Source organism: Melospiza melodia, chromosome 30, assembly GCF_035770615.1.
Source record: "Melospiza melodia melodia isolate bMelMel2 chromosome 30, bMelMel2.pri, whole genome shotgun sequence".
NCBI lineage: Eukaryota > Metazoa > Chordata > Aves > Passeriformes > Passerellidae > Melospiza > Melospiza melodia.
In genome coordinates, this window is record NC_086223.1 from 325,841 (window position 1) to 388,397 (window position 62,557).

Consider the following 62,557-nt stretch of genomic DNA (forward strand, 5'->3'; position numbering starts at 1 on the left):
CTGCCCAGGGCCGGAGCTGCTGCCCTCAGCCTGCAGCTCAGCCCCTGCCCGGGGCGCCCGGGTCCCCCCAAATGCCCAAACCCACCCTTATCACACTGAGGCGACCCAGGCCCCTCATCCAGCTGCGGGCATGGCGCCAGCATCACCCTGGTGCCAGCATCACCCCTGGGTGCCAGCATCACCCCTGGGTGGCCATGCCCAGGCTGGAAATCCAGTGCCAGCATCACCCTGGTGCCAGCACCTCTCTGGGCTCCTCAGGTCACTCTGGGTGCCTTCATCAAGCTGGGGGTCCTGGTGCCAGCATCACCCCTGGGTATGGGTATCCAGATGTGTTCCCGGTGCCAGCATCACCCCTGGGTATGGGTATCCAGATGTGTTCCCGGTGCCAGCATCACCCCTGGGTATGGGTATCCAGATGTGTTCCCGGTGCCAGCATCGCCCCTGGGTACCTGCATCCACCTGTGTTCCAGAATCCTTCCAGAGTGTTCCCCGTCCCTCCCAGGTGCCTCAATCCTGTCCCTGCCTCGCCCTGGGGTACCCACACCCCGAGCAGGGCTGCTCCTTGCGTGCCCCCGGTTCTGCTGCCCCTCCTGTCACTGCCCTGCTGTCCCCGCTGCCCGCTGGCCCTGTCCCACACCCTGTCCCACACCCGTGCCAGCAGCTCCTGGCCTCTCACAGAGGTTTCCTGGAGGTTTCCACACCTGGGGAAAACGCAGTGCCCGGGGACCTCCTGCCCTCCGCACCCCGGGGAAGGCCACGCCGTGTCCCGTGTCCCCTCCCGGCCGAGGCGCCGCGGTGTCCCTGGTCCCGGTGACACGGTGGGCTCTGCGCTGCCGTGGCGGGGGCCGCGGCCTCAGATGGCAGCGCGGGGGGGCCGAGCCGCGCACAAACGGCACAAACACAAACGCGGCTGCCATGTGCCCAGCGCCACCGCGGCTGCCGCGCCGCGACAAGCGCCACCGGGCCCTCGGGAGCCGCGGGCCGCCCCGGAGCCGCCGCCGCGCTGCGGGGAGCTGACGGAGCCAACGCGCGTTGACACCGGGCTCGCGGGCCCCCCCGCCCCGGCCAGCGCCGCCGCAGCGCCCGCCGGGGGGGACTCGGCGCTGTCACAAGCTATCTGCGCCGGGGACAGCGACAGCCCGCGCCCCTAAGTGGGGTTAAACTCGGGGTCACCCCCACCGAGCTTCCGGGGGGGGTGCTGGAAAGGATCCCCCTCCCCAAATCCCTCCGTGTGCGGCACCCCCGCCCCTGTGTCACCGGCGTGGGACGCTCTGGGGAGGGACAGGGATTGTGTCCCTGGTCCCTCATGGCTCCCGGGGACAGTGAATGTGTCCCTGGTCCCTGTGGCTCTGGGGACAGTGAATATGTCCCTGTTCCCCTGTGGCTCTGTGGAGGGACAGTGAATATGTCCCTGTTCCCCTGTGGCTCCCGGGGACAGTGAATGTGTCCCTGGTCCCTCATGGCTCTGGGGACAGTGAATGTGTCCCTGGTCCCTCATGGCTCCCGGGGACAGTGAATGTGTCCCTGGTCCCTCATGGCTCTGAGGACAGTGAATGTGTCCCTGGTCCCCCGTGGCTCTCGGTGACAGCAGTGCTGGTGGCCGGGCACGGCCGTGTCCCCAGGGCCGCTCCTCGGCGCTCGCTGCGGGTCACGGCGGCCACGGGGACACGCGGGGCCGTGGGGGACACGAGCGGCGGCTGGCCCCGAGTCCGGCACCCGCCTGACCTGCCGGTGACCCGCCGGGAGCGCGGCCGCGGCCACCGCGGGGCCACCCCGGTACCGGGCCGCCCTGCCGGGTCACAGGCCAGCACCGGGCCGCCCTGCCGGGTCACAGGCCAGCACCGGGCCGCCCTGCCGGGTCACAGGCCAGCACCGGGCCGCCCTGCCGGTGTCACAGCCCAGCGCTGCCGGGTGGATCCGGCCCCGATCCCCACCGGGGCTGTCCTGGAGCCCCCAGGGCTGTCACAGCCGCCATCTGGGGACAGTCCGGCCCCGCCGGGTGCCGGCCAGGCGCGGTTTGGGGCTGGGGTCCCGCGGCCCCCACGGCAGAGGGTCACGGTGCGGGTGCCGTGTCCCCCTCCCCTCGCCTCCATCTCCCCCGCTCCTTTCCGTGCCCCCGCCGCCGTCCGGGCTCTCGCGGTGCCGCCGGACCCGCGGGCGGCCCCTTCCAACCCGCGGCTGAAATGGAACCGGCTCCGGCTCCCTCGCCGTGACCTATTTTTACAATTTGATTGGAATCTGTTTGTTTCTCTCTCATTTTCCCCTCCTCTCCCCGCCGCGCCCGGGTGCGAGCGCGGTGTCAGCCCCGCGTCACATCAATTAACGCGCGCGGGGCGTCATTTGTCACTTCGCATTTCCCCACGGCCACCTCGGCGCGGCCGCGGCGGGGGCGGGGGGCGCTCGCCGGGCTGGGGGTGACCCCCCCCCGGGGTGAGGGGACCGGGATTCTCCTCCCGCCCCGCGATTTTGGGTGATGGGGACGCGCCAGGACGCGGCCGCCGCCCGCCTCGGTGGGTCCCGGTGCGGGGTGCGGGGGTCGCTGGCGGGGGCCGGGACACCCGAGTCGGGCCCCCCCGGCCCGGCCCGAGCAGCCGGTGCCGACACCTCCACTTCCGTCGGCAGCGCCCCCTCGGGTATTTTTAACCGCCGGCGCTGCCGCTTGGCACCCTCCGGGTGTCCGTGCCGGCCCCAGCTGCCTCCCCCGGCCCGCGCCTCCCCCGGGACCGCACCGGGGCCGCCGGGACCGCACGGGACCGGACTGGGGCCGTGGGGCAGGAATGGACCCAGCGGGGGTGGTCAGAGACAGGTGGGACCGTCCCCTATGGAACAGGATTGGGCCCATTTGGTCAGGATTGGTCCCATCTGGTCAGGATTGGTCCCAGTGGGGCAGGATGTGTCCCAAGAAGAGCAGGATTGGTCCCGGTGGGTCAGGATTGGGCCCATCTGGTCAGGATTGGTCCCAGTGGGGCAGGATCGGTCCCATCTGGTCAGGATTGGTCCCAGTGGGGCAGGATGTGTCCCAAGAAGAGCAGGATTGGTCCCGGTGGGTCAGGATTGGGCCCATCTGGTCAGGATTGGTCCCGGTGGGGCAGGATCGATCCCATCTGGTCAGGATTGGTCCCGGTGGGTCAGGATTGGGCCCATCTGGTCAGGATTGGTCCCGGTGGGGCAGGATCGATCCCATCTGGTCAGGATTGGTCCCAGTGGGGCAGGATGTGTCCCAAGAAGAGCAGGATTGGTCCCGGTGGGTCAGGATTGGGCCCATCTGGTCAGGATTGGTCCCGGTGGGGCAGGATCGATCCCATCTGGTCAGGATTGGTCCCGGTGGGGCAGGATGTGTCCCAAGAAGAGCAGGATTGGTCCCGGTGGGTCAGGATTGGGCCCATCTGGTCAGGATTGGTCCCGGTGGGGCAGGATCGATCCCATCTGGTCAGGATTGGTCCCAGTGGGGCAGGATGTGTCCCAAGAAGAGCAGGATTGGTCCCGGTGGGTCAGGATTGGGCCCATCTGGTCAGGATTGGTCCCGGTGGGGCAGGATCGATCCCATCTGGTCAGGATTGGTCCCAGTGGGGCAGGATGTGTCCCAAGAAGAGCAGGATTGGTCCCGGTGGGTCAGGATTGGGCCCATCTGGTCAGGATTGGTCCCGGTGGCGCAGGATCGATCCCAGTGGGTCAGGACCGGTCCCATTTGGTCAGGATTGGTCCCGGTGGGTCCGGGTCGATCCCCGTGAGTCAAGACTGGTCCCAGTGGCTCTGGATCGTTGCCCGTGGCTCAGGACCGGTCCCATTTGGTCAGGATTGCTCGCAATGGTTCAGAACTGGTCCCAGTGGCTCTGGATCGATGCCCGTGGCGCAGGACCGGTCCCATTTGGTCAGGATTGCTCGCAATGGTTCAGAACTGGTCCCAGTGGCTCTGGATCGATGCCCGTGGCTCAGGACCGGTCCCATTTGGTCAGGATTGCTCGCAATGGTTCAGAACTGGTCCCAGTGGCTCTGGATCGATGCCCGTGGCTCAGGACCGGTCCCATTTGGTCAGGATTGCTCGCAGTGGGGCAGGAGCGGTACCTGTGGGGCAGGATCCGCATCTCCCCCCCTTCCCCGTGCGGGACCCTCCTCACCCCCGTCCCGGAGGGGTCCGGCCCCCCCATGTCCCCGCGTCACCCGGGTCCCCCATCCCGCGGGAGCGGACCGCGGGCCGGGGGGGCTCTGGGCAGGGCGGGGGCGGCGCACGCCGCCCGCGGGCCCCGCGCGTTGTCAGAAGCTGTAGCCCGTGTCTCGCCGCCGTGCCCCCGCCCGGGCAGCGCACATCACTCCCCGGCCCTCGCCTCCCGCTGACGAAGAGGAAGGGCCGGGGGCGCCAGCCCGGAGCCCCCCGCGCCCCCGTCACGCTAAGCCGGCCGGACAGGGGCTGCAGCCCCCCGGCGCTCCCCAGGGAGCCGCGCTGCGCGCCGGGGATGCGGCTCCGGCTGAAGAAAATCGCCTCGTACAGGAGGGGGCGAGGGGCGGGCAAGGCGGCGGCGGTGAAACGGAACTGAAACGGAGCCGAAACGGAGCCCCCCGGACCCCCCCGGACCCCCCCCGGCCTGATGGCGCACACGGGCACAGCTGCGCCCTTGCACACCCGCCGTGCCGCCCTTGCACACCCCGGCACCCACCCGGCCCCCGCGCACACTCGGGGACCCCCTCAGCCCCCCTTGCACACCCACCCAGCCCCCCCAGCCCGTCACACCCCTTCGCACACCCACGGGCACCCCCGGCTCGCTCTCGCACACCCACGCAGCCCCGGCTGCCCCGGTGCTCCGGCCCCACGCGCGGGGGGCGCCCCGGAGGCGGCGAGAGCCGGGCCCGGTGTGGCGGAGCCGGGACACGGGGGGAGCTGCCCGCGCCCGCCGCCGCCTCCACGCGGGGCTGCCATGGCCGCCGTGAGGAAGAGGAGGAGGAGGAGGAGGAGGAGGGACGCGGATCGGTCTCAGGGGGACGGGAGGGACCCGGGAGCCGCCACCGCCGAGTCCGGGCAGCGGGACCACCCCGAGGAGGGGTTTTGGGGGGATCTCCCAGGTGCCACCCGAGCCAGCGCTCCCGGGGGCACGGGGGGCACGGGGGGCACGGGGACGGCGGCGCTGGCGGCGCGGGGCTCGGCACCAGCCGGGTTTTGGGTGGCAGCGCCTGGAACGATGTTAATGACTTTTCTTCCTGTCGCTCTCCTTTTACACCGAGGGCAGCTCCGTAACCGGAGCCGCTTCCTTCCCCGAGATTAAGGAGCCTCTGCTCGCCCTGCCCGGGCCGCTGAGCCATCCCCCAGCGCGGAGCTGCCACCGAATTGTCACCCCCGGCTGGCGCGGGCCCGGCCCTGCTGGGGACACCCACCCTCGTCACCCTTGGGTGCCCCTTCCCGCGGGGCTCAGCATCCTCCCGGCTCTGCTCAGGGCTTGGGGTTGGGGGCTCCTCAACGGGCTCGCCACGACCCCCGCGCTCCCCTCCATCCCTCCGGACCCTCCGTGGGGGGAGCTGAGCCCCCCAAGCCCCCCAGCGCGGTGCCCACCCGGCGCCAGCCGTGCCTCGATTTCCCCGCCGTGACTCACAGGGCTGGGGGGCCTTGGCCGGGTCCTGCGGGGGCACAGAGGGCTCGGGGTGGCCTGGCCGCGGGGCAGGAGGGGCTTTGCAGGGCGGGACCCGGAGAGGGGGTCTGGGGGGCTGCGGGGGCAGCGGGGACGCGGCACTGGCTGCGGGTGGGCGGCGGATGCGGGGCCGGGCCGGGGGTCCCTCCGAGGGGGCAGCAGGTGGCCGGGGGTCCCGGGGGGGCGGCAGGTGGCCGGGCCGGGGGTCCCGGGGGGGCGGCAGGTGGCCGGGCCGGGGGTCCCGGGGCCCCCGCGGCTTCTGTGCAATCGGTGCCTCCATGGAGCGCTCGTCACCGCGCTGCCCTCGAGCAGCGGCGAGATGCAAATTCCTCCGGGGTGGGGGCAGCGGTTTTGTATTTTTGGTTCCCCCCGAGCCCAAATTTAGCCCCCCGCGGGTGCCCGGTGCCCTCGTGCTCATTTTAATAATGAAAACAGGAACGGTGCCGCCGGGTGAGAAAATTACCCGCAAGTTTCCCCGCGTTCCCCAGAAGCCAAATTCCACGGCAGAGGCAGAGCCCGCCTGGGGGCTGGGTGCAGGGAGGGTGAGGGTGGGGACACTCTGGGGACACTTTGGGGACACTTTGGGGACCTCAGAATTGCCCCCTCGGCTGCGTGCGACCCCTCTGCCCGGTCCCTCTGCGGGGTTTCGGTCCCGGGATGATGCCCGGGAGCGGGGACATGCAGGATGGTGGCACTCCCTGAGGTGACAGGGGACAGGGGACAGGGGACAGGGGACAGGGGACGTTCGGGATAATCCCGCCATGAAGGGTCCAACCCCCACGCTGTGCCCGCCCTGGAGACCCAGGGATGGGGGAAACTGAGGAACGGGGCTGGCTCACGGTGTTTGGGGTGCCGGCCTTGTCACCGCCGCTTTGCAAGGGAGGTGGCCCTTGGTGACAAACGCGTCCCCAGCCCCGGGCGCGCCCTGCAGCCGCGCCACTCCCTCCCGGTCTCTCTGTGAGGGCGCTCGGCGAGCGCCGAAGCCACGGGGGTGGCCGGGAGGGACCGGGCACGGCCACCACCCGGTGCTGGCCTCGGCCACCCCGCGCCGTGCGACACGCGAGTGACATCAGCCGCCCACAGCGGGGAAACTGAGGCACACTGGGGCTGCCACGGGAGGGGATTCAGGCCCCAGGAGGAGCCGCAGCTCCCGCGCTGCAGGAAGGGCCCTGCGGGGGAGGGTGCCCGGCCGTGGGGAGGGCAGGAGCCCAAATCCCCCCGTGCCTCTTGCGGAGGGCCCGGCCCGGGCTCGGGGTGCCCCACACCAAGGGATGCCGGGGCACGGGGGGGCCGGGGTGTCCCAGAGGGGACCGGGGTGTCCCAGGGGGGTCCGGGGTGTCCCAGAGCATTCCTGTGGCCGGCCAATGGGACAGCTGGTGGCTGTTCAAGGTGACGGTCAGGACACGGCTCCTGTCCCTCTGTCCCTCCTGTCCCTCTGTCCCCTCTGTCCCCTTCTGCCCCTCCTGTCCCTGTGTCCCTCCTGTCCCCCCTGTCCCTCCTGTCCCCTCTGTCCCTCTGTCCCTGCGCGACTCCTCCCTGCGCGGGGACACCTGTGACACGCATCTCCCCAGGAGTCCCGCCGCGCGTTCCAGCGTCCCTGGTGTCACTTTACGGTGCCAGGGGGACACTCAAGGGCGCGACATCCCGGGCACGGGGCCCGTCCGGCCCTCGGGACCCCGCAGCCGGCCCGGCAGGGAGCCCGGGGTGGCGGCGGTGGCGGCGGTGGCGGCGGTGGCGGCGGTGGCGGCGGTGGCGGGTCCCCAGCTGTGGCGGCCGTGGGGACCCCGGCGAGCCCGATCCCCTCTGGGTGGCGGCCGTGGCGGGTCCCCAGCGGGTGGGCGTCCCTGTGAATCCGCCCTCGGCGGCGATGGCACACCGGCAGGGAATCAGCGCCTGGTGACGGCAGCAGCGCCCGTGCCCCGCCGCTCGCTCCCCGCACCCGTCAATGATCGCTCCCCCATCCTTAACCCCCCTCCGGCCTCGACTTTCCCTCCCAGAAATAAACACTTCTGGAAATTTCCTTGTTTTGTTCATTTTCTCACTGGGGATCTCGGAGTGGGGGTCCCTGCTGGGTGGGTGGGGAGGGGGTGGCAGCGCCCTGGGGGTCTGGGGGTGCCCCGGAGGGTGGGGACAGCTGGACGGGGGGATGCTGTCCGCACTGCCAACCTCAGGGAACCGGAAAATGTGGGGAGGGGGCGGCGGGGGGCAGCAGGGGGGGTTTGCATTGAGATTGAAGGCCGGGACCCCTCTGAACAGTGGAAGGGGGCAAGGCCGGCCCGAATGGGTGCTGAGGTGTGTGTGCTGGGGCAGTGCAGAACCCCGGGACGTCCTGGGACACCCCCGGGACACCCCCGGGACACCCCCAGAACAACCCCGGGACACCCCGGGACACCCCCGAGCCTGGGGGGTGCGGGGGTCCCGTCCTGCCGTCCATCCACCCCCACGGCCGCCCCGCGCATCCTGAACTCGCCATTTCCTCCTGCTGGGCCGCTCCGGAGAGGGGCAGCGCTGTCCCCGTTCCTCATCCTCATCCTCAGCCCTGTCCCTGTCACCGACCCGTCCCCATCCCGGGCCACATCCCCGTCCCTGTCCCCATCCTTATCTGTATTGCCATCTCCAATCCTGTCCCTTGTTCCCATCCCTGTCCCCATCCCCAGTCCTGCCTCCTCTTCATCCCCATCCCTGTCCCCATGCCCAACCCTGTCCCTATCCCTGTCCCCATCCCTGTCCCCAAGGGCCACACCCCTGTCCCTGATCCCCAGGGGCCCCGGTGTGGGTTCGGTACCGACCCCCGTGTCCCCCTGTCCGTCCGTCCCCACCCCAGCCCCAGCGGGCTCCCCCAGCTGCCGGGAGCGGGGACAGTGGCAGTGCCGCCCCCAGAGGAGGTGACAGTGGCAGTGCCGCGGTCCCTGTGCGCGCTCTGGGGGTGGCACCGCGCCCTGGCAATGGGAAATACTGACGGCACCGGGCTGGGCTGGTGCCGGGGGCCGCGGCCACGGCGGGGACGGCGCCTGGGGGGGCTCCGGGGGACACCGGGACTGCCCCGGGCACGGCGGGGTCACGGACGGGGCCGGGATGGCCCGGCCTGGGCTGGGCACGGGACAGGGCGCGGGGGGACCGGGCTGAGCCTCCTGGGGGTCTCAGACCACCCCAAACAGAGAAGGGAAGGGGGGTCCAGACGGGGCCTCAGCGCCACTCCCCGGGCGTGTCACCCCCTCAGCGACTGCAGTGTCACCAGAGCAGGGCAGGACCCGAATTGTCCCTTCCCTGTGTCCCCCTGAGCCCCAAACACCGACAGGAGCGTGGCCCCTGTCCCTCTGTCCCCACACTGTCCCTGTCCCACGTCCCCACACTGTCCCTGTCCCTGTCCCCTCTCCGTGTCCCCGTCCCGTGTCCGGCTCCCCGCGTGTCGCGGTCCCCTCCCCGTCCCCGTCCCGCCCCCGTTCCGCCCCGTCGGGGCTGGGGAGGGGCCGCGGGCGGAGCTCGGTCCCGGAGCCGCTCCTTTGGATAAGAGGCGCGGCCCGGGCAGGTGCAGCGAGTGAGGCAGCGGCACCGGCACCGGCACCGGCACCGGCACCGGCACCGGCACCGGCACCGGCACCGGCACCGGCACCGGGCGCGGAACCCCCGCGGCACTTTCGCGGTTTTTCCGGCCGCTTTCGGGTATTTTTGCGGGGTTGTTTCTGCGCCCCCGCTCCCTCCCGGCTGTCCCGGTGCCGCCGCCGCCGCTCGGGGCCCCCCGGTAGCACCGGGCATGGAGCGGGCGGCGGGAGCGCGGCCGGGCGGGCAGCGCTGAGCGGCGCCGGCCCCGGGGCACCCCCATGAGCGGCTGAGCGGGGCCCGCGCCCCCCGCCCGTCCATGGGCGCGCTGGAGCCGGGCACCGGAGCGCCCCGGCCCGCCGCCCCCATGCTCGGCGCCGCCGCCGCCTTCGCCAAGGAGCCGCCGGGCCCGCGGGACGCCGCCGCCGCCGCCGCGTTCTTCGGGGATGGAGGGGCCCCGGAACCGGGAGCGCCCCCGCTCCCGTACGGCGCTCCCGGCGGTTTCGGCGGCCGGTTCCTGGGGCCGTGCCCGCCGTACCGGGCGCCGCCGCCCCCCGCCCCGCCGGTGGAAGGTTACGGGGGCGCTGAGAGCGGATTCGGCGGCGGGGGCGGCGCGCTGTGCCCCCCGCTCTGCGCCCTGCCCGGGTACCGCGCGGCCGGCAAGGTGCAGGTGATGCTCAACAATTACCCGCTCTGGGCCAAGTTCCACAAGCACCAGACCGAGATGATCATCACCAAGCAGGGCCGGTGAGCACCGGGGGCACCGGGGAGAGCCGGGGGGAAGCGGGGCTGGGGGCACCGGGGCTGGGGGCGGCGGGCACTGGGAGGGCCTGGAGGGCACTGGGGGGCGCTGGACGGGGACGGAGCGGGCCGGGGACCAGCGGGGACAGGGAAGGGTCGCAGGACGCGTGAGGAGACGGAGGGGACGAGGTGGGGACACCGAGGGGAACCTGAGAGCGCCGGGGCACCGCCACAGAGATGGGCAGCGCCACCGGGCACCGGGGATGGCGGGGGTCCCGTGTGGGCACCGGGGGTCCCGTGTGGGCACCGGGGGGGCGGGAGTGGGGACACAGCAGTGACGGGGTGCGACAGATCCCCGTGAGGGGCTGGACGGTTCTGCCTCGTCTCCCCAAAGGGCTGTGAAGGGTGGGAGGTGTTTGTGGGGCTGGGGGTGTGGGAGGTGAGACCCCCCCGTCCCCTCGTGTGTTCCAAGGAAAGCCTGGGAGGGGAGGCAAAGCGTCCCGGACGTTTCCCGGTGTTGTTTCCTCGGGGGGTTGAGGCTCGTGGGAAGCAGAAAAGGGTCTGGGGGCGTCCCCAGCCGCAGCGGGAGGGACAGGGGCCGGACCCTCGGTGTCAGGAGGTGGCAGAGGCGGCGGCGCTGCCAGGGGCCCGCGGGCAGCTTTGATCCGGCGCCAGCCCCCGGGCCGGATCCGGGGCCGGGCGCTGCAACAAGTGCGGAGGAGCCGCTGCCGCCGCCGAGCGCCGCGGGTGACGCCCCCCTGTCCCCCCCCTGTCCCCGCTCCGGGCTGGGAACCCCCCGAGCCCCGTGAGCAGGGACGGGGCAGCGCCTTGGGCACGTCCTGGCTGCCAAAGCCGCCCTTGGTGCCGCCACAGCGGGCGCTGGCTGTGCCCTCCGGGCTGGGCTGCAGTTCTGGGGCTGGAGAGCGTCGGGGGGCTTTGGGGGCTCTGCCGAACCACAGTTTGGGGGGTCTGTGTGCCACACACCCCCTCCACGATGTGGAGCAAGGGGAACCCAAAATGCAACCCCGCCCTTCAGCCTCACACTGGGGTGATGAGGATGAGGATGAGGATGAGGATGAGGATGAGGATGAGGATGAGGATGAGGATGAGGAGAACCCACCCTGGGCTGCGCTTTGGGCTCTCCCTGCAGTGGGATCACGCACAGCCCTGCCGCCCCCAGATCGCCCCGAGGGGCCCCAAAACCCCGAGCCAAGGGGGAGCAGGGCTGCACCCCGCTCTGTGTGCCCTCAGCAGCTGGCACAGCCCCTCCCAGCCCCTGCTGCCCCTGCCCAGCCCAGGGGTCCCTCCGAGCCCCCCCCCCGGCCGCACACAGCCGGTGTCACTTCGATGCCGAGCCCGACCTGCTGGATGTGCCGCCAGTCTAAACGCGTTAGGGCCGCTTGGTTTGGCACGGCCCAGCCCGGGGACGCTCCGAGCCCGGCACGGAGCGGGGGACGCGTCCCCAGGGGGTGGCGGGGGGGGCGGACACCCCCAGTTTGGTGTTTGTCACCCGCCACGCCTCAGGCCCTGCAGGAATGTGCTGAAATTCCGCTTTTTCCCCCCCATTTTCTGCTCTCTTTCCCAGCTGGGCGCCGGGGCCGTGCCCTCCCTGCAGCGTCAGAGCCGGAGCCGAGGGTCTGGAAATTGGGGTGGCCCCACAAATCCCACCCCGCGCCCCGCTGCGCCTCTGCTTTTCCCTCCCACCCTGAAATCACCGATTTTGGGGTTTTTCCCACCCCCAGCACGGAGGGGCTGCGGTCCGGGGGGGTTCGCTCGGTGCAGGGGGGGCTCAGGCGAGCCCTGCCCGGGGAAAGCGTCAAAGCCGAGCCACAGAACATCCGCTCGTTTCCCCGACCCTGAGCTGCTGGTGCAGCGCGCAGGGCCGGGCTGCAGCGCCGCTGAGACAGGAAAAGCCCGGCGGGGCTCGGGGGGGATGTGAGCCCCAAACGGGACCCGGGGGGGACCCCAAACCCCAAACGGGACCCGAGCGGGTACCTGGACCCCAAACGCCGAGCTTGGGGCTCTGGGGGGATGTGAGCCCCAAACGGGAGCCCAAACCCCGGGCCGGGGGCTCGGGGGCACGGAGGGCACACGGTCCCATCCCGCTCTGGGTCTGCAGCCCCGTCCCGCCCGTTCCTCAGCACTGATGGGTGCAGGACCCCCGGGGGGAATTGAGGCTGGGGGGGACACGGTGGCACTGGGGTGAGCCTGGCCAGGCCTGGGATGGACCCTGCTGGCACCGTTCCTGCTGTCCCGGGACAGCCTGGGCCACCCCAGCCTGTCCTGGGCCATCCCCCCCGTGCCGACAGTCCCCGGCTGGTTTCTCACTCCTGTCCCTGCCCCTGTCCCTGCCCCTGTCCCTGTCCCTGTCCCATCCCTGTCCCCGCTGTGTCCCCCGGGGCTCAGCAGGGCAGGATTCCTGCGGAAACCCCCAGGACTCGCCGGGCACGGGGAATTCCTGCCGGGGCTGGCCCTGTCCTTTGGGGTGACACAGGGGCTGGCCCTGTCCTTTGGGGTGACACAGGGGCTGGCCCTGTCCTTTGGGGTGACACAGGGGCTGACCTTGCTCTTTGGGGTGGCACAGGGGCTGGCACTCCCTTTCGGGATCTTTTGGGGCTCTGCCTTTTGGGACAGGGCCCGTCTTTGCATTTTGAGGCGACACAGGGCCCGTCTTTGTCTTTTGGGGTGGCACCAAGGGCTGGCCCTGTGCTTTGGGGTGACACAGGGCCTGGCTTTGCCTTTCCAGGGGACACGAGGGGCTGTCCCTGTCACTGGGGACACAGAAGGGCTGTCCCTGCACCTGGGGGTGGCTCAGGCTGCATTTGGGGGTGCAGGGGCTCTCTCTGCGTTTGGGGACACCAGGGACGGCTTTGCCTTCAGAGAGGACACTGGGGTGGCCTTGGGGACACAAAGTGGCTTTGATTTGAGGGGTGGCCGTGCAGGAGCAGGGACCCCAGAGGCGGCAGCGCCTTTGGGGACACTGGGATGGCACTCCGGTCTGGGGACACGCAGTGCCAGGCTGGCGGCTCGGCGGGGTTGGCGCAGACGTGCTGTGACTCGTCGCCGTGTCCTGCTGCGCTGTGACATTTGGCTGTGCCCTGTCACCCACACGGGCGGTGCAGCTGTGCTGTGCAGATGTGCCGTGCCACGCAGCAGCGCCAGCGGGTGCCACCGGGACTCGTCCAGCTGTGCCACCGTGCTGTGGCACCACGGCCTGCGTGGCCATGTCACCGCGCATTGCCATGTCACCGTGCCGTGTCGCCATGTCGTGTCATGTCACCGTGTCGTGTCCAACAGCCATGTCGTGTCACTGTGCCATGCACTGCTGTGTCACCACTGTGCCATGTCATCACACCACGTCCAGCAGCCGTGCCATGTCACCGTGCCACGTCCAGCAGCTGTTCCATGTCACCGTGCCATGAATTGGTGTGCCATGTCACCGTGCTGTGCGTTGCTGCGCCACCCTGCCATGTCACCCAGCCCCAGCCCTGTGCCTGCCATGAAGCGGGGGCTGTCCCTTGTCCCATGTCCTGTCCCCGTGTCCCTTGTCCCGTGTCCTGTGTCCCGTGTCCCACGCAGCCCCGGTGGCTCCTGCCGTCCCCGTGCTGCCGCCGGGTGAGGATGAGGATGAGGATGAGGATGAGGATGAGGATGAGGATGAGGATGAGGATGAGGATGAGGATGAGGATGAGGATGAGGATGAGGGGGAAGCTCAGGAAGCCGCAGCCCCCTGAGGCCTGCCGGGGGCTGGGGAGGCTCAGCCGGGGGCTTGGAGCCCCCAGCCCTCCTTTGCTCCCACCCTCCATGTGTCCCCAGCCCCGCAGTGTCCCTGTCTGTCCCCAGCTGTCCCCCGCAGTGTCCCCTCGGTGTCCCCTCGGTGTCCCCAGCCCCGCAGTGTCCCTATCTGTCCCCGCAGTGTCCCCTCGGTGTCCCCCCGGTGTCCCCAGCCCCGCAGTGTCCCTATCTGTCCCCAGCTGTCCCCCACTGTCCCCTCGGTGTCCCTGCTCCCCGAACCGAGCAGTTCGCACCGGGACGAGCCCGAGGGTGAGACTTGCGGTGCCTCTGATGGGTGGGCACCCCCCAAACCGCAGCGCCGGGCCCGGGGGAGCGGAGCGGGCCGGGGCGCGGGCTCGGCGTTAAAAATAAAGGCGGGCGCGGTTGGGGCGCTGCCCCCGCCCCGGGCCCGGCCGGGCCGTGCGGTTTGCCCGCAGCGTGAAGCGCCGGGGCCCGGCGGGCAGCGGGGAGCGCGCCGTGGGACCGAAAGGCGCCCAGAGCCAGCCCGAAAGCAGCAGAGACGCTGTTGGGCTCCTCTGCAGAGCTGCGGCTGCTGCAGCGGGGAGGGCGCTGGGAGCGCGGCCCGGCCGGGGCTCGGCTGCAGCTCCCGGGTGGTTTTCGGTGCGGTTTGGAGGCGATTTGCGATCGGCGGCTGGAGCCCCCCTGCGCTCGCTGCGGAGGGGATGCGAGCCCGCGGGACGGTCCCTGCGGGACACGGGGGGACAGCGGGGACCCGGGGGGACCCCGGGAGGCTCCGGGCCAGCCTCGGCCCTGAGCACGTGCAGCTGCTGCTGCTGGCCCCGCTTCTTTCTCTTTTTGCTTCTCTTTTTATCTTTATCTTCTTTATCGTCTGCTTTATCTTCTTTTTATTCTTATTCTTACTATTCTCGTGTTCTTGTTTTTAGTCTTTATCTTCTCCTTCTTTCTCTTCTCCTTCTGATTCCTCATTTTTTCCTCTTCTTTTTTCATTATTTTTCATTTTTCTCTTCCCTTTTCTTCTTTTTTTTTTTCCATTTTATCTTCCTTCCCCCCCCCCCCCTTTTTTTTTTTTTTTCTTAATCTTCGTTTTCTTCTCTTTAACTTTTCTGGGTTTTTTTTTTTTCTTTTCTCCTCGTTTTTATTCTTTCTCTTTCTATTTTTCTTCTCTTTCTTTTTCTATTCCCCACTGTCTCGCAAGGGCAATTTTGAGTCAGCCTCCACCCGCTGACTTTCCTTTCCACTGCTCTTCCCCCGGCCCCGCTTCCTGCGGGGGGCAGGGCCCGGACCCCCGTTTCCCCTGGTGCGCCCCCTCCCCTCAGGAACTGGGGGTGAGCATTGGGGGGCACCCCGCACGCAGGGAGCTGGGGGGCGGCCCTGGTGGCGTTCTGCAGGGGGTGACATTAATGGGGTGGCCGGACAGCAAGGAGGGGGGGGGGGGTCAGTGTCCAGCTCTGGCCATCGGGGATCCAGAAATTGCCAAAATTCCATGGCCGGGAGCCGCGGGGGGGCTGAACCGGTGCCCACAGGCAACCTGAGCTGGCCACTGGGGCCACTGGGGCCACTGGGGCTACTGGGGACACTGGGGCTACTGGGGGATATTGGGGACACTGGGGACACTGGGGCTACTGGGGACACTGGGGGATATTGGGGACACTGGGGGATATTTGGGACACTGGAGGCACTGGGGCTACTGGGGTCACTGGGGACACTGGGGCTACTGGGGGATATTGGGGACACTGGGGGATATTGGGGACACTGGGGCTACTGCGGCTACTGGGGCCACTGGGAACACTCGGGGTTACTGGGACTACTGGGGGGCTGTCTGGGCTACTGGGGACACTGGGGACAGTGGAGACACCGGGGCTACTGGGGACATTGGGGACACTGGGGACACTGGTGCCACTGGGCTGGGTCCCCACGGGGGCCAGAGCAGCGAGCAGAGCTCTCCCAGCGCGGTTTGAGGGGACACACGGGGGGCAGCCCGGGGGGGTTGGCAGCTGCCACCCCGTGGTCCCCCCCGGTGCCACCGTGTCCCCTTCCTGCCCTTGGCGCGGGCTGGCGCCCGGCCCGAAATAGCAGCGGTGTTGGTTTCCGATCCGGAAGGTGCCTGGGGAGGGGGAGGGAGATGCCGGGGGGGGCTCGGCCCCAGAGCAGCCCCCAGCTGCCGGGGTCACTCAGCTGCCCACGGGCACCGCCGCGGGAGGGGGGCGGGCACCGCCTGCCTCAGTTTCCCCATCACACCCATCCCGCCCAAACCGCGCCAAGGTGCCCGAGGGCCGGGCGGGGGGGGTGACGGTGTCTGTGCCTCTGTCCCCTCCCCAGGCGAATGTTCCCCTTCCTCAGCTTCAGCCTCTCGGGGCTCAACCCCGCGGCGCACTACAGCGTCTGCGTGGACGTGGTGCTGGTGGACCAGCACCACTGGCGCTACCAGGGCGGGAAGTGGGTGCAGTGCGGCAAGGCCGAGGGCAGCGTGCCAGGTACGGGCCTTCATCCCCTCCTCCTCCTCCTCCGCACCCTCCTGCCCCGCCGGGGCGGGGGTGACGCCGCCTTTTCCCCCCCAGGGAACCGCCTGTACCTGCACCCCGACTCGCCCAACACGGGCGCGCACTGGATGCGCCAGGAGGTGTCCTTCGGCAAGCTGAAGCTCACCAACAACAAGGGAGCCTCCAACAACGTGGGGCAGGTGAGGGGAGGGTCCCGCCGCCCGGGCAGCTCGTCGGGACCCCCCCCTGACCGCTCGCCGTGCCGTTGCACCCCGCAGATGATCGTGCTGCAGTCGCTGCACAAGTACCAGCCGCGGCTGCACGTCACGGAGGTGAAGGAGGGCGAGGGGGAGGACGGGTACCCCTCCCCACACACGCACACCTTCGCCTTCCCCGAGACGCAGTTCATCGCCGTCACCGCCTACCAGAACGCCGACGTGAGTGCGGGACCCCCTGCCAGCCCCCAGCACGCAGCCCCCCAAAAACCCCCCAACAGCACAAAAACCCCAGCGACCCCCCCAGCGTCCCCCCAGAAACCAGCTGGGATATCCCGGTGCCACCACAGCGCCCCAAACCCGCCCCAAACCGGAGCAGCCCCGTTAATCGCCCAGCAGCATCAGGGAACCCCCCCTGGCCTCGGCCAGGCTGCCCCCTCTGCCAGCACCCCGGGACCCCAGGTACATCCCCGCAGCGTCCCTGCATCCCCCCCTGCCTCCCCTCAGCATCCCCGAGGCCTCCCAGTGCCACCCGTGTCCCCTGAGACTTCCAGAACCACCCGCTGGTTCCTTCAGCATCCCACCATCGCTTCCAGAACCGTCCCGCAGCATCCCAGGACCTCCCCCTGCATCCCTCCAGCATCCCAAAGACATCCCCCTGCATCCCCTCAGCATCCCAGCATCTCCCCCTGCATCCCCTCAGCATCCCAGCATCTCCCCCTGCATCCCCTCAGCATCCCAAAGACATCCCCCTGCATCCCCTCAGCATCCCAAAGACATCCCCCTGCATCCCCTCAGCATCCCAGGACCTCCCCCTGCATCCCCTCAGCATCCCAGGACCTCCCCCTGCATCCCCTCAGCATCCCAGCATCTCCCCCTGCCTCCTCCTCAGCATCCCCGCGGCCTCCCAGTGCCCTCAGATCCCCTCAGATTTCCAGACCCTCCCCCTGATCCCTTCGGTCTCCCCCGGATTCCCCGTTACCCCCCCAGGACCACCCCGCACATCCCAGGACCCCCATCCCGAACTCCTTCAGCCCCCCCTGCCCGGGCAAAGGGTGGCATTCATTCCGGTGGGATGGGGAGAAAGGGACAGCGGGAGGGACACCCCGGAGGAGGGACAAGCCCCCCCAAAATCCGCGTCCCCCCAGATCACGCAGCTGAAGATCGACCACAACCCCTTCGCCAAAGGGTTCCGGGACAACTTTGACTCGTGAGTGCCGCCGCCTCCCGTCCCTCCCGTGCCCCCCCGGCCTCGCCGGCAGCAGCAGCCCCCCAACCCCTCCGTGTCCCCCTCCCCAGGATGTACCCGGGCCCCGAGAGCGAGCGCCTGACGCCGTCCCCGCCCGAGGCTCCGGGCTGCCCGCAGCTGCTGCCGCGCTTCCAGCCCTTCCTGCCCGAGCAGCTCCCGCTGCCCCCGGGCCGCTTCTTCGGGGGCGAGCGGGGCGCGGCCGCGCTGCCGCTGCCCCCCAAGGACCCCCCGCCCTGGCTCTTCCCCCCGCAGCCGCCGCCGGGCCCCGGCGCGCTGGACTACGGCGGCTTCGAGGGCGGCTACGGCGGGGGCAAAGCGCTGCCCTACGGCGTGAAAGCGCTGCCGCCGCTGCCCCCCCGCCCTGCCATACTACCCCGAGGCGCCGGGCGGCTTCGGGGGCGGCTGGAGCCCCGCGCAGCTCGGCCACAAGGGCGGCGCCGCGGGCCTGGGCTGGTACCGGGAGCCCCGCGAGGAGAAGGGCCGGGAGCCGCAGGGCTGGGCCGGCGAGCCCCCCGCCGCCGGCGACTGCTCGGACTCGGGGCTCTACGAGTGCAAGCGGCGCCGCGTGTCCCCGTACCCCTCGAGCGCCGAGAGCTCCCCCCCGGCCCGCAACGGCGACAGCTACGACAAGGAGCCGCTCGCCGACGGCGGCTACTACGGCTACTACGGCACCTGAGGGGCGGCGAGGGGCCAGAGCCCCCCGGGACCCCAAACCTGGGTCCCGTGCGCCCCCGCAGCCCCGCAGATCCTGACAATCAGCCCCCGGTGCCGCCCGGAGGGGCCGCGGGGACAGCGGGGAGGGGACGGCGGGGAGGGGACGGTGGGGAGGGGTTTTTTGGCGTGGGTGGTTTTTAAGGGAGGGGGGGTCAATGCTGAAGTATTTATTGAGCCCCACCCGCACCCAGTGTGGGGCGGGGGGCAGCAGCATATCGCAATAAAGGGGGCGCTGCGGGACACGGCTCTGGGCAGTTCTGCGCGTGTGGGGAGGGAAACTGAGGCACGGGGGGGGGGGGGGGGGTGGGAGGGCTTGGGCGTCCCCAGCCTGATTTGGGAGGGGGTCCTGAGCCCCTCAGAGGTAATGATGTGTGGGGAGGAGAAGGAATCTCTCTGCACACCCCGACTCTTCACAGCCTTTATTGAGCAGCCCCTGTGCACAATTTGGGGGGGGGGGGGGGCAGTGGGGTCTTCCCGCCCGCGGGCACCCTGCGACCCCCTGAACCCCCCCCTTATCACCCTGTGCCCCCAGGGCAGGGGGGCACCGCCAGCCCCTGCCCCAAAGTGCCTCAGGCGTCCCCAAGGCTCTGCCCCGGGGCGGGGGGAGGCATTGCCAGCGCCCCCCTCCCATTTTTACATCACAGTTTTACTGAAACAGCGGCAAAATGGCTCGGAAAGGGGTGTGGGGGGGTTCTGCACCCCCAGTGCTGGGGGGACCTGCCCCGCTGCTGGGCGCTGCTGCGAGGGGCTGGGGGGCTCAGCACCCCCCGGCTTCGGGGGGCTACCAGAGCACGGCGCCGTCCAGGTGCGAGAAGCCGGGGTCCAGGCGCAGCTTCCAGTAGGTGTGGTTGGTGACCCACGACTCCTTGCCACTGGCATCTGTCACACGCCTGGCACCGGGTGGGGGGCACGGTTGGGACTCCTGGGGGGGGTTCCCATTCCCTGAGAGCCCCCCGACCCTAGGGCTGCCCTCAGGACCCGCAGAAGGCCTCCCCACCCCGTGACCCGGCGGTCCCCAGCCCCGGGAGCCCCCCAGACCTGAAGAAGCGGGCCTGGTGGGTGATGTTGTTCTCCTCCATGACGCGGCGCCGGTCGCGCTGCAGCTGCTCGATCTGGCGCTTCTGCGCCTCGGCCGCCGGCACGTTCCCCTCCTCCAGGTACCTGCGGGGACACGGGACGCGGCGGTGACCCCCAGGACGCGGCAGAGACCCCCGGCCCGGCCCGGCCCGGCCCCGGGGCGCTGCTGACCGCTGGTCCGGCCGCAGCCGCGTGTCCGTGGAGGGCAGCACCCGGCGCAGCTCCGGCGTCAGCTCGTTCAGCTCCAGCGCGAACTGCGTGAAGCCGTAGCTCCTCTCGTGGTCGCGGGGCATGGGGTCTGCGCGGGGGGCGCGGGGGCGGTCAGAGAGCCCCCCCAAAGGCAGGGCGACCCCCCGGGCGCTGCCCCCCGCTCCTTACTGGCTTTCCAGACGCACTGGCCCGGCGCGGGCCCGCGGCGCAGCCCCTCGTGCCACTTGCCCACCAGGCGCTCCACGGCCGTCCCGGCGCGGCTCAGCACGGCGCCCTGCACCTCGTTGGCCCCCGCGCCCCAGTACCGGGCCTGCGGCGGCACCGGGACGGTGGGGCGGGGCCACCGGGAAAGGGCGGGGCCGACGGGAAGGGGCGGGGCTAGAGGGAGTGGCTATGATAGGGTGGGGTCACAAGGGAAAGGGTGGGGCCATAGGAAAAGGTTGAGGCCATGAGGAGGAATCTTCTGGAAAGGGCGGAGTAACTGGAAAAGGGCGTGGACACTGGGAAAGGGTGGGGTCACTGGGAGAGGGTGTGGCCATTGGAAAAGGGAGGGGCAATGAGTGATAGGTGGAAGCTTCTAGAAAAGGTGGAGTCAATGGGAAAGGGCGGGGCTATGACGGGTGGGGGTCGCTTGGAAAGGGCGGGGCTACTGGGAAAAGGGTGGGGCCAGGAGAGTAGTTGGGAGAGGGCGGGGCACAAAGGAGGCGGGGTCACTGGGGAAAGGGCAGGGCTATTGGGAAGGGGTGGAGCCATAAGTGAGGGGTGGGGCCAGACAAGGGGCGGGGCAACAACACAGTGTTTAATTACCAATTCAGTGATAGGGTGGGGCCACACCTGAGGGGGCGGGGCTAGGCCATGATAACACAGTGGGGCGGGGTCAGGCCATGATAACGCAGAGGGGCGGGGCCAGACCATGATAACGCAGTGGGGCGGGGCCAGACCACGATAACACATGAGGGGCGGGCTCAGGCCATGCTAACGCAGTGGGGCGGGGTCAGGGCAGTGTGGGCGGGGCCCGGGCAGGAAGGGGCGGGGCACACCTTGCAGAAGGTGAGCTTGCAGTGGTAGGAGGCGTCGCGCGTGTTGCGGATCAGCACCTCGCCGTAGTGCTCGATCCAGCGCGGCCCGCTCAGCACGTTGTGGATGCACGTGGTCACCTTGTTCCACTCGTAGTGGTCCCCGGTCCTGCGGGCAGCGCCCTTGCGGGTGGGCACGGAGGGCAGGGGGCACACGGGGGGTGGGGATATGGGGGCGCCCCTCTGGGGGGCTGGGGTCTCACCTGGGCAGCTGGACATTGACGGTGCCCATGGGGACGATCTCCAGGGATTTGCCCCAGAATTTGTTCTTCCACCTCATGTCTGGAGGAGGAGGAGAAGGAGGAAGAGGAGGAGGAGGAGGGTGAGGTGAGACCCCCCCCCAGTCCCCCCACCCTGGTGGGACCCTCCCAGTGCCCAATGTTCTCCTGGGCTCTCACCTTGCCAGAAGACAAAATTATCAGACTCAGCGTGGCAGGCGGAGATGGGAGGGTGGTGGGAGACCTGTGGGGACAAGGAGGGACATGCCAGCGCCCCGCCCGGCTCGCGGAGCCCCCCAGGACCCTCCCCGTGCCCACCTGCTCGCTGATGAAGCGGAAGCCGCGGTCGGGCCGCACGCACTCGTAGGTCTCGCCCAGCACGGGGTTGAAGGGTTTGCTGCCCGCCCGGTAGTAGGTGGAGGCATAGGCGGACACGGCGAAGGCGGCCACGTACACCTGTCACCGTGTCACCGTGTCACCGTGTCACCATGGCCACCACAACGCTGTCACCACGCCCGGCACTGCGCCCTTCCCCATTCCCACAAGTGCCAGGAGAGCCGTGCGTCCTCAAGCACCTCTGAGCTCACTAAATCCCCAAATTCCCCCTGTTCCCACATGACTTTGGGGACCCCCGTGTCCCCAAATTCCCCCTGTTCCCACATGACTTTGGGGACCCCCGTGTCCCCAAAATCCCCAAATTCTTCCTGTTCCCACATAACCCTGAGTGTCCCCGAGTGCCCCCCGATGTCTCGGCTCCCCCCGGTGCCCCTTTGCCCCCGCTGTCCCGGCTCCCCCCCCTGTCCCGGCTCCCCCCGGTGTCCCCGGTGCCCCCTGACCAGGCGCTGCCGGGGGTCGCGGGCGCGGCTGGCCCTGTCCAGCAGCTCGCTGTACTCCAGCTCCTCGCAGAGGCGCTGCAGGGTGTTGAGCGGCTCGTTGAGCTGCACGGGCAGCGCCACGCGGGACAGGTCCTTGCCCACGCTGCTCCGCAGGAGCCCCCACAGGCTCACGTCCCCCGAGGGCGCGGGGGGCGCGGGCAGGCGGCTCCTCCGCCGCGGGTCCGGCCCCGGCAGCTCCAGCGGCGGCTCCAGCGGCGGCGGCTCCGCCGGCGGCCCCGGGCGCTCCGCTCCTGCCGGGCAGCGGCCGCTGGGACGGAGCCCGGAATGCCCGGGGCCGTCGGGGAGCAGAGCCGCCCCTTGCCCCGTTCCCCCGTCCCGTGTTCCCCTTTCCCGTGTCGGGGGGCAGAGCCGCCCCTTGCCCCGTTCCCCCGTCCCGCGTTCCCCCTGTTGGGGGGCAGAGCCGCCTCCGCCTCGGTTCCCCCGTCCCGCTCCTCCGCCGGTGCCCGCTCCCTCCCCGGTGCCCTCCCGGTGCCCTCCCCGGTGCCCTCCCCGTGTCCCCAGAATCCTCAGACCCTCCCTGTCCCCACACGTCCTTGGGCTTCCCGAAATCCCCAAACTCCCCAAGTCCCCTCATGTCCCCCAGTGTCCCCTGAGCCCTCCCACCTCCCGTGCCCTCAGCCTCCCAGTGCCCACCCTGCCCCCAGAGTCCCTCGTGTCCCCAAGCCACGTCCCCCCCCGGTGCTCTCCGTACCTGTCGGGGGGCGGCCCGGCGGCCCCCCCGGCTCCGTGCTCTCCTCGCAGACGCTGGTGGTCACCTCGCTGATGCACGACTCGTCCTCCGAGGGCTGGGGGGGCGCAGGGACCGTCGGCGGCTTCGGGGGTCCCGGGGGGATGCGGGGGGGACCCCACGGAGGGGGCGGGTGGGGCGCTACCGGGAAGGGGCCCCCCGGGAGGGTGGGAGGAGCCCCGGGATCGTGGGATGGGGGTGTCGGGACCGGGGAGCAGCGGCGGGGGCGGCACCGGAGCCGTCCCCGGGCTCAGAGACTGCGGAGACCCCGAGAGCGGGGAGGGAGGGGGCTGCGGGGGGGTGCGGGGGGCATCCGGGGGCTGGGGGGGACACCGGGAGGGGCTTTTGGACCGGCTAATGAGGGGGGACGGGGGAGAGAGAGGGGACAGATGAACCCAGAGCAGCGAGGGGTGGCGGGGGGTCCGCAGAGCCCCTCACCAGTAAAGAGCCCCCCAGCCAGCACAGCCCCCCCAACCAGCAGAGCCCCCCAAGCCCCTCACCTCGTTCTCAGACGAGCTGGCCGAGAGGAAAACCTCGCAGGCATCGAAGAACTCGGTGTGCGAGTCGGCCAGCGAGACGATGCTGCGGTTGGAGAGCTGCTGCTCCCGGCCCTTGGCGGGCAGCGCGTCCGGCTGCGGGCACAGCCACGGGCTCAGCGCCGCCTCGGGGGGGGCCACAGCACCCCCGGAGCGCCCCTTCCCCAGCCCTGACCTCATCCGGGTGCAGCGAGGCGAAGGAGTCCAGGGTGGTGTCGGAGGAGACGGACAGCGAGTGGAAGCGGCGCAGGGCGGGCTGCGGGGAGGGCGAGGCTGAGCCGAGACCCCCGGCCAGGACAGGGCTGGCACGACCGGGACCCCCGGAGCAGCCCCGAGCCCCCCGTGCCCCTCACCCCGGCCAGGACAGGGCTGGCAGGGACCGGGACCCCCGGAGCAGCCCCGAGCCCCCCGTGCCCCTCACCCCGTGCCAGGGCAGGGCTGGCATGGACAGGGGACCCCCGGAGCAGCCCCCGTGCCCCTCACCCCGGCCGTGCCAGGACAGGGGACCCCCGGAGCAGCCCCCGTGCCCCTCACCCCGGCCAGGACAGGGCTGGCAGGGCCAGGGGACCCCCGGAGCAGCCCCCCAGCCCCCCGTGCCCCTCACCCTGGCCGTGCCAGGACAGGGCTGGCATGGACAGGGGACCCCCGGAGCAGCCCCCGTGCCCCTCACCCCGGCCAGGACAGGGCTGGCATGGACAGGGGACCCCCGGAGCAGCCCCCCAGCCCCCCGTGCCCCTCACCCCGGCCGTGCCAGGACAGGGCTGGCAGGGCCAGGGGACCCCCGGAGCAGCCCCGAGCCCCCCGTGCCCCTCACCCCGGCCGTGCCCGCGCTGCCGGGCCGTGGGGCCGGGCCCTGCCGGTCCAGCGCCCGCCGCATCTCCTCCAGCCGCGCCCTCTCGGCCACCAGCGCCGCCACCACGCTGCTGAGCGAGCCGTGCACTGCGGGGGGACACGGGGCGGTCAGGCTGAGCCCCGGCACCCCGAACCCGCCCCGGGACCCCCGGGACCCCCCGCGACCCCGCACCTTTCTGCGCCAGCACCCAGAAGCTGCGCTGCAGCTGGCTGTACTCCGGCGGCACGCTGAAGGGCAGCTGGCTCTGCGGCGCCTCCAGGTAGCGGGACAGGTTGGGGACAGAGCCGTGCAGCCGGCCCACCTGCGGGCACACGGCGCTCAGAGGGCTCTCCCGGGGGCTCTGTGCCCGGGCAGAGCTCGGGGCGGGGGTCCAGCTCACCCTCACCCTGCCGATGGTGTCGTCCTTGGCAAAGCTCTGCGTGCACCAGATCTTGGTGCTCCTCCGGCCCTTCTTGGGCCTCTCCGTGGCAGCTGAGGGCTGTGAGGGACAGGAGGGGCTGCAGCCGGACCCTCCCCAGGAAGGGGGGCCCGGGACCCCCCTCTCTCACCCACCCGTCCCTCTCACCTGGCCGCCGGAGATGAGCGGGGCCGAGGGGATGCGGTGCAGGGCCTCCAGGTGCTGCAGCATGCCCGTCAGCTCCTGCAGCTTGGCCTGGCACTCCGACAGCTCTGCCGGGGGCACGGGGGTCAGGGGGGCCCGCGGGGACCCTGCCCGGCCCCACAGCCCCCTGGGGCCCCGCTCACCGGCCGAGCAGCGCTCCAGCCCCTCGCTGTCCTTCAGCCAGGCGTTCACCTTGTCGCGGGAGCTGGCCAGCGTGGACAGGGCAGGGGCGCTGCCCGAGGGCGGCATCCGCGTCCACTGGCCCTGCGGCGGGCACAGAGGGCATCGATCGTGTCGGGAGCCGCCTGCCCAGGCCCCGCCCGGCGCCGTCACCCCCAGCCGTCACCCACCTGCGTGCTGGTCCCCGTGGAGCCCCCCGGGGGACACGGCCCCGGCCGCTCGCCGTGGTGGTGGGAGCACAGGCTGCTCACCCAGCTGGAGAACGCCTCCGGGGACTTGATCTGGGGACGGGGCCGGGTTGGACGGGACAGCGCCCGACGGCCCCAAGCCCGTCCCACCCCAGCTCCAGCCTCCCAGCGGCACCTTGAGGTGATAAATGTTGTCCTCCGTGTCCAGGTCAACCCTCTGCGCCTTCTTGTTGACGGACATGACGGACTGACGGACGTCGATGGCCCCGTGCAGCTTGCCCTTGAGCACCTGGGGAGCCCAGGGACGCCTGTCAGGGCACGGAGCCCCCTACCCAGGGGTGTCCCCAGCCCTGAGCCCCCGGGGAGGCCGCGTGGGCATAGCCTGGGCACACACTCACGTCCTGGCGCGTGGTGGAATATTTCAGGATCCCGTTTTCCAGCACGAAGTACCGCTGGGGATGGAGAGGAAAGGTTTGTTTGGGGAGGGGGAGCAGACAGCAGCCCCTAGAGCCAGCCCCCCCTGCCCAAACCCTGCCAGGATCACGGCTCCTGGTGCCAGCTGTGCCCGTTACCTTGTGCCAGCCCTTCAGGGGCCATTTCCTCTTCTTGAGCAGGTACCCCTCGTGCCGCTGCGGCTGCCGCCCGGGGCTGCCCCGCGGCTCCTCCACCACCTCCCAGCTCTCCGAGCCCTGCGGGCACAGCGGGCAGCGCGGGGGTCCCTGAGCACCACGGGCTGCTGCCCACCTTGTCCCCAGGCAGGGACACTCGGTACCCACAGCCCCCACATGCAGGTGCAAACCCTCCCACCTGCTGCATGCTGCTGTGCTTGGAGGACACGGTGCTGTTGGAGCGGGACAGGGCCCCTTTCGGGGAGCTCGGGTCCTTCTCGTGGCTGCCCATGGCCGGCGAGCAGAGGGGGCGGCGGGCACCGGGCCGGGCCCCCGCTCCCGGCGGGGCCGTGCAGCCGCTCCGGGCTCGGCCGTCACGGCGGGAGCCGCTGCGGGGAGGGCACGGCGGGTCAGGGCGCTCGGGGCCGGCCCCGTGCCCGGCCCGCGGGGGGCTCCGCATGGCAGCGCCGCCGGCACCCAGAACCTTCTGCGTGAGCCGGAGCCTTTGACCCGGCGGCGTCACCGCGGCTGCTGTGCCACCCAGTCCGGGTCCAGAGTCCGGCCCCGCCGCCCCACGGCTGGCGAGCACGGGGCCAGCCTGGCACAGCCCGGGGGTGGCACCGGTACAAGGACCGGGCAGCCTGGCACAGCCCGGGGGTGGCACCGGTACAAACACCGGCCAGCCTGGCACAGCGCGGGGGTGGCACCGGTACAAACACCGGGCAGCACGGGGCCAGCCTGGCACAGCCCGGGGGTGGCACCGGTACAAGGACCGGCACCGACCCCTGCAAATCCCGGTGTGGCCGCTCGCCCTCCGGGCACGGCGCTCGCTCCCTTTGCCCTTCGCCATTCCGGAGGGGGAAACTGAGGCACGGGAAGCGTCTCCTGGCCTTGCCACCCCCCTGGCGCTGTCCCTAACGGGGCGCCCACGGGTCCCGGCCGCCGCCGTAGGATGGATCCCGGGATAACCCCGGGACAGCGGCCAAGCCCCGGCGCCGGTGAGCACCGTGCCGGTAACGCGGCACCGTCACCGCCGTACCGATACGGTAGCCACGGCACTGGCAGGCAGCCACGCCGCCTCAGATAACCCGGCACCGGTAACGGCGGCTCCGGGGGGAGGCACCGGGGCTCTCCCGGCTCCCTCCCGCGGACCCGTGCGGACCCCTCGCCCCGAAGCGGGGCTGCCCGGTACCCCCGGCTCTCCATCCCCCGGCGGGGCGCAGCCCATCCCGCTGTCCCCGCGCCGGTGCCACCCCCCGGGGCAGCGGGGCCGGGGGTCGCGGGCCCGGCCGGAGCCTCCCCCGGTGCCGGTGCCGGTGCTCACCTGGGCGGGCGGCGGGCGGGCGGCGGGGGCCGGGCGCATCCTGCCCGGCGGCGGCGGCGGCAGGAAGCGGAACACGGAGGGCGGTCCGGAGCCGCTCGGCTCTGCCCCCTGCTCCGTGGAGGACCGGAGCCGCCAGCGCCGGGAGCGGCCAGCGCCGGGACACCGGGAGCCGCCGGGACACCGGGAGCGCCCGCACGGAACCGGGGCAGCTCCGGACCCCAGCGAGAGCAGCCCCGGGGAAAGGGATGGGGAGAGGCAGCGCCGCACGGGGGTCCCAGGGACCACCGACCCACGGGGATCCCGGGGACCACCGACCCACGGGGGTCTCAGGATGGATGTCCGAGGGTCTCACGATCGTCATCCCGTGCATGGCCTGGGGATTGCCAACCCACGGGGGTCTCCGGGATCACTGACCCACCGGCGTCCCCGGAATCAGCAGCCCACGGGGGTCTCGGGAATCCCTGACCCACGGGGGTCTCAGGATGGATGCCTGAGGGTCTCGGGATCATCATCCCGTGGGGATCCCGGCGATCCCTGACCCACGGGGGTCTCAGGATGGATGTCCGAGGGTCTCAGGATCATCATCCCGTGGGGATCCCGGCGATCCCTGACCCACGGGGGTGTTCGGGCTCCACGGTGGTCCCGGGGCATTCCCACCCTGGCATTTCCCTCTCCCAGCCCCAGCTCTGCTCCCCCAGACCCCCAGAGCAGCCCTGGCCTCTCCCCGCACCCTCGGGGGGCAGGACCACCCCCCAAAATCACAGGCGAGGCCTCGGCATCTCCACACGGACACTTTAATGGGCAGGGCAGGGAGCCGGGGCGGGGGCAGTGTCACAGCACAGCCCCATCGCCAAGGCACCGGGGATGGACCCAAATCCCCCTGCAGGGTCCATCCCGCTCCTGCTCCTCCTCTGGCTGCTCCCAGAGACCCCCGACCACAGCTGGAGCGATCACAGCTGCAACGAGCACAGCTGGGACAATCACAGCTGCAACGAGCACAGCTGCAACGCTGCTGGGACGATCCCAAGGGAGCACAGGGGACCGGCCACGACTGGGGGGGGGCACGGGACCCTCAGTGCCAAACCCCCCGCCCCAATTCTCCGTGGAGCTGCAGAATCCCATGGGGATTGTGTCCATGACCCTCCAGCCCCCCATGCGGGGGGCTCCCCATTTCCCGTGGCCAGGGAAGGAGCCGGTCCCGGTGCCCGGTGTCACTGTTTCCCCGGGCCCGGGGCAGGCTCCGCAGCCCCGCCCGTGCCCCGCAGCTGCCGGAGGTGCTGCTCCAGGAGCGCGGCGAGGTGCGCGGGGCCGCGCTGCAGCAGGGAGCAGGTCTGCGCGGGCAGCGCGGACAGCGCCGCCGCCGTCTGGCCCCGGCACAGCTCCAGCGGCGGCAGCCGCGCCACGCTCTCCACGCCCTGCCGGCTCAGGATGGTGTCGTCGATGCAGGCGCCTGGGAAAGGGAGCTGGGCATGGAACCGCAGAGCCCCACGGGGAGGGACTGCCGGAGCCCGCAGGCTGCCCTGCCCTGTCTGCATGGATGCAGCTCTGCCAGGGGCCTCATTCCCTGCCCTGGGCCAGCATTCCCGGTCCCGATGAGCCTCCCAAGCCCTGGATCCCCATTCCCAGCCCTGTGCCCCAATTCCCATCCCCATTCCCCCACTCCCATTTCCATTCCCCCATTCCCATCCCCATTCCCCCATTCCCATTCCATTCCCATCCCCATTCCCCATTCCCAGCCCCATTCCCCCATTCCCATCCCCATTTCCCCCACTCCCATTCCCATCCCCATTCCCCCATTCTCATCCCCATTCCCCCATTCCCATTCCATTCCCATCCCCATTCCCCATTCCCAGCCCCATTCCCATTCCATTCCCCCACTCCCATCCCCATTCCCCCCACTCCCAGCCCCGTGGGGAGCAGGGCAGGCTCTCACCCAGCAGGATGACCTGGGGCACCCCCTTGAGCACTCTCAGCATCTCCCTGGCCCGCGGCTCCGGGCTCACCAGCAGGATGTTCCTGCACACGAACAGCGGCAGCAAATTCCTGAGCTTGGACTGCGCCAGCACCGGCCGGGCCACCTGGGACAGGACAGAACCTGGCGTGAGACCTGGGGCCCCTGGGACACCCCCAGGACACCCCCCGAGCCCCTGTGACACCTCCCGAGCCCCCCTGAGGCCCAGCCCCACCTCGTTGAGCACGAACTTGACGTGGATGTCGTGGCGGCGCAGGAAGTGCCGCAGCGTGGCCACGTCCTCGTCGGCCATGGCGTTGTACTGGCACACGGCCACCATGCGGCTGGCACGGAGCGTGGCCTCCAGCTGGGCACGCAGCACGCGGGCGTAGCCGTCCTCCTGGGGACGGGGAACGTCAGTGCGGGGACACCGAATGTGGCCGCGGGACGGGGGGACAGCCCCGGTGCCACAGCACCCGTGCACAGCCGTCGTCCTGGGCGCACACCACGTGTGGGAAACGGGGACAGGGTGGGAGCCCTGGTGGGACCCTGCGCCTGGAGGGGCTGGGGGGAGATGGTGCCAAGGATTGTGAGGGGGCGCTGTGGGTTTTGGGGTGTTCCCGTGGATCTCAAGGGTTTCTCATGGGTCTCAAGGTGATCCAATGCTTCTCAGGGTGCCCCCCAAGATCTCAAGGTGTTCCCATGGATTTTGAGTGGTTGCCATGGATTCTGAGGCGTTCCCATGGATCTTGAGGTGTCCCCATGGATCTCAAGGTGTTCCCATGGATCTCAAGGTGATCCCATGGATCTTGAGCTGTCCCCATGGATTTCAAGGTGTTCCCATGGATCTCAAGGTGCTCCCCCAGATCTCAAGGTGTTCCCATGGATTTTGAGTGGTTGCCATGGATCCTGAGGTGTTCCCATGGATCTCAAGGTGATCCCATGGATTTCGAGGTGATCCCATGGATCTCAAGGTGATCCCATGGATCTTGAGCTGTCCCCATGGATTTCAAGGTGTTCCCATGGATCTCAAGGTGCTCCCCCAGCTCTCAAGACCCTGCACATGGGGTCTCACCTGTTTCCCAGCTCCCACATCCCACCCCACGGGGTCACACCCTTCCATGAGCTGCAGCAGGGCTGTGTCCCCCACCCGTGCCCTCTCCCGGTGGAGACCCCCCTGGAGCCGTGCCGTGCCATCCCGTGCCATGCCACGCCGTGCCGTACCTGCTGCTGTCGTGGCGCCGGCCGGGGCAGGCAGCGGGGCGGCGGGGCGGGCCGCGGGGGCAGGTACTCGGTCAGGGCCAGCAGCTTCTGCCGCTGGAAGTGCATGGCCTTCCAGTGCCGCGTCACCGCCTTGGAGCCGTGCCGCAGCAGCTGCAGGGCGGGCAGCCAGCCTGCGGGACAGCGTGTGACATGGGTACCGGCGCCGATACCGGTACCGATACTGGCACCGGCACCGGGCTGCCCAGGGCTGCCTCGGACTCAGCCCCAGTCCTGGCCCCGGTTCCTGATCGTGCCCCGGACCCGCTCGCGTTCACGGTCTCTGCCCCCTCCCGTTCCCAGTCCCATTCCAAGCCCCTGTCCCACTGCCGTTCCCATCCCAAACCTCCGTCCCAGTCCTGTTCTCATCCCTGTCCCACTCCCGTTCCCATTCCTGTCCCTGTCCCGTTCTCCCTCCCAGCCCTATTCTTGTCCCTTCCCAACCCCATTCCGGTTCCCATTCCTGTCCTGCTCCCGTTCCCATTTTTGTCCCAGTCCCGTTCCTATTACCGTCCCACTCTCGTTCCCATTCCTGTCCCATTCCCATTCCTGTCCCTGTCCCGTTCTCCCTCCCATCCCTATTCTTCTCCTTTCCCAACCCCATTCCCATTCCTGTCCCACTCCAATTCCCACTCCCGTTTCCATTCTCATTCCAGGCCCCTGTCCCATCCCGTTCCCGTTCCCGTCTCTCACCCCGCCGCCATCGCGTCCCGCCACCACTGAGCGCCGCCATCTTGGTCGCGCCGGCGCAAGGGCCTGTGGGAAGGTGGAGCATTCGTCACTTTCGGCGCGCCCGTCTCCATAGCAACGGCGTCGTGCGGCCTGGTTGCTCGGAGCCCGGACCGGGGGCACTGAACGCCCCAAAGTGAGGGACACCGAGCCCCAAAGCCGGGAACCGCTCCCGGTGAGCCCCCCCGGCCCATCCAGGGGTCTCTGAGCCCCGAACCCACAGTGCCCGGTCCCGCTGAGCAGCACTGGCTCCATCTCAGGGGTCTCTAAGAGCCCCCATCCAGCGGGGCCTGCTCCCGGTGACCCCCAGCCCCATCCCGGGGGTCTCTGAGACCCCCCAGACTGGGGTGTCCCGGTCCCACTGATCCCCGCAGTGCCAGTGCCATAATCCCCCTGGGTACAGAGCCCCTCTGCCCACCGTGGGGCCCCACCCCAGCAATCCCCAGTGACGTCCCCAGCCCACAGATTTGTCACCCTCTGTTCCCTCAGACCCTGCTCCTCCATCACCCCTGAGAGGGAACAAGGACCCCCGGCCACCCGGCCATGGCTGAGCGAGGGGACGCCCTTTGTGGGGGTGAGTGAGGCACCGGGGGGCTCCTCCCTGCGGGAGGGGCTGCCGCTGCCCTGGACCCCCACTCCGGGCCCTGGACCCCCACTCTGAATCCCCGCAGCCCCCGAGGAGCCGCAGCCCCCAGGAGTGACCCTCAGTGACAGCCTCATCAGCACCCGCACACGGTGAGTGAGGACCCCCGGAGCCCCCCAGGCGGGCAGGGAGGGGGCTCAGGGCACCCCCAAACCCCCCCCCGTGCCCCTTTTAGCTCCACGGGGCCGCTGCCCACCGGCACGCTGCGCTTGGACCGGGAGAACATCTCCTGCATCGGGAAAAGCCGCGGGCAGGAAGGGATCCACAGCCTCTACCTGCAGCAGGTGCGGAGCTGGGGGGCACAGAGACACCCCCAGTCCTGATACTGGGGGGCACAGAGACCCCAGTCCTGATCCCACAGACACCCCCCAATTCTGCTCCCACAGACACCCCCCAATTCTGCTCCTGTTTCCCCTCCCCAATCTCCAGAAGGGAACAGTTTCCCCCCACCCTTGAGGGTTTTGTCCCAGTGTCCCCCCAGTCCCCCCCACGCCCGGCGGTCTCCGAGCCTCCCCCCATTCCAACCCCCCTGGGATTCCAGTGCTCCCAAACCCACATGAGGATAACTCAGGGCTCTGAATTTTGGGACGTGTCCATGTCCTCCCCACCCCAGAATCTCCTGTGTTGCCCCCGCGATTGGTTGGAGCAATCCCAGAGCGTTCCCAAAAATGTGAATTTTCAGTCGGCAGTCAAAAAAAAAAAAAAAAAACCCACAAAAAAACCCTCAAAAAAACAACACCACCCCATGTTGTTTTGTGTTTTTTTTTCCCCCTCTATTTTATTTTCCAGAACCAAATTGAGAAGCTGGAGAACCTGGAGTGCTTTCCCAACCTGAGGTACAGCAGGAGGGCTGGGGCAGGGGGGGCCAGGTGTCCCCGCGGGGCTGTGACACCCCCTGCCCCTCCCGGGGGGCTGTGACACCCCCTGCCCACCCTCCTGAGCCCCGCAGGTTCCTGTGCCTGGCCGGGAACCGCATCCAGAGGGTGCAGAACCTGCAGGGGCTGCTCCAGCTCAGCCTCCTGGACCTGTCCCACAACCTGATCCAGGTGCTGCACACAGGTGGGCGCAGGGACCCTCCCACTCCCGCCCTCCTGCCTCAGTTTCCCTGGCTCTGGGGGCTGCCTCAGGAGTGAGGGGAGCTCTGGGGGGGATTTGGGGAGCAGGGATTTTGGCTCCCAGCTCTGCCCCCCCTGCTTTCCCTGCTCTTTCTTGTGCTTTCCCTCCATCCTGGGGCTGTCTCAGGATTGAGGGGAGCTGGGGGGATTTGGGGAGCAGGGATTTTGGCTCCCAGCTCTGCTTCCCCTGCTCTCTCCTGGCAGAGGAGCTGCCCCGCAGCCTGCGCATCCTGGACCTGGCAGGGAACCAGTGCACCCAGCAGGAGGGGTACAGGTGGGGCACGAGGGGAAAAACAGCCCCCCAAAACCCTGGGAGAGCCTCGGGGCGACCTGGTTGTGGCCTTTCAGTACCTGCTGGAGGGCTGGGAAAGGGATTCTGGACAGAAGGGGAATGGGTTCGCATTGCCAGAGGGGATCTGTGGAAGGAATCCCTGGGTGGGATGGGATTCCCAGAGGAGCTGTGGGTGCCCCTGGGTCCCTGGCAGTGCCCCGGGACGGTTTGGGAAGTGGGATGTGTGTCACTGGATGGAACTGGAGGGGATTTAAGGTCCCTTCCCTCCCAAACCACTCCATGGAATATCAAACACAGCGTGGCCCTCCAAAGCCCAGGGATTGAATCCCTGCTCTCCAAACCCCAGGGATTGAATCCCTGCTCTCCAAAGCCCAGGGATTGAATCCCTGCTCAAACCCCAGCGATTGAATCCCTGCTCTCCAAACCCCAAGGATCTGAATCTTTCCACACTCCAAGGACTTGACTCTCTCCTCTCCAAACCCCAGGGATCTGAATCCCTGTTCTGCAAAGCCCAGGGATGTGAATCCCTGCTCACACCCCAAGGATTTGACTCTCTCCTCTCCAAACCCCAGGGATTTGACTCTCTCCTCTCCAAACCCCAGGGATTTGAATCTCTCCTCTCCCCCGTCAGCTCTGGGGGGCCGAGGCAGGACGGGACCCCCACTCCCAGTCCCACAGCTGCAGGAAATTTGGTTTTTCCTCCCATTTCCCCACAGGGACGGGGTGCTGGCAGCGCTGCCCCGGCTCCTGCAGCTGGACTCCCAGCCCGTCCGGGCAAGCACGGCCGAGGAGGAGGAGGAGGAGGAGGGAGGAGGAGGCTCCTGCAGCAGCGAGGATGAGGAGGATGAGGACGAGGAGCTGCTGGCGGCGCTCAGGGCTCCCTTCACGGTGGACAGAGGTGCCCGGGGGCGGCGGGGACACGCGGCACGGCGCCGGGGCTGGCAGTGCCGGCTCTGCTGGAGCTGCCGTCCCTCCGGGCAGGTTTCCTGGGGGATCTGCGCCGGGAGCTGGCGGGGCGGGCGCGGCTGCGGCGGGCGCTGAGCCTGGAGGAGCACCGGGCGCGCCTGGAGGAGCTGCGGGAGCTGCTGGGCGCGGGGCAGGGCGGCACAGCCCCGCCGGGTCCCCAGCGCTGTCCCCAGGGCCGCCCCGGGGCTCCGCTGGCACCGCTGCGGGCACCCAGCGCCTCCAGCCAGCCCCCGGGCCAGGCTCTGCAGAGAGAGAGCCGTGCCGGAGGAGCGGGAAATGGGCTGCAGGTACCCCCAACACCCTGCAGCAGCAGCAGGGAATAAAGAGTTTATCCCCATCCCAGTCCGGCCTGGTGCCACCATGAGGGGCTGGAAATGGGGAAAGCACACACAGTGGGGTGGGCAGGACCCCCAATCCCATCTCCCACATCCCATATCCCATCTCTCATACCCCATATCCCATATCCCATATCCCAGTCCTTCCCCTCGCACCCCATTCCAGCCTGGTGCCACCCTGAGGGGCTGGAAATGGGGAAAGCACACACAGGGCTGTGGGCAGGACCCCCAATCCCATATCCCATATCCCATATCCCACATCCCATATCCCACATCCCATATCCCACATCCCATATCCCACATCCCATATCCCATATCCCACATCCCATATCCCATATCCCTGCCTTTCCCCTCACACCCCATTCCAGCCTGAGCTCACTGCTCCAGGGCAAACCTTGGGCTGGGACACAGGAAGAGTCAGGGCTGGGCTCTGGGAATGATTTGGGATTCCCTGTCCATAACAAACACCACGGGGCACCCGAGCCCACCCACCTGTGGGGTTCAGCTGTAGAACTTCATCTCGGCCTCCACGCAGTCCAGGAAGAGGTCGGCCAGCTCCCCAGGGCTGGGGCTGACGGTGCCCTGCAGCAGCTCCCGCATGCCCTGCAGGCCCTGCTGCTCCAGCTCCTGCAGCGTGCCCAGCAGCCGCTGGCCCCGCTCCTGCAGGGATCAGGGACGGGTCAGGGGGTCCGGGATGGGATCAGGGAGATCAGGGCTTGATCCCATTGCAGGGAGGGGTCAGGGAGATCTGGGGGTCCAGAATGGGATCAGAGAGATCAGAGCTTGATCCCATTGCAGCGTGGGGCCGGAGAGATCAGGGTTTGATCCCATGGCAAGGTGAGGAAGGGTCTGCAAGATCTATGGGATCTGTGAGGTCTGTGGGGTCTGCAGGGTCAATGGGGTCTCTGTGATCTGTGGGCTCTGTGGGGTCTCTGGGCTCTGTGGGGTCTCTGGGATCTGCAGGGTCAGTGGGATCTCTGGGATCTGTGGGCTCTGTGGGGTCTCTGGGCTCTGTGGGGTCTCTGGGATCTGCAGGGTCAGTGGGATCTCTGGGATCTGTGGGCTCTGTGGGGTCTCTGGGCTCTGTGGGATCTGCAGGGTCAGTGGGGTCTCTGTGATCTGTGGGCTCTGTGGGGTCAGTGGGGTCTGTGGGGTCTCTGGGCTCTGTGGGATCAGCAGGGTCAGTGGGGTCTCTGTGATCTGTGGGCTCTGTGGGGTCTCTGGGCTCTGTGGGCTCTGTGGGGTCTCTGGGCTCTGTGGGCTCTGTGGGCTCTGTGGGGTCTCTGGGCTCTGTGGGATCTCTGTGATCTGTGGGCTCTGTGGGGTCTGTGGGATCTGCGGGCTCTGTGGGGTCTCTGGGCTCTGTGGGATCAGCAGGGTCAGTGGGATCTATGGGATCTGTGGGCTCTGTGGGGTCTCTGGGCTCTGTGGGGTCTCTGGGATCTATGGGCTCTGTGGGGTCTGTGGGCTCTGGGATCTGTGGGCTCTGTGGGGTCAGTGGGCTCTGTGGGGTCTGTGAGCTCTGTGGGCTCTGTGGGCTCTGTGGGGTCTGGGATCTGTGGGCTCTGTGGGCTCTGTGGGATCTGCAGGGTCAGTGGGGTCTCTGGGCTCTCTGAGCTCTGTGGGCTCTGTGGGGTCTCTGGGATCTGCGGGCTCTGTGGGGTCTGTGGGGTCTGTGGGATCTGCAGGGTCAGTGGGGTCTCTGGGCTCTGTGGGATCTGCAGGGTCAGTGGGGTCTCTGGGCTCTCTGAGCTCTGTGGGCTCCGTGGGGTCTCTGGGCTCTGCGGGCTCTGCAGGATCCGCGGGGTGCGCGGTACCGGGTCGCGCTCCATGAGCTCCAGCGCCGCCTGGTGCCGCCGGTACAGCTCGTGCCGCCGATCCACGGAGCTGCGGAACCGCGGGATCTGCCGGGCGGGGTCCTGCGGGAAGCTCGGCGAGCGCACCTGCGGCGCCGCCCGGACGCCGGCCACGAACACGAAGGGCTTGAACACGGACCTGGGGAGGGCCGGGGGTCACGGAGCGGCCCCGGGGCAGCGCCGCGTCCCGCGCCCGCCGCGGGCTGCGCTCACCGCGACGGGTCCGGCGTGCCCGTGAGGAAGTGCACGCAGGGCAGCGCGGGGTCGCGGGGCAGCACGGACACCATGCTGCCCGCCGTGCGGAACCCCGCGCTGTCCACGCAGATCCCGCCGGCCTTGTCCCGCAGGATGGACATCAGCGTCTCCTCCGTGATGTGACCTGCGGGGACGGGGACGGCTCAGCGCCGCCAGCCCGGCCCTGGGCAGCGGGGACACGCCGGGGTGGCAGTGGGGACACACCGGGGTGGCAGTGGAGACACACTGGGGTGGCTCTGGGGACACACTGGGGCGGCTGTGGGCGGCTGTCCCCACGCCAGGCCCTGTCCCCAGGAACTGGGGGTGTGCCAGCACAGATGCAGCCCTTGGGGAGCCACGGGACCATCCCTGTCCCCACCTGAGTGCTGCCACAAGAGCTCCATGCCAGTGTGGAAGCAGCCCTTGGGGAGCCATGGATCAGTACGTCCATCCCTGTCCTGTCACCTTCCGTGTCACCATCTCCATCCTTGTCCCCATCCCCATTCCTGTCCCCATCCCTATCCCTGTTCTATTCTTCTTGTCCCCATCCTGTCCCCATCCCTGTCCCTGTCCTATCCCCCTTCCTGTCTCTATCATGTTCCTATCCCGGTCCTTGTCCTGTCCCCATTCCATCCCCATCCCCGTCCCTGTCCCCGTCTCCATCCCCATCCCATCCCCATCCCATCCCCACGTTGTCCCCATCCCATCCCCATCCCCAGCCTGTCCCCACCCCATCCCCACATTGTCCCCACGCTGTCCCCACGCCATCCCCGCCCTGTCCCACCTGCGTGCCGCTGTAGCAGCTCCGTCCCCGCTCTCAGCCGAGCCCTGGCAGCCTCCATGCGCGGCGGCTCCTTCTCCAGGGAGAAGGCCCGGGCGAAGCTGAACTCGCCGTGCCCGCTCCACCAGCCCTGGCTGCGCGCCCGCTCCCGCAGCCCCGGGTGCTCCGCCGTGATCTCGCTGCCGATGCTCAGCTGGTTGGAGATGTTGCGGCTGCCCTCTGTGCCGGGGGGGCCCGGGGGTCACTCGGGGGGCTGTGAGACCCCGCCGGTGCCCCCGGTGCCCCCCGTGCCCCCGGTGCCCGCTCACCGCGGATCCGCTGCGCCGCCCAGTAGCGCCCGGCGGTCTCCAGCAGCCAGGCCTCGTTGCGGTCGGCCAGCAGGAAGGTGTTGTGGTACACGAAGGGCTCCGGCTGCTCCTTGCAGCTCCCGCCCTGCCCGTGGCGCTCCAGCAGCGCCGTCATCACCTCCAGGGCCTCCCGGGCCGAGCTGCCCCGCTCCAGACCCAGCCTGTGCCAGCGGGGCCGTCAGGCAGAGCCGGGGCTGGGCACGGGGCTGTCCTCACCGTGGGGACAGAGCCGGGGCTGGGCACGGGGCTGTCCTCACCATCCTCAGCATCCTCCCCCTCCTCACCTGACCAGGTCCATGCCCAGCAGCGCCTCGGCCTCGCCCAGCGGCTCGCGGGTCCACACGCCCTCGTTGCCCACGCAGACCCCGCAGTCGTTGGCGCCCATCTCGGCGCCCCAGAGCCAGGCGGGGCGGCTCAGCAGCACGGCGTGGGTGCGCTCGGCCTGCTCGATCTGCACGTACGTGCACTGCGGGGACACGCGGGGACACGGGGGACACCGGTGACACCGGCACGCTGAGTGCTCTCAGCCACCCTGGCACACAGGGGTGACAGCTGGCACGCTCAGTGCCCTGTCCCCACAGCCACCCTGGCACACAGATATGACATGGACATGGAGGTGGCACCTGGCACACTGAGTGCCCTGTCCCCGCAGCCACCCTGGCACATGGGGGTGACACGGACATGGAGGTGGCACCTGCACCCTCAGTGCTCTCAGCCACCCTGGCACACGGGGGTGACACCTGGCACGCTCAGTGCCCTGTCCCCGCAGCCACCCTGGCACACAGACATGACATGGACATGGAGGTGGCCTCTGGCACACTAAGCGCTCTGTCCCCGCAGCCACCCTGGCCCTGCACACTCGGGGACACACTCGGGTGAGCTGGCACCGGATGCTCTGTCCCCGCAGCCCCTTTGGCCCCAGCACGGCCTCACCTGGACCTTGTCCCCAGGCCGGTGGGTGGCGGCGGGGACATAGACGATCTCCTGCACCTCGTCCCGGGGCCGGTCGGCGTTCTTGGCGAAGATGACGGCGGGGAACGCCGTGTGCGGGGGCATGGCCACGAAGCAGTCGCAGGACGAGGGCACCGGGCCGTGCCCCGCCATCCTAAACTGGGTCAGGGCGGGCACCGAGGGCGACGTCAGCCCCCTGTCCCGGCTGTGTCCCCAGGGTCCCTCTGGGGTGGGCACGGAGGGGCTGACGTGGTCCCTGAAACCTGGGGGACATCAGCGACCCGATGGCGGGGTGACCCCCAGCACCCCGAGACCCCGCGGCTCCGCGCCGACCGCAGCCCCGAGAACCGGGACCCCCAGCACCGACCGCGGACGGGACCCGCTCCCTCCCTCCCTCCCTCCCTTCCCGCGCCGGTTACCGGGACCCCGCGGGGCCCTCCCGTCCCCACGGACCTGCCGCTGCTTCCGCGCCTCCTCCGCCGCTGCCCGGGCCCGCCCCGGCCCGCCCCGTCCAGCCCCGGCCCGCCCTGTCCAGCCCGGCCGTGCGACGGCGGCGCCCGGTGGCCGGAGGCCGCACGGCGGCAGCGGCGGGCACCGGGATGGCACCGGGATGGCACCGGGATGGCACCGGCACTGGGACCCGCGTGGGCCGGGGTGGGAATTTCCCAAAAGAACCCGGAGTCGGGGGTCCCAGCTTTCCTCCCCTGGGGCAGGAACGGTGTGCTGGGGGTTCCCGTGGGTCAGAGCCCCCCGTGGGCAGCACCCCCGTGGGCAGCACCCGCCCGGCCCGGGGGGCTCAGGATGGGACCCTCGGGGGGGCTCGGGCGGTCCCAGCCCGCGTCACCCCCACACCCAGCGGCTCCCGGGGTCCCCCCGTGCTGGGAAGGCTTGGAGAGCCGAGGCCAGGCTGGGGGACCCCTGAGCCCCTCGGCGGGGATGGTTTGGGGTCGGGATCCCACACCCCTGAGCCCCTTGGAATGAATGATTTGGGGTCGGGGTTCCGGACCCCTGAGCCCCTCGGCAGGGCCTATTTGGGGCCGAGTTTCCGAAGCCTTGAACCATTTGACGGGGCTGATTTGGGGTCGGGGTCTCGGAGCCCCGCGTCCTCGGGCAGGGATGGAGCCGGAGAGCCGGAGCGTGGAAAACACGCGGCGTTTATTGCAGTACAAAACCCAAACCCCGCAGCCCCGCAGCCTCTCCACAGCACAAACGCCCCCCTGGCCGGGCCGGGGGCTCCATCCCCCGGGGCCGCCCCCAGCCCGGGGCCCGCCGGTGCCTCCCTGCCCCGGGGGCGGGCGGGGGACGCGGCGGCTCGGGGCGCGGGGCCGGGATCCCCACGCCGCAGCAGGCTGGACTGGTTTCCCGGCCGCCGTCCCTCCCCGCCCGGTTTTACAGCCTTCATTGCCCCATCGCGGCAGGCAGAGCCCCGGGGCTGCGGGGGCTGAGCACACCTGGGGGGCTGAGCACACCTGGGGGGTGGGGGCACAGCTCACCTGGGGGGGCTGAGCACACCTGGGGGGCTGAGCACACCTGGGGGGGCTGAACAAACCTGGGGGGCTGAGCACACCTGGGGGGCTGAGCACACCTGAGAGGTGGGGGCACAGCTCACCTGGGGGGCTGAGCACACCTGGGGGGTGGGGGCACAGCTCACCTGGGGGGCTGAGCACACCAGGGGGGCTGAGCTGACCTGAGAGGTGGGGGCTGAGCACACCTGAGGGGCTGAGCACACCTGAGGGGTGGGGGCACAGCTCACCTGGGGGGCACAGCTCACCTGGGGGGCCTGAGCTCACCTGGCCCCCCCCCCCCGCAGCCCCCCAGGCTGGATCAGCTCGCTGGGGCTGAACCCCGAGTCCCCGGCCGTGGGGTGCCCCCGGTGCAGCCCCCCACAATCTGGAGCCGCTGAGGTCCCCTTGGTGCCGCTCTGAGGGACATTGGGAGGGTCCTGAGCCCCCCACCCGGGGTCCCTTTCGGAGGTGAGATCCCACCTGGGGGACCCCGAGGGGGAATTTTGTGCTGGAAAAGGCAAATTCCGGAGTCGGGGGCGTCCTTGGAGAGCTGGGACAGCCCGGGGGGGACAGCGGCGGCCGGGCTGGGGCTGGGGGCGCGTCCCGAGACCCCTCCCCAGCGAGACTTCACCTCGTGCTGGGGGTCCCGGCCCCGGGGCACGGGGGGGCTGCGCCAGCCCTTCATCGCCCCTGGGGACGGGGACAGCGAGGGGACAGCCATGGGGACAGCCATGGGGACAGCCATGGGGACCCTCGGAGGGGCCCGAGCCCTCCCCATCCTGGCTTCACCTTAATAAAATAATAATATTAATAATTAATAATTAATAATATTAATAATAATTAATAATTAATAATAATAATAATAAAACACTCAAAACCGAAGGCCTCGGGGCGCCCTCTGGGCACGGACCCCACTCGACTTCACCTCTACCCCTTCCCCGCCCCGAACCTCGGGGTGCTCCGAGCCCGGGCAGCCCCCCCAGAACCGCAGGAGGGGCCGGAGCGGGGCTCGGCGCCCCCCCGATCCCCCCTCCCCAGATTCCCAACTGGTTCCCACTGCTGCTGGCCGGGGGGGCAGCGCCGGGGGGACCCCCGGGTGCCCTGAGCAGCCAGCGAACCCCGATCCCCCCCAAACCCCCTCCCCAGGCCCCGCTCCAGCTTCTCCTTCTGTGTCCGAGGGCTTCTGCCAAAACCGGGGTGTAAGACCCCAAAAGATCCAAAAACCGAGAATCACGGACCCCCAGCCAGGGGTGAGGGACAGGGACGGGGTGCCCGGGGACGGGGGGCGACCCAGGGCGGGGAAACTACGGGGTCCCTGGCGGGGGGAGGCCGGGGGTCCCCGGGAGGGAAGGGGCAGCTCGGGGGTCCCCGGGGGGACGGGCAGCATGCAGGGGCCAGGCGGAATTCCCTGGAATTGCGGGGGCCCGGGGGGGACGGCTACGGGGCCGCGGGGACGGGCAGCATGCACGGGGGGACACGGGGTCCCGAGGGGACCGGGGGGACACGGGGGTGGCCGGGGTCCCCAGGGGGACACGGGGGGCGCGGGCAGCCGGCCCGGGGGGGGTGCCCGCCCGCAGGGAGGGGCGGGGCGGGGCGGGGGTCGCGGGCGGGCAGCGCGGCCGTGCCGGGCCGGAGGAATGCGGCCGCCCCGGCTCTCCCGGGCCCGCGGCCGCGCCGGTGCTTCCCGCCCGGGGCCGCGCTGGCTGGGTGGGCGTGGGAACGCTGCAGGTGCCGCCCGCCGCGGCCCCCGCAGCCCCCCGAGCTCCCCGCGGCCGCGCTCCCGCAGCAATTCTTGCTTTGCTTTCCCTTTTTTCCCCATTTTAGCCGCGCTTCGGGCCGAAAATGGGTTTCGCACCCTCGAGCCGCACAAGCAAAGCGGCGCTCCGAGGGTGGGGGACCCCCGCCGGCTCTGCGGCCCCAGCCGGGGCAGGGGGATGTCCCCGGTCCCCCCGTGTCGCTCGTGGGCGACGGGAGAGCGGGGCTGGCCCGGGTGGGAGCCGCAACTCGGAGGGGAGCGTGGGGAGGGCCCGGGGGGCTGCGGCCGCGCCCCCCGAGCGGAGGCTCCCGGGCTCCTCCTCTGCTCTCCCGTCTCCCTTTCTCCTTCTCCTTCCTCCCCTTTGGGCTGGACGTGCCCGGGCAGCTCCCGCTCCTTCGGCTCCCATTGATGTTCCTCCCAAACAGCCCCGCCGCCTGCCAGCAGCCTCCCGAAAGAAAGATTTGGGAAGCCGGGGGAGGACGAGTGCGGGGGGAGGAGGGAGGGAGGGAGCAGCGGGGCGGGAGAGCGGCAGCGGGACAAGTGAAACCGCCGCGGGGCAGCTCCGGCTGCGGCGCTCCCCACGCCGGGGCCGTGGCGGGGCTCGCCGGCACAAGGAGCCAGCCCTGCGCCCGTGCCCGCCCCGGCCCCTCCGCGGAGCGGCCCCGAGGGCTCCCCCGGCCCCGGGGCTCAGCCGCTCAGTTTGTGGGGGCGGCCGGGCCCCCCTCGGGCTCCCTCTTGCCTCCCTTGGCGGCCGCCGCGTCCCCGGCGCCTTTGCCCTCGGGCTCGGGCCCGTCCTTGCCGCCGTCGTGCGTCTTCATGTGCTTGCCCAGGTGGTCGCTGCGCATGAAGACGCGGCCGCAGACGGGGCAGTAGAATTTCTTGGCGCCCGTGTGGGTCTGGAGGTGCCGCTGCAGCTCGTCGGAGCGGGTGAAGCGCTTGCCGCAGAAGAGCCAGTTGCACACGAAGGGCCGGTCGCCGCTGTGCCAGCGCAGGTGCGCCTTCAGGTGCGAGGTCTTGGCGTAGGCCTTGCCGCAGCCCGGGATGTGGCAGTTGTGCAGGTGCTTGCGCTTGGCGCCCTCGGGGCACGGGCCGCCCCTCTCGGCCTCCTGGCAGTTGGGGCAGCGGCACGCCGCCTGCCCCCCGCCCCGGGGCACGGCCCGCCGGGCCCCCTTGGGCCGCGCTCCGGCCTCGCCCTCCGCGCCGCGCGGCTCCGGGGGCCCCTCGAGCGCCTTGGCGGCCTCGGCGGGCAGCAGGTGCTGCGCGGGCGGGGGCAGCAGGTGCGCGGGGGGCGCGCACAGCTGGTGCTCGGCCCCGCCGTAGCCGCCGAGCGCCGCGGGCAGCCCGGGCGGCGCGGGCACGGCCAGCCCCGCGCCCTGCCCCGGCGGCAGCTCCATCCAGCCGGCCCCGGCGTGCAGCTCCCACCAGTTGACGCCGCCGCCGCCGCCCTCCTCGCCGGGCGCTCCGGGGTGCGGCGGCCGAAACCAGGGCTCGTAGGGGTGCGCCATGTCCGGGGCGGCCGGCAGCAGCTTGGCGTAGGCCGCGGGCGCGGCGGGGCCCTCGGGGGGCAGCTCTAACCTCGGCGGGCCATGGGGCTCGTAGGCGGCGGCGGCGAACGCGGCGTCCTCGGGCCCCGGCAGCGGCAGCTCGGGCGGCGGCAGCGGCGAGGCGAAGTCGGCGGCGCCCGGGGCGGCGGGGCCGTGCGGCTGGAAGGGCTGCAGCGGCTGCAGGTCCAGGTGCGTCGGGGAGGCGCGGGGCGCGTCCGAGGGCTGCGATCCCAGCGAGCCGCAGACCGCCGTCAGCATCGCGGGGCGGCGCGCACGGACCTGCGGGGCCGAGCGGGGCCCGGGGGAGGGGAGAGGAGCTGTGAGAGGAGGAGGGGGCGCAGCTCCGCGCCCCCCGTCCCCGCCCGCACCGGCGCCGCGGCTTGGGAGGCGCTGAGCCCCCAGCCGGGGCTTGTGCCGCTCTGCTGCGACACCGCTGTGACACCGGGACGGTGGCACCGGCTGGGGGGGGCACCCTCACGCCGTCCCCGCCCCCTGTGCCAGCCCCCGGTGCCGCTCGGTCACGTCTGCAGCCCGGAGGGGTCGGTGCCTGACTCCAAACTGCGAGGGAACCTCCGACACTGCTGGATCACCTGCCCAGCTGTGTCCCCAGCACTGCCCGGGTCCCCAGGGGGGCCAAGGTGGCACCCCCAGACCCACGGAGGGGACACGGCACCCCGAGGGGGACACGGCACCCCGAGGCCAGCCTGTCTGTGCCGCATCCCAGCCGGGCTGGGGGAGCCTCGCCCCCCTCGCTCCCGCCCCACGGCCGGGCCCCGCCGGGAGCCCTCGGGCCCTTCTGGGGGGGCTGCACCCCCGGGCAGGCTGGCAGCGGGCTGAGGCAGCGCAGCCCCGGGCACAGCCCCCGGCTAAGCTTTGAAGCCGGGTCGGGCCGGCGCCCCCCGCACCCCGGGGCACCCCCGGGGCACCCCCGGACCCCCGGGCGGCCGCAGCCTCCAGCCGGGCGGGCGTGACTCAGCGGGAGCCGCGCAAACCCCACGGGGCTGGGGACGGGCCCCACCCCGGTGTCGAAATCCACCTGCCGCCACCGGCTCCCGCCCCCCGGCTCCCCGCGGCGGCGCCGGGACCCCCCCGTCCCTGAACCCCCTCCCACCGGCCGCTCTCGCCGCCTTCCCCCTGCCCCGGCCACCCCCAGGGTCTGCACTGGACGGGATCAGACCCTCGGGGACACCGACAGACCCTCGGGGACAGGGACAGACCCTCGGGGACACCGACAGACCCTTGGGGACAGGGTCAGACCCTCGGGGACAGGGACAGACCCTCGGGGACACCGACAGACCCTCGGGGACACCGACAGACCCTCGGGAACAGACACAGACCCTTGGGGACAGGGACAGACCCTCGGGGACACCGACAGACCCTCGGGGACAGGGTCAGACCCTCGGGGACAGGGACAGACCCTTCAGGACAAGGACAGACCCCTGGTGACAGGGTCAGACCCTCGGGGACAGGGACAGACCCTCGGGGACAGGGTCAGACCCTTGGGGACACCGACAGACCCTCGGGAACAGACACAGACCCTTGGGGACAGGGACAGACCCTCGGGGACAGGGACAGACCCTTCAGGACAGGGACAGACCCTCGGGGACACCGACAGACCCTCGGGGACAGGGACAGACCCTTCAGGACAGGGACAGACCCTCGGGGACACGCCTGGGGGGTGCTGGGGGATTTGGGCAGGGGGATCCCCCGACCGGACCCCCGGCGCCCCCCGAAGCCCCCGCTGGGATTCCGGGCTCCCCACAGTGCTGGAGACCCCTCAGCCGCGTGGGGACCCCGTTCTCCCCCGCCAGCGTCCCCCGGGCAGGCAGGGGGACCCCAAAGGTCGGCGTGGGAGTTTCGGGGGGTCCCAAAATGCCCCTGAGGGTCCCACCTGTACCTGTGCTGCCCACACAGGTGGGGCTCAGCCTGGAGCCGGTGGCAGGATGAGCCCCCCGGGGCAGCTGAGCAGGTTTTGGGGTCCTGCTGCCCCGGGGGGCTCAGCTGTGCCCACGCCAGCCCCGGGACCGTCCCCGGCTCCCGGGGACACGAGTGGGCTCGGGAGGGGCTGGCACGGCCGGCTCCGTCACCCCCACACACACACACCGCGCTCGGGGGTCCTGAGCCCCCAGACCCTGCTCCCAACTGGGGTCACGCACACAAAGTGCCTCAGTGCCAGCCCCTCACGGGCCCCCGGGACCCCCAGATCTGGGGATAGCCCCCAGCCCCCGCACCCCCACGGGAGGGCAGGGACCCTCCGGCGCTCCGGGCCCGCTCCCACCCCATGGGATCCGGCACGGGGCTCTCCTGGACGCCCCGATCCCAGCGATGCCCCCGGCTCGGGGGTCCCACCGACCCCACTGTGACCGGCGGCACCGACCGCCACCCCAGCCCCAAACCGGGAAAGGGCCGGAGCGGGCTGGGGGAGCGCCGGGAGAACCCCCCCCCCGCTCGGGCCGGGCACGGAGCCTCCCAGGACAATTTTCCATCCGGGAACGATGACAAAAATCCCCAGGGGCCCGCAGCGTCCTCCCTCCCTCCCTCCCTCCCTGGCGGGGCTCAGCGACGCGCTGGCCATTTCACCGCAGGGAAACTGAGGCAGCGGCGGCTGAAGCGTCCCGTGAGTCACGGCCCGGGCTGGGCACGGGCGGCGCGGCCCCGTCTCCAGCTCGGCCGGTGCCTCGCCCCGCGGCGGGGCCGCCCGGGCGCCGCTGCCCCCAGCACCGGGAGCCCCGACGGGGCGAACGGGGGCGGCGGCGGGGCGGGCTCGGGGATGCCGCGGCTTTGGGGGCGATGCCCGGGGGCCGGGGGGACGCTGCGGGATCGGGATCGTCCCCCCCCGAGCCGCGGCGGAGCCCCCGGGCGGTTTCCGGGAGGGGGAACGGCGCCGCTCCGGTGGCGGCGCGGGCGGGGGGGCTCCAGCCCGGGCAGCCCCCGCAGGACTCGGGAGCACCGGAGGGGTCTCGGAGGCACCGGGGAGCCGCGGGGCGGGGGTCGCGCTGGGGCTCGGAGCGAGGGGACGGAACGCGGGGCTCGGTGGGCAGCGGGGACCCGCGGGGAGCGGAGCGCTCAGGGCAGCCCCGTGCCCGGCACCGCGCGGGCGCACCGGGGGTACGTACGGCTCTAGCGGCGGCGGCGGCGGCGGGGGCCCGGCGGCTCCGTCCGCAATGGGCGCGGGCGCTGCTTGCCGAGGGGAGCCGAGGGACCCGCGCGGCTCCGCAGGCACCGGGCACCCACTGGGCCGGGCGAGCAGGAATGGCCGGGTCCCAGCCCGGCCGCCGGCTTTCCCTCCGCCCCCCCGCCCAGCTCCACCCCCGGCCCGGTGATTTTAACCCTTGGAGGCAGAGCCGCAGCCCCGGCGCTTGACAGGAGCCGGCTCCGGTCTCAGGATCCGGCGGATGAAAGCGGAGGGAGGGGACGGGAAGTTCGCAGCAGACACCGCAAACAGGGGGGTAATTAAAGAAGAAAGCAACAACCGCCTCCCTCCCTCCCTCCTCCCGCGGCCCCGGCCGCCTCCTCCGCCACCCCCGGGGACCCCCGGGCGCCCCTCGTGTCCCCACCCCCTCCAGGCGCCCCCTCCCCTGTTGGGGACACGCAGGTGGCCGCCCTGTCCTGCTGCCACCCCTCGGGACCCCCCGGACGTGTCCCCCATCGAGGGGTGACGCACGGGGTGGCGCGCAAGGCTGGGCACCTGCTCCTGCCCGCGGGGATGTCGCCTGTGCCCCTGGGGGGCTCAGCGCCCCCCATTGCCCCTCGGTTCTGTGGCACGGGGGGGACACGGGGGACAGTTGTGGGGTCACGGCTGGCGGGAGGGAGGGGGACGCAGCGCCCACCGTGACCCCCGGTGGGTTTGGGGTGACCCAGAAGCGCCGCGGAGGCTCTGGCTGAGCCTGTCCCGGCTCGGCCCGGGTGTCCCACCCCCGTCTGCCGTGTCCCCCCCGAGGCTGCGGCAGGGACAAACCCCGCGCGCCGCCGGGCGACAACACCGCGCCCGCTGGAGCCACTTAATCACCGGCGCGTCGTGTCCCCATTTCCAGCGCTGCGCCCGCCCCGCGGCCCCCGGGGAGCCCGGTGGGCACGGGGGGGTCCCGGAGCCCCCAGACCCACGGGAAAAGGCGGAGCCGGGCCGGGCGGGCAGCGCCGCGATCGCGGCCGGCGCGTGGGAGCCCCGGAGAGCCCGGAGAGCCCGGCCCGGCCCCGGGAGGGGAGCAGCGAGCTCCGCCCTGGCCCCGGGGGAAAGCTCGGCCGGTTTTCATCATCCCGGCACGGAGCGGCCCGCCGCCAATGCCAATGCCAACGAAACGCGGCTGCCCGGTGCGCCGGGACCGGACACCGGGAATGGGGGCAGAGGGATGGGGACACCGGGGTGGGGGACACAGGGATGGGGACACCGGGATGGGAATGGGGACACTGGGATGGGGACACTGGGATGGGGACACCGGGATGGGGACACCGGGATGGGAAGGGTGATCCTGCAATGGGAGCCCCAGGATGGGGATCCTGCAATGGGAACCCCAGGGTGGGAAGGGGCAGGACAAGCCCCCTTTGGGTTTCTGGCTGTGCAGAAATGGGGGTGAACACACACACGGGCTCTGCAGGGCACATCTGGGGGGATCGGGGCGCACCCCAACCCCAGGGTCCCGCTGTGTTCCATTCCAATCCAAATTCCCATCCCAATCCCTATCCCAAACACCATTCCCATTCCCGTCCCCAATTCCCATCCCAATCCCAATTCCCATCCCAATCCCAATTCCCATTTCCCATCCCAATTCCCATCCCAAACCCCATCCCCATCCCCATACATTCCCGCTCCAGGAAGGGGCCTGCAGGGCGGGAGGATGTGGGGGGACACGAGGGGACACGGACGGGGGTCGGGGAGCGCCAGGACCCCCTCATCCCACAGCACCGCGCCCCAAAAGCCCCCCGGGACCCTCAGGACCCACCCCGAAATCAGATCATGGGCTGAGATCCTGCTGGGATGGGTCTGGGATCAGGAGGAGGCGACTGGGGGGCACTGGGGGCCCTGGGGACAGCAGCATTTGGGGTCTGGGGGCTCCTGGAGCCCCCCCAGGCAGAGCTGGGACCACCCAGGGCAGGGAATCACGGCGCAGCCCAGGGGGGATCCGAGTGTCTGCAACCCCGAGCCGTGCCTTGAAATTACTGCTAATTACAGCTCATTTGCATAAATTATAAGGCAAGAGGCAAATGCCGCCAATCCCTCCGAGTGATCCGGCAGCGGGGGGGGGGGGGGAGAAAAGGGGGGACAGGAGGGGTCGGGGTTCCCCAAAACTGCAGCGGGGACTCGGGGTGTCCCCGGAGCCCGGCACGGGGGGGACACGGCCCTCGGTGGGGGACAGGGAGGGGACAGGGCTGGGGGTGGCACTGCGGGTGTCGCAGGGGTGTCCCAGGGCTGTCCCGGGGGTGTCACACCGTGGCTCCCAGCCCGTCCCTGTCCCCAGCCTGTCCCCACGCTCCCTTCCCCTTGTTTGGTGCCGCTTCCGCGCTCGGGGTGCCGGGGGGGCTGTGCCGCCCGTCCCTGTCCCCAGCCCGTCCCTGCGTGTCCCCCCCTCGCCCGGTGCCTCTCCCGGTGCCTCTCCCGGTGCCGGGCCCGGTGCCGCGGGGCCGCGCCGTCTGGGCCGCCCGGTGCCTCGGGCCCGGCCCGGGGGTGCCCGCGGGGCGCAGACGGGCCCGGGCGGAGCTGCGGATCCCGCCCGCGGCTCGGGGGGGCCCAGACGGGCCCGGGGGGGGACGCGGGGGTGGCGCTGGAGCGGCCGAGCCCGGGGGGCACCGGGACTGTGCGGGTGGCGCACGGGGACAGTGCCAGGGAGGGAGCGAGGGACGGGGGTGGCACCGGGGGGCACGGGCACCACGGGGGTGTCCACGGTCCCCACGGGGGTGCCCCAACACCCGCCAGGACACCCCCGTGCGCGGTGCCCGGGGCACATCTGGCACGGTTGGCACGGTTGACACACCTGGCACAGCTGGCACACCTAGCGCGATCGGCACACCTGGCACGGTCGCACAGCTGGCACCCCTGGCACGGCTGTCACGGCTGACACAGCTGGCACACCTAGCACGATTGGCACACCTGGCACGGTTGGCGCTGCCCCCCCGCTGCCCGAGGCCAGGGCCGGCCGCCAGCCCGTGCAGAGATCTCTATCGCGATTATCGCGACGGGACGGGGTTGCCCTGCCCGCAGCGCGTGCCCGCGGGCGGCGTTTCCTCAGCGGGCGCTGTCGGGACTGGAGCGCCGGGACGGGGCTGGGGCTCGGAGCGGCCCTGAGCGCGAGGAGCTTTAATTGAGCTTTAATTAGCGCCGCGCTAATCTCGCCGCCGTATCTGCGCCCGAGCGGGCCCGCTGTCACACACGGCCCGGGAAACCGGAACGGAACGGGGGACAGAGCGGGACAGGGACAGGGGACAGTGGGGAACAGCGGGACAGGGGACACGGGGGGACAGCGATGGGGACAAGAATGGGCACAGGACAGGGATATGGGGATGGGGACAGGGACACGGGGGGACAGCGGGGACGGGGGACATGGGGACAGCGGGGACAGCGACAGTGGGACAGGGACAGGGGACAGCGGGACAGGGACAGGGACACGTCCCCAGCACAGAGACCCAACCCGGCCCCCGCACTGTCCCCGGGGCCGGGCCGGGGGTACCGGGGAGGGTTTTGGGGCCGGGGTACCCGGGAGGGTTCGGGGCGGGGGTCGGTGAGTAAGCGGAGCGGGGCGGGCGGGATGAGGGCGGGGAGGGCGGCGCTGGCCGCGGCTGCTGCCCACAAATGGAGGCCCCACGGCCACAGACACGGCACAACAAAGCACCGGGCAATTATTTGGCTCCAGCCGGAGCTGCCGGGCCCGTGGGGGCTGGAGCCAGCTGGGCACCCCCGGGAACCCCCGGGCACCCCCGGGCGGCAGCGCCGGCACCGCCGAGGGGACCCCGGGAGGGTGAGAGACCCCCAAAATGGGGTGATGGGGTGGTGGGGGTGACCCCTGCGGGACACTGAGCACAACCCGGAGTTTGGGAGGGGCTGCGGATCCCCTTCGCTTTTGGGGACCCTAAATTCGGCAAGGGGATTTGGGATCCCTGGCCCTTCTGGCAGCCTGAACACCCCAAAGCTCTCCAAGCACCCCCAAGAACCCCCAAAATTTACAAGGGGATTGAGGACCCCCATCCCTTCTAGCGCCTTGAACACCCCAAAACCCTCAAAGCTCCCCGAATCCCCGAATCCCTGCAAGGGGAATGGGGACCCCCATGGTCTCATGGAACCCCGATCCCCTCCGGGACCCTGAATCCTCCCCCCCACCCCGATTGTTGTGCGGGGTTGGGGACCCCCATCCCGCTGAGCGGGCACCCCAAGTTCCGCAGGGACCCCCGAGCCCCGCTGTGCCCCCTCGAAGCGGGGGTTGGAGTCCCTCGGGGGCGCCATCGCCCCGGGACCCCCGGGTGCCCCCGATCCCCTCCCCGGGACCCCCCGGACCCCCCTCACTGGGACCCCGGGATCCCCTCCGTGCCCGCTTTGATGGGGGGGGCGAGGGGGATCCCCGGGACTCCCCACCCGCCGGGGGACCCCGTGACGTCATCCGGCTTCGGCTGCCCGTACTCCCCCCTCCACCAATCGCAAGCGCAGCTCGTCCGCCTCGCGCCTTCCATTGATTCATCAATCTGTCAGCCAAATTATTATGACCAATCACAAGGCATATTTTGGGCGGGTCACGCCCAAGAGGTACTCCGCCCCCTTAAAGGTCTGTCAATCAAACAGCGGATGCCCACTGGCTGGGCTTGCGCCCATTGGCTGTTTTTGCTGTCAATCAGAAACCTTCCCTGCCATTGGTTCTCCGCTGCCGTCCGTCACCTCAGAGCTCCGCGCCCATTGGCGGAGCCATCCCTCCATCACGCGCCTTACTGCTCGGCGCAGCTGCCCATCAACCCTTCCCCCTCCGCCGACTGGCCGCCGCTCCACCATCTCACCCCCCATTGGCCAGCTCGCAAAGCAGCCGGGCGGCGATTGGCTCAAACCCCCTCTGTGGGCGGGCGCAGCAGGGCGGTGCCCGGCGGAGGAAGATGGCGCCGTGAGCGGGTCGGAGCCGCCGCCGCCCCCGGCCGGTCAGTGCGGGGGGAGCGGGGCCGGGCCGCGGCCGCTGCGGGGCCGCCGGGGCGGGGAGGGGCCCGCGGCCGCCCCGAGCCGCCCTCCCCCAGCGCCCGGCGGGCGGGCGGCGCTTCCGGCAGCGGGGCCCGGTCGGGGGCGGGCCCGGCCTTTGGGACCCGCCTCCCCCGGGACCGCCCGGAGCGGCGGGGGCAGCCCGGGGGGACCGGGGGAGCTCCGGGGGGAGCCCGGGGGGGCCCTCGGGGGTCGTGGCCTCATCCCCGCCCGGGGGTCCCGGGATGCTCAGGGGATGCTCGGGGGTCCCGGGATCCTCGGAGGGTCCTGGGGATGCTCGGGGGGATCCCCAAATTTCCTTATGGGATTCATTCCTCTGGTGGGATTCGGGATGATTCCCAAATTCCCCTGATGGGATTCGGGTTGGTTCCCAAATTTTCTTACGGGATTAATTTCCCTGATGGTATTTGGGCTGCTTTCCCTTATGGGATTAATTTCCTTGGGGTTCATTTTCCTGGTGGGATCCGGGATGATTCCCAAATTTATCCAGGAATGCTCCTTGGGGTTCCCTCGGGAAGCAGCCAAAGGCCAGCCCCTGGAGAGGGGACGAGGTGACACATGGGGGGCAGCCCCCCGGTGTGGGGTGGGGCGGCTCTGGCGGGGCACCGGGCACATCCCTGCGGAGCTGATGCCCCCCTGCTCTGTGCCCACAGCTCGAGGGACAGCCCAGCATGGCTGCCACTGCTGCTGTCAGCCCCAGCGAGTACCTGCAGCCCGCCAGCGCCAACGCCCAGGTGAGCCCTGCCCCTGCCCAGGTGAGCCCAGCCCTGCCTAGGTGAGCCCTGCCCCTGCCCAGGTGAGCCCAGCCCCTCTCAGGTGAGCCCAGCCCCTCTCAGGTGTGCCCTGCCCCTGCCCAGGTGAGCCCTGCCCCTCTCAGGTGAGCCCAGCCCTGCCCAGGTGAGCCCTGCCCCTGCCCAGGTGAGCCCTGCCCCTCTCAGGTGAGCCCAGCCCCTGCCCAGGTGAGCCCTGCCCTGCCTAGGTGAGCCCTGCCCCTCTCAGGTGAGCCCAGCCCCTCTCACGTGAGCCCTGCCCCTCTCAGGTGAGCCCAGCCCCTGCCCAGGTGAGCCCTGCCCCTCTCAGGTGAGCCCAGCCCTGCACAGGTGAGCCCTGCCCCTGCCCAGGTGAGCCCAGCCCTGCTGGGGGGCAGCCAGGCTGTCCCCATCCCAGTGTCCTTCCTCCTCCCCGAGCATCTCTGATGTTCCCAGCCCTTATCTCAGGCTGGGTTAGGGATTTGAGCTGCCTGTGATGTTCCAGGGGGGAAATACCAGGGAGAGTTCCCAGGATATCCACAGCTTTGGGATGGTTTTAAGCCTTAAGGATGGCTTTAAGCACGGTTTAAGGCTTTAGAATGTCTTTAAGGATGGTTTTAAGCTTTAGGATGGTTTTAAGGACACAAGGATGGGATTTAAAGGGATTTAGGGACACAGGAATGGGATATTCAGTGTCAGCACTGCTGGAAGCACTGTGGTGCTGGACATCGGCAGGAATTCCCTCACAGAAAAACCGGCATTGGGATGGGCTGGAAAGACTGGACGTGGCCCTCAGTGCCGTGCTGGGGTGGCAGAGCATCCCTGGGCCATCCCAGAACCCTTTCCAGCCTCGGTTATTCGGGCGTCCCGCCCCACACGGGTAATTAACGAGCTCCCTCAATCAGGGTAATTAACGAGCTCCCTCAATCAGGGCTGCCTCACTGGCTGCTCCTGCCCTGACTGTCCCCTCTCTGTGTGTCCCCCAGGACTCGCAGCCGTCGCCGCTGGCGCTGCTGGCGGCCACATGCAGCAAGATCGGTCCCCCCGCCGTGGAGGCGGCCGCGGCGCCGCCGGCGCCCCCGCAGCCCGCGCCCCGCAAGCTGGTGCCCATCAAGCCCGCCCCGCTGCCCCTGGGCGCCGCCAAGGGCGGCATCGGCATCCTGTCCTCCAAGGGGAGCCTCCTCCAGATCCAGGGCTCCCAGCTGGGCGCCTCCTACCCCGGCGGGCAGCTGGTGCTGGCCATCCAGAACGCGGCCGTGCTGGGCAAAGCCTCGCGCTCCTCCTCCTCCTCCTCCTCGTCCTCCTCCTCCAGCATCCAGTACCAGGCGGTGCCACAGCTGCAGCCCAGCGGCGCTCAGACCATCCAGGTGCAGCCTAACCAGATCCAGATCATCCCGGGCACCAGCCAGGCCATCCTCACGCCCTCCTCCTCCTCCTCCTCCTCCTCCTCCTCCTCCTCCTCCTCGCACAAGCCCGTGCCCATCAAGCCGGCCCCGGCGCAGAAGGCGGCGGCAGCGGGCGGCGTGGTCAAGCTGCCCGCGGGTGCCAACGTCACCCTGAGCCTGCCCCCGGCCCTGGTGGGCCCCGAGGCGGGCGGGCAGCCCCAGCTGCTCACGGACAGCCCCTCCAAGGGCGGCAAAAAGCCGCGGAAGAAGGCGCCGTCCCCGGGGCAGCCCGCGGCCGTGGCCGTGGCCGAGCAGGTGGAGACGGTGCTGATCGAGACCACGGCCGAGAACATCATCCAGGCGGGCAGCAACCTGCTGATCGTGCAGAGCCCGGGCGCGGGGCAGCCCGCCGTGCTGCAGCAGCTGCAGGTGGTGCAGCCCAAGCAGGAGCCGCAGGTGGTGCAGATCCCGCAGCAGGCGCTGCGCGTGGTGCAGGCCGCCTCGGCCACGCTGCCCACTGTGCCCCAGAAACCGTCCCAGAACTTCCAGATCCAGGCGGCCGAGCCCACCCCCACACAGGTACGGCCTCCCTGGGACCCCCTCCGTGGCGCTCCCGTCTGGTTCTCAGCCGGGGTTTGGGAGATGAGGGGTTTGTGAGATGGAATTCCCTGTTTGGGCGTTGCTGAGTGGAGATTAGGAGTGCAGCCATGCCCTCTGCAGGGATTTAGGAGCTCCAGCTTCTTTTGTAGGATATGGAGGAGCTCAGTGTCCCATAGCTGGGGCTGGGATCACCCTCCTGGGACACAAAGGGAGGTGGGACAGGTTGGTGTCTTTGTGTCACCTTGCACAAAACCCAGGAGCCTTCTCCTTTCTCCAGGGGTCTTACAAAGGTCTGGATTCACTTCCCAGTGAGGGTGGGGACGAGCTGGGCTGTATTTATCTGAAAAGCTGTGATTTCCCCAGCCCTGGAAGTGTCCAAGCCCAGCTCCAGCAGAAGGAAATTAAAACACAACAACCCCCCCAGCCCCAAACCATTCCACGATTCCCGTCCCCACCAACCCCACCCGTGTTCCCTCCTGCCCCCAGGTTTACTTCAAGACCCCCTCTGGGGAGCTGCAGTCGGTGCTGCTGCAGGAGGCCTCGTCCATCCCGGTGCCGCCGGGCGGTTCGTGCGGCAGCCCCGGCCCCGGTACCGGCCCCGGCAGCGCCCGCAGGCCGGCCCCGCGCAAGGAGCGGCCGCTGCCCAAGATCGCCCCGGCCGGGGGCATCCTGAGCCTGAGCGCGGCACAGCTGGCAGCAGCTGCACAGGCCATGCAGACCATCAACATCAACGGCGTGCAGGTGCAGGGCGTGCCCGTCACCATCACCAACAGCGCAGGTGGGTGACACTGATGGCATGGATGGGGATGTGGGGACATGGCAGGTGCAGGGCGTGCCCGTCACCATCACCAACAGCGCAGGTGGGTGACACTGATGGCATGGATGGGGATGTGGGGACATGGGCATGGATGGGGACATGGCAGGGGCATGGCGTGCCCGTCACCATCACCAACAGCGCAGGTGGGTGACACCATGGGCATGGATGGGGACATGGGGACATGGGGACATGGCAGGGGCAGGTGCATGGCATGCCCGTCACCATCACCAACAGCGCAGGTGGGTGGCACTGATGGCATGGATGGGGACGTGGGGATGGATGGGGCAGGGGGCAGCTCCCTGAGCTCCCCTAGGATGGGTTATCAACGGATCAGATCAGATCAGATTAAATCAGATCCCTGAGGGGAACAGGGACTGTGGGCAGCTCGCTGAGCTTCCAGAGGAACGAGGAGCTCTGCCACGCTCCCAAACCCAGGAGAGGCACATTCACACACCCAGCTCCGTTTGTCCAGCTCCACTTTCAGGGATCACCGTTCCAGCAGTGACCCCTCGCTCAGGGATCATTCCAGGGGTGAACCCCTCACTCAGGGATCATTCCAGGAGTGAACCCTCACTCAGGGATCATCCCAGCAGTGACCCCTCACTCAGGGATCATTCCAAGGAATGAACCCCTCACTCAGGGATCATTCCAGGGGTGAACCCCTCACTCAGGGATCATTCCAGGGGTGAACCCCTCACTCAGGGATCACCTGAACCCCTCACTCAGGGATCATTCCAGGGGTGAACCCTCACTCAGGGATCATCCCAGCAGTGACCCCTCACTCAGGGATCATTCCAAGGAATGAACCCCTCACTCAGGGGTCTCCCCAAACCCCAAACCATCCAGACATGGCCCCGCTGCTCCCTGTGCCAGGAGTGTCACGTCCCTGCAGTCGCCCTGTCCTCACTGCAGGGCCAAGCCCTTCTGCAGAGCCGAGGGCAGGGTGATTTGTCTCTGTGGGGAGCTTTATCTGCTCGCTGAGATCAGCCCAGCCCTGCTGCCTGCCTGCTCGGTGCCCCAGCCCCGGCTCTGCTGCTCCTCACCACTGTCAGCAGGAATCCCAACCCCTTTCCCACTGTGCCGTCCTGCCAGGACTGCCTTTGTGCGGGGGACTGAGTTTAATTAGCCGTTCCAATTAACACGGAGGGGACTGGCAGGACCTGCTGCCCTCGAGCCGAGCCGGGGCTCAGCTCATCCGTGCCCAGCGCTGCCTCCCCTCGCTTGGCGCTTCCCCGCCTGCTCTCCCTCCCTCCCTCCCTGCTGCTCTGCTCCTGCCGATCCCCCTCGTTCTTGCCCTCCTCCTCCTCCTGCTGCTGGTGCTGCCCCGGGAGCAGCAATCCCAGCCCAATCCCAGCCCAGTCCCAGCCCAATCCCAGCCCCAGCCCCGCTTGCTGACGCTGACCCCTGTTCTTCTTTCCAGCCCCTGTCGCGGCTGCCCGGCACGCCCGAGCCTGGAGCGGCCCTTAGGCTGCGGGGTAAGTCCCGTTTTTTTGCTCAATATATTGCACGTTTTTTCAAAGTTTCTTTTTTTGTTTCCTCTTTTTGAGCCCTTTTTTTACTCCCCGCCCCCCTAAAAGGGTCGAGAGACGACTTTTTTTTTTTTTTTTTTTTTGAAAACTTTGAAAAACCGCACAGTATATTCAGGAAAAAGGGGACTTACCAGCAGAGGCACGTGGCAGAGGGGGCTGTGCTGCATGTGGGGGTGAACTCGGCGTGCTCCCCGCTCCGGAGGGTGCAGATGGATCCTGACTGCCCCTTCCCCTTTCCCCTTTCCCCAGGCCAGCAGCAGCTGACGGTGCAGAACGTGTCGGGCAACAACGTGACCATCAGCGGGCTGAGCCCCACGCAGATCCAGCTGCAGATGGAGCAGGCGCTGTCCGGGGACGTGCAGCCCGGAGAGAAGAGGAGGAGGATGGCCTGCACCTGCCCCAACTGCAAGGACGGCGACAAGCGGTGGGTGCTGAAAGCGCTGGCGGTGGGAAGGGCTCATCCCGCTGGATCTGCCTCTCCCGGAATAACCCGGAGCGGTTCATCCCACTTGGATCTGCCTCTCTCGGGTTTAACCCGGAGCAGTTCATCCTGCTTGGATCCGCCTGTCCCGGCTGTGGCTCATCCCCCAGCTCCACCTGTCCCGGGCTAACCCGGAGCAGTTCATCCCTCTGGCTCTGCCTGTCCAGTGCTAATCTGGAGCGGTTTATCCCTCTGGATCTTCCTCTCCCAGGCTAACCCGGAGCAGCTCAGTTCCCTGGCCCCGCCTGTCCCGGGTCTAACCCGGAGCGCTTTATCTCCCTGTCCCGCCTGTCTGTGCTGATGTCTCCCGTCCCCTGCTGTCCCCTGCTGTCCCCAGGCCGGGCGACGGCGGCAAGAAGAAGCACATCTGCCACATCCCCGAGTGCGGGCGCACCTTCCGCAAGACGTCGCTGCTGCGGGCGCACGTGCGGCTGCACACGGGCGAGCGGCCCTTCGTGTGCAACTGGGTGTTCTGCGGCAAGCGCTTCACGCGCTCCGACGAGCTGCAGCGGCACGCGCGCACCCACACAGGTCTGCACCGCGCGTCTGGGGGCTGGGGAGACATCCCTCGTGGGGCTGGGGTGTCCCCTGTGCCCAAGGAACCACCCCTGACAGGGCTGGGGTGTCCCCTGTGCCCAAGGAACCACCCCTGACAGGGCTGGGGTGTCCCCTGTGCCCAAGGAACCATCCCTCGTGGGGCTGGGGTGTCCCCTGTGCCCAAGGAACCATCCCTGACAGGGCTGGGGTGTCACCTGTGCCCAAGGAACCATCCCTCGTGGGGCTGGGGTGTCCCCTGTGCCCAAGGAACCACCCCTGACAGGGCTGGGGTGTCCCCTGTGCCCAAGGAACCATCCCTGACAGGGCTGGGGTGTCCCCTGTGCCCAAGGAACCATCCCTCGTGGGGCTGGGGTGTCCCCTGTGCCCAAGGAACCATCCCTGACAGGGCTGGGGTGTCACCTGTGCCCAAGGAACCATCCCTCGTGGGGCTGGGGTGTCCCCTGTGCCCAAGGAACCATCCCTGACAGGGCTGGGGTGTCCCCTGTGCCCAAGGAACCATCCCTGACAGGGCTGGGGTGCCCCCTGTGCCCAAGGAACCATCCCTGACAGGGCTGGGGTGCCCCCTGTGCCCAAGGAACCATCCCTGACAGGGCTGGGGTGCCCCTGGACTGTCCCTGTGCCCAGGGCAGAACCCCCACACAGGTCTGCCACACTGCTCCTGAGGTGGGGTATGGGGCTGGGGAGCCACCCCTAGTGGGGCTGGGGTGTCCCTGCGGGGTCCCTGTGCCCAAGGAACCATCCCTAATGGGGCTGGGGTATCCCCTGTTCACAGGGCAGCACCCCCACACAGGTCTGCACAACCCTGCGGGGCACATGGGGCCAGGGACAGAGCCCCTAATGGGGCTGGGGTGTCACCTGTGCCCAGGGAAGAACCCCCAAAAGGGTTGGCATATCCCTGCAGGGTCCCCATTCCGAAAGCAGCACCCCCAAACGGGGCTGGGGTATCCCTGGAGTGTCCCCGTTCCGAAAGCAGCGCCCCCAAAAGGGCTGGGGTATCCCTGGAGTGTCCCCGTTCCCAGGGCAGCACCCCCAAACGGGGCTGGGGACCCCCAGGTTCACTTTGGGAGCCACCGGGATGATCTGGGCAGGTCTGGGGGGGCTCTGGAGGGTTTTGGGGGGGGTCTCTGGTGACAGGGCCGCGTCCTGGGGGCGTCACCCCCTGCCCTGAGGCCCCTGGGGTGACCGCGGTGTCCCTGTCCCCGCAGGTGACAAACGCTTCGAGTGCGCGCAGTGCCAGAAACGCTTCATGCGCTCCGACCACCTGACCAAGCACTACAAGACACACCTGGTCACCAAGAACCTGTAGGGCATGGGGGGGGGCACCCCCTGCGCCCCCAAACCCACGGCCCCGCAGCCCGGGGCCACCCGCAGCACTCCAGGCAGGGACCCTGGGCACGTCCCTGCCCGACCCACCGCGCCGAGCACCCCCAAAACGGGGCTGGGGGCGTCCCCGGGGGCCCGCGGGCTCAGGGGGTGCCCCTATGGCCCAGGAGGGTTTAGGGGGTCACCCAGAGCACCCCCTGTGCCCCCACAGGTTTAGGGGGTCACCCAGACCCTCCCCTGTGACCCACAGCCCTCCTGTGCCCCCACAGGCTGATGGGGTCCCCCAGACCCTTGCTGTGACCCCCCATTTTCCCCCGTTTTCCCCCCCAGGTGTGGGGCAGGAGCCCCGGAGCGGCTCCAGAGCACATTCCTACTTTATATTTAAAGTCTATAAATAGCTATAAATATCTATATCCCCTTTGGGACAGCCCTGTTTTCTATCAGTCGTTGCCTTACGCTCCCCCGTCCCGCCCGCCCCGTGGATCATGAGTGCTTTTTTAATCTATTTAATCCCCAAAACTCCCTTTGTCCCCCCCTCATGGCCAATTCCTCTCTCCCAATTTTTGTTTCCGAGCAACGTTGGCAATTCCCCTTTTTTTTTTTTTTTTTGCAATTTTTGGACTCCATCCCTTTTTTTTTTTTCTTTCCTTTTCCCTTCCTTTTTTTTTTCTTTTTTCCCCTTTTTTCTTCCTTATTTTTTATTTTCGCCCCTTTTTCTTTGCTTTTTTCCTCCCCTTTTTCCTTCCTTATTTTTTTCCCTTTTTCCTTCCTTATTTTTTATTTTTCCCCTTTTTTTTTGGTTTCACCCCTTTTTCCTTCCCTTTTCCCCCCTTTTTCCTTCCTTATTTTTTATTTTCTACTTTTTTTCTTCCTTATTTTTTATTTTCCCCCCTTTTCCCTTCCTTTTTTCTTCTTTTTTCCCTTTTTCCTTCCTTTTCTTTTCCCCCCTTTTCCCTTCCTTATTTCTTATTTTCCCCTTTTCCCTTCCTTATTTTTTTTTCTCCTTTTCCCTTCCATATTTTTTCTTTCTCCCCTTTTCTCTTCCTTATTTTTCCCCGTTTTCCATTCCTCATTTTTTCTTTTCCCCCCACTTTTTCCCTTCATAATTTGTTTTATTTTTCCTCCATTTTCCCTTCCTTATTTTTTTATTTTCACCTCCTTTTCCTTCCTTAGTTTTTTATTATTTTTCCCCTTTCCCCTCTCCCTTTTTGTTTCCTTTTCCCCATCCCCGCGTGTGCCCCCCGTGTACAGTGTACATTGTATCATAGATTTATTGCTTTGGAGCTTTAAATTAAACAGAAATTCCGTTTATTTTTGTGCTGTGCCCGTCCCAGGGCGTTCCTGGGCTTCCCCTGCTCAATAAAATCCCCGAGGCGCCTCCGGATCCGGGGATTTGGGGGGATTTGGGGCATTTTGGGACATTTTGGGGAATTGGGAATGGATGGAGTTTGGGGGGAATTGGTGGGGTTTGGGGGGAATTTATGAAATTTAGGGCAATGGATGGGGTTTGGGGAATGGATGGGATTTGGGGGGTTTGGGTGGGATTTGGAGGAATTGATGAGATTTGGGGGGTTTGGGGGGAAATTATGGGATTTGGAGGAATTGATGGGATTTGGGGGGAATTGGTGGGAAATTGAGGAATTTTAGCAGGAAATGGTTCAGCTCCTGCTGGCTCGGGACTGGGGGATTGTCCCCAAACCCCCGTCCCCAAACCCCCGTCCCCAAACCCCCGTCCCCAAACCCCCGTCCCCAAACCCCCGTCCCCACATGCCCTGTCCCTTGTCGCAGCATCCCAAACACGCCATACCCACATCCCTGTGCTCAGTGTCCCCAAATCCCTGTCCCCACCGTGTCCCAGCCCCTTGTCACCGCCTCCCGAGCCCCGAATGTCCCCAAATGTCCCAAATCCCCAAATTGCTGTCCCCGCTGTCCCCTGCATGTCCCCGCGTCCCCCCTCCCGCCATCGTTGCCCCTTTAAGAGCCCCCGCACCTCTCTAAACCCAGCCACTACTTCCGGGTCTTTTGTCCCCGCCCCTTTCGCCTCCCCCCAATGGGCAGCCAGCTCCTACAGAGGCGCGCGCGCTCTGCCTTCTCTTACTGGCTGCGTTCTGGGAGGCGTGGCCGCGCTTGTGGGAGGCGTGGCCGCCTTAGCCACGCCTCCGGCGCGGCGGGGGCTCGGCGCGGCCGCGATGGAGCTGGAGCAGCTGCGGAAAAGCTACCGGGGGGACAGCGAGGTGGGACCGGGACAGCGGGGACACCGCGGGGACACCGGGGGGACACCGGGGAGGATCTGGCACGGGGGCACCCCGGGATTACCCCCCCAAGGCCCGGAGAAGCCCCTCTCGGACAGGGTGACCGCCCACGCGGCCGCTGCCCAGCGTGTCCCCAAGGCTCGGGGACAGCCCCGAGCCAGGGTGACACCCCCGGGATGTCCCCAAGGCTCGGGGACAGCCCCCAGCCAGGGTGACACCCCCAGGGTGTCCCCAAGCCCTGCGGTGTCCCCACCTTCCCCTCGTCACCCCGGTGTCCCCAGGCGTTCGAGGAGTGTCACCTGGTGTCCCCCCTGGGTGACCTCTGACCCCCCCAATGTCGCCAGGCGTTCGAGGAGTGCCACCTGGTGTCCCTGGATCCCCTGGAGCAGTTCCGGGCCTGGCTGCAGGACGCGCTGCAGTGCCCGGACATCGCCGAGGCCAACGCCATGTGCCTGGCCACCTGCTCCAGGTGACAATGGGGGGACAGGGGGGACACCAGGGACACGGGGGATACACAGGGGCTGGGACAGGGGCCGTGTGCCTGGCCACCTGCTCCAGGTGACACTGGGGTGACACAGGTGGCACACAGGGGTGACATGGGTGACACAGGTGACACACAGAGGTGACACAGGGGTGACACGCGCTGTCCCGCAGGGACGGGCGGCCCTCGGCGCGCATGGTGCTGCTGAAGGGGCTGGGGCCGGACGGGCTGCGCTTCTTCACCAACTACGAGAGCAGGAAGGGCCGGGAGCTGGTGAGGGACACACGGACACACAGAAATCAATCCTGAGAAATCCCAGTAAATCAGCCCCGATAAATCCCAAATTCCTGCAGCTGGTGAGGGACCAGGGACCCAGAAACACCAGGAATAAATCCTGAGAAATGCCAATAAATCCTGATAAATAAATCTCGATAAATAAATCTCGATAAATCCCGATAAATAAATCCTGATAAATAAATCCCAATAAATAAGTCCCAATAAATCCCAATAAATAAATCCCGACAAATCCCAGTAAATCAATCCCTATAAGTAAATCCCAATAAATAAATCCCAATAAATAAACCCCGATAAATCCGAATAAATAAATCCCGATAAATCCCAATAAACAAACCCCGATAAATCCCAATAAATAAACCCCAATAAACGCGTAATTCAGGCCCAGAACAGCGCGGCTCTGCCTCAGCTCCCTCTGCTCCCACAGGACTCCAACCCCTTCGCCTCCCTCGTGTTCTACTGGGAGCCGCTCTGCCGGCAGGTGAGGGGGGGTCCCCAAATCCTGGGGGGGAATTGGGGCTGGGGGCCACCCCCGGTGGGCACTGTGGGCAGGCAGGGCGGGTGCGGTTTTGGGGGAAAAGTGGGGGAATGAGGGGGTTTTGTGCTCAGGAGCCCCTTTAACACCACTGGCCCGAGCCCCGGGGATGGTGGTGCCCAGCAGGCATGAGATCCGTGCACTTTTTGGGTGAAAAAGTCAGGGAATGGGGCAGTTCCATGTCCGGGAGCCCCTTAGGAGCTGTGCTGGCCCAGGTGCGCATCGAGGGCTCGGGGCTGTCCCCCAGGTGAGGGCTGGGGGCTCAGGGCTGTCCCCCAGGTGAGGGCTGAGGGCTCAGGGCTGTCCCCAGGTGAGGG

At 69.1% G+C, this 62,557-nt stretch overlaps 9 protein-coding genes across 13 annotated transcripts in view; 4 read left to right on the plus strand and 5 right to left on the minus strand.

Annotated features, from left to right (window-relative positions):
* Positions 1–1,532: 1,532 nt before the first annotated feature.
* LOC134430774 (basic proline-rich protein-like) lies at positions 1,533–8,269 on the minus strand. Its single transcript, XM_063178657.1, has 6 exons — positions 8,019–8,269; positions 7,231–7,866; positions 4,777–6,145; positions 4,119–4,531; positions 2,369–2,758; positions 1,533–1,851 (listed from the first exon to the last, which is right to left on the minus strand). The coding sequence occupies exons 1-6, from the start codon at positions 8,267–8,269 to the stop codon at positions 1,533–1,535; spliced, it is 3,378 nt and encodes a 1,125-aa protein (XP_063034727.1).
* A 1,208-nt stretch (positions 8,270–9,477) lies between these two features.
* Positions 9,478–18,371, plus strand: TBX21 (T-box transcription factor 21). Its single transcript, XM_063178822.1, is given in 7 exon segments — positions 9,478–9,905; positions 15,975–16,129; positions 16,214–16,335; positions 16,414–16,572; positions 17,499–17,560; positions 17,650–17,952; positions 17,954–18,371. Coding segments are annotated over 7 exon segments (1,551 nt in total). The 3' UTR covers positions 18,276–18,371.
* A 393-nt stretch (positions 18,372–18,764) lies between these two features.
* On the minus strand, positions 18,765–25,828 carry OSBPL7 (oxysterol binding protein like 7). The gene is made up of 22 exons (XM_063178900.1): positions 25,683–25,828; positions 25,448–25,564; positions 25,274–25,327; positions 25,051–25,164; positions 24,858–24,968; positions 24,651–24,771; positions 24,472–24,575; positions 24,292–24,384; positions 24,078–24,207; positions 23,868–23,992; positions 23,229–23,309; positions 23,018–23,149; positions 22,458–22,575; positions 21,731–22,017; positions 21,213–21,350; positions 21,075–21,138; positions 20,880–20,958; positions 20,641–20,785; positions 19,769–19,910; positions 19,562–19,688; positions 19,352–19,474; positions 18,765–19,203 (listed from the first exon to the last, which is right to left on the minus strand). The coding sequence occupies exons 1-22, from the start codon at positions 25,773–25,775 to the stop codon at positions 19,095–19,097; spliced, it is 2,607 nt and encodes an 868-aa protein (XP_063034970.1). The 5' UTR covers positions 25,776–25,828; the 3' UTR covers positions 18,765–19,094.
* Positions 25,829–27,585: 1,757 nt separating this feature from the next.
* On the minus strand, positions 27,586–30,771 carry MRPL10 (mitochondrial ribosomal protein L10). The gene is made up of 5 exons (XM_063178767.1): positions 30,712–30,771; positions 29,983–30,152; positions 28,994–29,158; positions 28,741–28,885; positions 27,586–28,257 (listed from the first exon to the last, which is right to left on the minus strand). The coding sequence occupies exons 1-5, from the start codon at positions 30,749–30,751 to the stop codon at positions 28,019–28,021; spliced, it is 759 nt and encodes a 252-aa protein (XP_063034837.1). The 5' UTR covers positions 30,752–30,771; the 3' UTR covers positions 27,586–28,018.
* Positions 30,737–33,150, plus strand: LRRC46 (leucine rich repeat containing 46). Its single transcript, XM_063178658.1, has 8 exons — positions 30,737–30,922; positions 31,237–31,321; positions 31,419–31,482; positions 31,566–31,674; positions 32,180–32,226; positions 32,340–32,449; positions 32,710–32,779; positions 33,144–33,150. Exons 2-8 carry the CDS (start codon positions 31,291–31,293, stop codon positions 33,148–33,150), a joined length of 438 nt encoding a protein of 145 aa, XP_063034728.1. The 5' UTR covers positions 30,737–30,922; positions 31,237–31,290.
* On the minus strand, positions 32,146–38,759 carry SCRN2 (secernin 2). Of its 5 annotated transcripts, none has more exons than XM_063178763.1 (9): positions 38,721–38,759; positions 38,250–38,530; positions 37,601–37,782; positions 37,278–37,477; positions 36,973–37,188; positions 36,168–36,333; positions 35,916–36,093; positions 34,591–34,758; positions 32,146–33,840 (listed from the first exon to the last, which is right to left on the minus strand). In XM_063178763.1, the coding sequence occupies exons 2-8, from the start codon at positions 38,418–38,420 to the stop codon at positions 34,600–34,602; spliced, it is 1,272 nt and encodes a 423-aa protein (XP_063034833.1). In that variant the 5' UTR covers positions 38,421–38,530; positions 38,721–38,759; the 3' UTR covers positions 32,146–33,840; positions 34,591–34,599. The 5 variants fall into 5 exon arrangements, with proteins under 5 accessions (XP_063034833.1, XP_063034834.1, XP_063034832.1 ...); XM_063178764.1 differs by lacking the exon at positions 32,146–33,840 and adding an exon at positions 33,881–34,064; XM_063178762.1 differs by lacking the exon at positions 32,146–33,840 and adding an exon at positions 33,883–34,005.
* Positions 38,760–42,223: 3,464 nt separating this feature from the next.
* On the minus strand, positions 42,224–43,336 carry SP6 (Sp6 transcription factor). The gene has a single exon (XM_063178936.1). The coding sequence runs from the start codon at positions 43,328–43,330 to the stop codon at positions 42,224–42,226; it is 1,107 nt and encodes a 368-aa protein (XP_063035006.1). The 5' UTR covers positions 43,331–43,336.
* A 7,798-nt stretch (positions 43,337–51,134) lies between these two features.
* Positions 51,135–59,989, plus strand: SP2 (Sp2 transcription factor). The gene is made up of 7 exons (XM_063178922.1): positions 51,135–51,181; positions 51,890–51,970; positions 52,972–53,949; positions 54,457–54,748; positions 56,566–56,740; positions 57,135–57,328; positions 58,561–59,989. The coding sequence occupies exons 2-7, from the start codon at positions 51,908–51,910 to the stop codon at positions 58,659–58,661; spliced, it is 1,803 nt and encodes a 600-aa protein (XP_063034992.1). The 5' UTR covers positions 51,135–51,181; positions 51,890–51,907; the 3' UTR covers positions 58,662–59,989.
* An 831-nt stretch (positions 59,990–60,820) lies between these two features.
* PNPO (pyridoxamine 5'-phosphate oxidase) overlaps positions 60,821–62,557 on the plus strand; it is a 3,314-nt gene continuing 1,577 nt past the window's right edge. Inside the window, exons 1-4 of the mRNA XM_063178909.1 lie at positions 60,821–60,912; positions 61,275–61,399; positions 61,585–61,684; positions 62,133–62,186. Of these exons, the coding sequence (XP_063034979.1) occupies positions 60,868–60,912; positions 61,275–61,399; positions 61,585–61,684; positions 62,133–62,186 (324 nt within the window). The 5' untranslated portion in view covers positions 60,821–60,867. The remainder of the gene's footprint in view (positions 60,913–61,274; positions 61,400–61,584; positions 61,685–62,132; positions 62,187–62,557) is intronic.

What these genes read in the sequence shown, in the direction of transcription:
- LOC134430774 (XM_063178657.1), bottom strand. Translation starts at nt 8,269, where the DNA reads ATGGGGACAGGGATGGGAACAAGGGACAGGATTGGAGATGGCAATACA. An exon ending in ACCGGGGCAGCCGGGGCTGC is followed by an intron (nt 4,532 to 4,776) that starts GTGGGTGTGCGA and finishes GCTCCGTTTCAG; the next exon opens with TTCCGTTTCACCGCCGCCGC. An exon ending in CCCGCCGCGGCCGCGCCGAG is followed by an intron (nt 1,852 to 2,368) that starts GTGGCCGTGGGG and finishes GTGACCCGGCAG; the next exon opens with GGCGGCCCGGTGCTGGCCTG.
- OSBPL7 (XM_063178900.1), bottom strand. Translation starts at nt 25,775, where the DNA reads ATGGGCAGCCACGAGAAGGACCCGAGCTCCCCGAAAGGGGCCCTGTCC. An exon ending in CTGGGTGCTGGCGCAGAAAG is followed by an intron (nt 23,993 to 24,077) that starts GTGCGGGGTCGC and finishes GTCCCCCCGCAG; the next exon opens with TGCACGGCTCGCTCAGCAGC. An exon ending in CCTCGCTGCACCCGGATGAG is followed by an intron (nt 23,150 to 23,228) that starts GTCAGGGCTGGG and finishes CTGTGCCCGCAG; the next exon opens with CCGGACGCGCTGCCCGCCAA.
- MRPL10 (XM_063178767.1), bottom strand. Translation starts at nt 30,751, where the DNA reads ATGGCGGCGCTCAGTGGTGGCGGGACGCGATGGCGGCGGG. An exon ending in CGGGACGCGATGGCGGCGGG is followed by an intron (nt 30,153 to 30,711) that starts GTGAGAGACGGG and finishes GCTGTCCCGCAG; the next exon opens with GCTGGCTGCCCGCCCTGCAG. An exon ending in TCAAGTTCGTGCTCAACGAG is followed by an intron (nt 28,886 to 28,993) that starts GTGGGGCTGGGC and finishes GTCCTGTCCCAG; the next exon opens with GTGGCCCGGCCGGTGCTGGC.
- LRRC46 (XM_063178658.1), top strand. Translation starts at nt 31,291, where the DNA reads ATGGCTGAGCGAGGGGACGCCCTTTGTGGGG. An exon ending in GAGTGCTTTCCCAACCTGAG is followed by an intron (nt 32,227 to 32,339) that starts GTACAGCAGGAG and finishes TGAGCCCCGCAG; the next exon opens with GTTCCTGTGCCTGGCCGGGA. An exon ending in GATCCAGGTGCTGCACACAG is followed by an intron (nt 32,450 to 32,709) that starts GTGGGCGCAGGG and finishes CTCTCCTGGCAG; the next exon opens with AGGAGCTGCCCCGCAGCCTG.
- SCRN2 (XM_063178763.1), bottom strand. Translation starts at nt 38,420, where the DNA reads ATGGCGGGGCACGGCCCGGTGCCCTCGTCCTGCGACTGCTTCGTGGCC. An exon ending in GGCCTGGGGACAAGGTCCAG is followed by an intron (nt 37,783 to 38,249) that starts GTGAGGCCGTGC and finishes GTGTCCCCGCAG; the next exon opens with TGCACGTACGTGCAGATCGA. An exon ending in CTGGGCATGGACCTGGTCAG is followed by an intron (nt 37,478 to 37,600) that starts GTGAGGAGGGGG and finishes CCGCTGGCACAG; the next exon opens with GCTGGGTCTGGAGCGGGGCA.
- SP6 (XM_063178936.1), bottom strand. Translation starts at nt 43,330, where the DNA reads ATGCTGACGGCGGTCTGCGGCTCGCTGGGATCGCAGCCCTCGGACGCG.
- SP2 (XM_063178922.1), top strand. Translation starts at nt 51,908, where the DNA reads ATGGCTGCCACTGCTGCTGTCAGCCCCAGCGAGTACCTGCAGCCCGCC. An exon ending in CCGAGCCCACCCCCACACAG is followed by an intron (nt 53,950 to 54,456) that starts GTACGGCCTCCC and finishes TCCTGCCCCCAG; the next exon opens with GTTTACTTCAAGACCCCCTC. An exon ending in GCACGCGCGCACCCACACAG is followed by an intron (nt 57,329 to 58,560) that starts GTCTGCACCGCG and finishes CTGTCCCCGCAG; the next exon opens with GTGACAAACGCTTCGAGTGC.